Source organism: Ipomoea nil, unplaced genomic scaffold, assembly GCF_001879475.1.
Source record: "Ipomoea nil cultivar Tokyo-kokei standard unplaced genomic scaffold, Asagao_1.1 scaffold2387, whole genome shotgun sequence".
In the NCBI taxonomy this organism is placed as follows: Eukaryota; Viridiplantae; Streptophyta; class Magnoliopsida; order Solanales; family Convolvulaceae; genus Ipomoea; species Ipomoea nil.
In genome coordinates, this window is record NW_017618815.1 from 1248838 (window position 1) to 1320926 (window position 72089).

The 72089-nt window shown below is 33.2% G+C and overlaps 3 protein-coding genes across 3 annotated transcripts; 1 reads left to right on the forward strand and 2 right to left on the reverse strand.

Annotated features, from left to right (window-relative positions):
* Positions 1-9751: 9751 nt before the first annotated feature.
* LOC109152146 (nuclear transcription factor Y subunit B-4-like) lies at positions 9752-10255 on the reverse strand. The gene has a single exon (XM_019299720.1). It carries the CDS (start codon positions 10253-10255, stop codon positions 9752-9754), a length of 504 nt encoding a protein of 167 aa, XP_019155265.1.
* A 4815-nt stretch (positions 10256-15070) lies between these two features.
* On the reverse strand, positions 15071-30438 carry LOC109152165 (RNA cytidine acetyltransferase 1-like). Its single transcript, XM_019299734.1, has 26 exons — positions 30227-30438; positions 29859-29990; positions 29688-29779; positions 27036-27207; positions 26788-26910; positions 25595-25768; positions 25292-25402; positions 25069-25202; positions 24866-24959; positions 23074-23172; positions 22074-22210; positions 21787-21884; positions 21430-21553; positions 21263-21350; positions 21031-21130; positions 20875-20927; positions 19905-20081; positions 19769-19806; positions 17852-17945; positions 17442-17621; positions 17199-17307; positions 17037-17106; positions 16821-16956; positions 16345-16473; positions 16011-16136; positions 15071-15732 (listed from the first exon to the last, which is right to left on the reverse strand). Exons 2-26 carry the CDS (start codon positions 29961-29963, stop codon positions 15427-15429), a joined length of 3069 nt encoding a protein of 1022 aa, XP_019155279.1. The 5' UTR covers positions 29964-29990; positions 30227-30438; the 3' UTR covers positions 15071-15426.
* Positions 30439-57136: 26698 nt separating this feature from the next.
* On the forward strand, positions 57137-58276 carry LOC109152147. The gene is made up of 5 exons (XM_019299721.1): positions 57137-57162; positions 57370-57526; positions 57640-57910; positions 58021-58117; positions 58201-58276. Exons 1-5 carry the CDS (start codon positions 57137-57139, stop codon positions 58274-58276), a joined length of 627 nt encoding a protein of 208 aa, XP_019155266.1.
* The last annotated feature ends 13813 nt before the right edge of the window (positions 58277-72089 follow it).

Below are 72089 nucleotides of genomic sequence, written 5' to 3' on the forward strand. Positions count from 1 at the left end.
TTCCCACGTAATCTTTACACAAAGAGATTGACGACCGAGGCTTACGACGGAATTTGCGACGAGACTTTTTTCCGTCGCGAAAGTATATAAATTTTGAAGTAAAGTTTATTTTTGCTACAAAATGGGACGACAGAATCAATTCCGTCGCCAATATGTTGACACATTGGTGACAGGAAATGCGACGCCCTATATGTTTGTCGCGCTATGACGATGGAATCGGCAACGAAAATTAATTCTGTTGCGATGTTTGGTGCAACGGTAGATTTGACATTTGAGGTTGGCGACGGAACATACGACGACCGTTCTTTCCGTCACTGAAATAATAAATTTTTTAAGTAAAGTTTATTTTTGCTACAAAGTGCGATGACAAAATCAATTCCGTCACCAATATGTTGACACATTGGCGACAGAAAATGCGACGCCCTATATGTCTGTCGCGCTATGGCGCTGGAATCATTAATGGCCGAATGATCGCACCCTCTTTTCTACAATGTCATTGTCCATAACGAAGACCAATATATTCCTAGTGATATTTTGAGATATTTTATAAGATAAATTAAAATTATTTTTAATTTTGTTGAAATAAATATTTCAATTGAAAGTTCTAGTTTTTTTAAAAAAGGAATTCGACCAAAATTTATGAAAATTTTGAAAGCATTGTATATAAGTGTAAAAATTTAAATTTAAAAAGAAATTTAAAATTATATTGCATCTTTAAATATAAAATTATTATTGGTAAATATGAAGTTAGTACAATTTTAAGTACCTAACGTTGGTATGGTACAACATTAATATAAAATGTGATATCATTGGTGCTCATGGGACATTTGTTTTATACCCTAATGATAGCAACCAGGGACGGAGCCAGAAATATTTTTTTTTAAAAACTGTTTGAAGCCAACTATAAAACTATGTTAATGCCAAGATTTGAACCCTATCCTTTATCATAATAACTTAACATGTGCTTAACCAACTCACCTAAATCAACCTTTGTTAACATTCAACAGTTTTATTTTACTAATACTAACACATGTACTATATATACATATATACATACAAAAATTATATATGGGGTGGGGGTGGGGGTGGGGTGAGGGGGGGGGGGGGAGGCAGCTGCCCCTCCTTTGGCTTCGTCCCTGATAGCAACATTAGAGTATTAAAATCATATGCGAAACTGAAGTCGGATTAACAAGAAATTACATTGAAATTCTCAAATTCGTAGTTAGCTTAACAATTAAAAATAAGTGTATCCTTACCCAAAAAAAAAATGTATATATATAATGAGACTTTGTTTCATGCTATCTTATTTTCGACATCGTGTAAATAATTGGTTTAGCCTCAAAAGATCATAGATATTTACATAGACATGTTTGGTTTGTACAAATTAAATGATGAATTGAAGTTCATGTTTAGTATCAAAGTTAGCTTATCAGTCAATTTTGATGTATTTAATCACTATTATAGTTGTTTGATTTGGTTAAACAATTAATATGAATAATTTAATAATCAATTTTTTAAAATACTCATTTTGATTATATCGAAAATAATTATTTTTATTTTATATTTAAAATTGTAACAAAACATTTACCTATTCTTATTATTTTTTATTTCATAGATTGGTCTTCATTGTAATTGAAAATAAAATTTTAGAAGAATTTACATCGAAATTTTGGTGAATAATTTTGTATTTAAATATTAACGAAAAATGAAACTTTTAAATTAACTTGTGAATTGCATTCTCTCTTTATTAAATTTTTATGTACTATATTTGGACAAAAAAATTTAATTACATTTTTATTTTTGTTATATAATACAATAACGTGGAGTCTAGATTAAACTATTAGACATGACCCCTATTTTTAATGGATCGACCCTGCACACACTAAAAATAACTACACAATTCAACAATATGTTAATTTAGTTAATTAAACTATCGATAGTTAAAATTTTAAAAAATCTTTATCCATTGACCGAACTGAAATATTTTACGTTAAAAACTTATTAATTGAATTTTTTATTTGATAATTTAACATATTTTCACCGAATTGTAGACACTCCTAAAGATACTAATTAACATTTACGTGAATATTTAAATATAAGAAGATTTTTTATCATACACAAATGTAAAAAATAATTAAATAAATCATTTTCTTAATTATTTTAGAAGTATATGTATTATATTCATTAATCAAAACTACATAATATATATGTATATATATATATATATATATATATATATATATATATATATATATATATATATATATATATATATTGAAAAGGCTAAATCCTATTTTAATTTACTACAACACTAAAATCCTAAAATACCTAAAATCCTAAAATAACTAAATTCCTAAAATCTCTAATCCTCATCGGCTTCAGACTCAGCCGCATCTCTAACCCTCCTCAGCTTCAGACTCTGCAACTTTGCGGCGACGTGCTACGACGAGGCGGTGACGTGCTACGGTGAGGCGGCGACGTGCTACGGCGAGGCAACAACAGGCTGCGGCAAGACGGTGACGGTTTGCGGCGAGACAACGACCGAGACCGAGGTTAGTTTCTTTCTGAAAGTCTTTTTTTTTGTATTATTATAAATTTATTATTTGTTGTGGGTATACAATGCGTATATATATATATATATATATATATATATATATATATATATATATATATATATATATATATATATATATATATATATATATATATATATATATATATATATATATATATATATATTGTTTTTAATGCTTTGTATATATATTTGTAGTTTTTACTGCTTTGTATATATATTTGTGGTGTTTACTGCTTTGTGTATATAAATGTGTGATATATATTTACTGCTTATGCTTTGTATATATATTTGTAGTTTTTACTGCTTTGTATATATATTTGTGGTGTTTACTGGTTTGTATATATATGTGTGATATATATTTAATTTACTGCTTTGTGTATATATATATATATATATATATATATATATATATATATATATATATATATATATATATATATATATGAGTAAACAGAAATGAATAATGTGAATCTTAATCATTAATTGCTCCACCTTTTACATCACTAAGTAAGCTAGTTAGTTGTTGATTCAGGCCTCCTTTGCTGAGCACTACATGTCTTGAACTCAGCTTTAGAAATAATAGAGTAAAGGAAAGAGACAAAATAAAATTTTCATGGGTCTTGTAGCATAATGCATGTTATAATTCAGAAAAAAGATGAACCAGTGTAATCTCTGGGACAAAATATTCATAAAATAGTATAATTTCTTAATAATAGACTTACCCTTGATCTGTAACATATAAGTGTTGATTGTTTTTAACTTTACGATTTACCAGTTTATTTTATCTTTATAGATGATGAAGTCAAATAAAAATAACACTATGAATAAGCAAGCCACAATCTTGGCACTTGAAATCAAATGATTAAAATCCAGCTTGATGAGTAACGAAGGACCAATTACTCCATACAGATTTGGTATTCCATATTAACTTAGAGCCTCTGTGTAGGATGATAAGCTAAGAAAGTATTGTAACATGCCTGCATATAGTGCTAAACCAGAGATTTTCTTCATGTGTATACTATGCACTATATTTTCATCTCTTTTGTTTTTCTGTGTTTTATTATTTCTCTATTCTTAGAGGGGCATTTGATTCAAATATTCGAATAGGAATGATAATAGTAATATTTTTTAAACTCTAATGATTGTTAAATATATGAATGTATATGTGTAGGTCTTTACATATAAGTATTATGGATAGAAGTTGGATGTATCAAAGGCGAACTCAGCGTGGTGATCTTAATCCAGATTTTATAAAAAATTTAGAAACATTTATTGAGTTTGCATGTAGTAAACCAAATTTCATGGATGGAAGTAAAATTTGATGTCCGTGTATAAAATGTCATCACATCTCATTTGAAGAAGCTGAGATTGTGAGATATCACTTGTGTAAATTTGGCTTTGTGCCAAATTACTTTGAATTATGCGTTATTGTGTTGGTAGAAACTTTTATTGAGATTATTACGATGAACTTCTTGTGATTTTATTTTATTGTACATATTGAGTTGATGTTTGAGATGTTTATATTATATATTAAGCAGAGAGATAGTTTTATTTATACGGGAAACTATGCTGATTTTTTTATCGGAATTTTGTTTGCTTTATATAATAATTATGTGCTATTGTGTTGGTAGAAATTTGTATTGACACTATTATGATAAAATCATTGTGATTTAATTTTATTGTCTCTATTGAGTTAATGTTTGTGTTCTATATTGGAGATAGTTCTATTTATAAAGGAAACTCTGTTGAATATTTTTACTAAATTTCGTTCTATTTTACTAATTCTATTTATATTCTGCTTATTGAGTTGATGTTTGAAATACTTTTAGTATATATTATAATCTTATTTGTTTTAATTTTTTTTTTATTTTGTTTCTATTTTAACTAATTTTTAGGAAAAGCAACTTGGTCGTCGTCCATCATATTTTGAATTATTCAAGCATACACATACCAAACAACATGATGGTCAAAAATTTATAGTTGAAAAAGACAAACAAATCCATGTAAGTTTAATCTTGATTTTCCTTGAATGTATATGAATTTTTATAAAAATTGTACTAATTCTTTAAATTTTTGCAGGATCAAATTGCATTGCAACGGGAGGTATTAACACAAAATGGAGAAGAAGTAGATGAGAGTGTACTATGATGCAGTTGGCGGACATGATAAAAAAAGAAGAGTTTATGGACTTGGCTCATATGGTACATTCATTCGTACTCCAATAAATGCTAACACATCGGACAATATAGAATCAACCTCGCAGCCATCAGAGAATGCTAATTCTGCTAAGGTCCTCGATGAGATTGAGAATTTGAAGGCTTCTATGGTTCTTATGCAGCAAAAATTAAATGCTCTTCAGAGTGAGAGAGCTGGTACTTCATCATCACCCTCATCACGACCGAATTCACCTTGATTTAATTTTTCTTTTATGAATTACTATATTGCTGTTTATACATTTATTTGGTATTTGGGTACAACATATTATATTGTATTTTTAGTTTGGACATTAACATTTTAAATACAAATATTAGAATTTTAACAAAATAATAATAATTACAAAATATTAAAATAATAATTTAGCAAAATTGCGATGAAATATAATTTTAGCGATGGAATATTTATTGTAATTATGGCGACGAAAAGATTTTTGTCATCCAAAACGCGACGAAATCACGACAGTGATTAGTTATGTTATTATTTTACGACGAAATTTTGTAACGGAAAATAAATTTTGCGACGGAAAATATAGCGATGGAATTGCTACAGAAATTTGTTCTGTCGTTTTCTTACGACGAATTTGTGCGACGGAAGACAAAATTTGCAACGGAAAAGTTTGCGACGGAATAGCGACGACAATTTGTTTCGTCATTTTTCTACGACGAAATTTTATGACGGAAAAAAAAAATTTTGCAACGGAAATGTTAGCGACGGATTCGCGACAATAATTATTTCCGTCGTTATCTTTCACAACAAAAATATGCAACAGAATATGAGTTTTGCGACGGATTATTTTATCACGCAATGGCGACAGAAAGAAACATTTCCGTTGCCAAAATCGCGACGGACTAGCGACGAAATGACTTACGTCGCCTACTTCACGACGAACAATTCCGTCACTATTTTCCGTCGCCATCGTTCGCGACGGATTATTTCCATCACGAATTGAAATACGACAAGCCTTGAGACTACGGAATGGATTCCGTCGCAAAAATGACAAATTCTGTCGCAAAACGTGATTTGCGACGGAATTTCACGTTTTCGCGACGGATTTTTTCCGTCGCGAATCGTGATTTTTCTTGTAGTGACAAGGTAACCGCTCCGATACCACTTGTTGGTCCCGGTAGGGTCGAAAGAGAGTCTAGAGGGCCGGGGGGTGAATAGACTCTAATCAATTTTTCAAAGTTACTCCTTTCGAAGTGATGCATAGCGGAAAAAGGTTTCGTCTTTTAGTTTTACTTTGCACACTTTCGTTAGAAGCTATTACTGTTTAGTCGAAATGACATGCAATGCACGAAAGATAAAGTGCAGTATTTAAAGAGATATGGAGAGAGAAAGATTTTTATAGTGGTTCGGCTATTAACTAAGCCAACTCCACTCTTCTTTCACAACTCGTGAAAGGGTTTGCACTATCACTCCTAGTACAAACTACTTCAAGCTGGCTTCCTTGATCACTAAGCTGGACAGCCACTTGATAGGTTTTTCAACTCCTCGAGTTTACTCCGCCTCTATCAACTTCTTCCTAAGAGTTGAGATGTTGGAAAGATAATGTTGTGTTTCTCCAACAGGTTGAAGCCTTGTCTTGATATATGGATGAATCTTCACTTGAAAATATGCAAGACTTCTTCAAATTGTGAAGTACGGAAGATGAATGAGCCTTTTTAAAACTTCACAAAAACACTGGTTATGAAAAGCTTTAAGAGATGCAACTGTTTGGAGAGCTTTTCTTTGGATAGCAAGAGTTGAATAACCAGCACCTTCTTCAATGGTGAAGACATGTATTTATAGGAAGGAAAAATTCATCTGTTGGAGGGATATGAAGATTTCAAACCTAATAACCAGTGTGTAAAGACTAGTGGGCACTGAGCATTTAATGCACATGTACTGTGTAACCGTTGGAGCCAAAAGCATCATGAATTTTGTCTTTGATCTCTGACAAGATGGTACAAGTCTTTTAATGCTCCTTGTCTTTTGTGAAAATCATTCCTAGGACACCTTTTGTTCCGAATGATTGCCCATCTTTGAGGCATAGACAACATTCTCATTGCTTCACTTAATGAAGGTTGTCTGACTTGACCTGTTTCCTCAGAGAGGTTCTTCGAAAGATTGACCTTATCTTTCGACCTCTCTCTTAGACGAAGGCTTCACTTAGTCAAAGGATTGTTCATCCGAAAGATGTTCTTACATCTTTCGTCTTCAGCGTTCTTTCGTCCGTCTTCCTATCTTCATGTCTTCAGGTAGACCAATTTTGCTAACCTCAACAAGATTCATTCGTTGAGTTACAACAACTTTCGATTGTAACAGAAATCCTATCAACGAAAGGAAAAATATGGATCTACAATCTTAGTGAGTTTGGTATCATCAAAATCTAATTACACTTGCTCCTAACAGTATTCAAAAAAAAGTATTTGTTCTTGAACAACCTAAAGTTAAGGGTGTCGTTCATCATTATTACTTTTAATACCAATAACTGTGATGCGGTTGTATATATATACACACACTAGTTAATATATAGTAAGCAAATTGAGACAATCTCATATGAAGTGAAAATTAAATTTAATGCATTTACTCTATTGACTAAAATTTTAAATTTCATCCAAACTAAATTGGTCGGTTTGAATATAGTAAAAATATGATTACTTATTGCATGTATAAATAAATGACCAATCATAGTGTGCCATGAATTATCATCTTAGTGTCTCGTGACATGTAGCATGCAATTATAAATTTAAAATCTAAAGTTGACTTGACCATTAATAACATTAAAAAAAAAAAATTTAAAATCGAGGGATAAATGTGCAAATCACCCAAACAAAAAAGAGAATAATTAGGAAACTTTTATATGGTAATATAAATGTGCAAAGCTAACATGAAACTAACAACTAAAATGCCAAATTGCCAACTAAGAGTGAGAAACTTTTAAGTCTTGGAGATTACGTAGACGTTATGTCGTCCTCGTTTGAAGAAACTAACAAGCATGAGAAATCATGATCTTCTTCCCCTTTAACCCTTAAATTCTACTCTACCTTTTTATAATACGGAGTATATTCTTTTATTTAGTTTTCGTAAGATTCTTTTATTTCGTTTTGGTTTTTAATCTTCGGCAAGACACAAGGAAAAAAGAAAGATCAAAGTCCCTTTTTCTTCATTTCATCTCTAGGGGTACTATTTGCACTTCGGACCGATACATACGTGATGATGAATTATACGAATTAATATTCAATTTAGTTTTTAGTGATTTTTCTCGATTTAATCTTAATTAATCTTTTGGCACCGCTTCTTTAAGTAAAGATACAGTAGCCGTTAAATGTTAACAAATCCAATATTTTTGTGTTTTCAGAACTAAATGAAACTGAATAAGTTGTCTCATATATTGTATTTATATTATCAAATGAAACTGTAATTGAATTGAAATGATAATTTAGTTGTGTTGAAATGAAATTGCAGTATGTATAAAATGAAACTGAATAACATGTCTCACATATTGAGTGTATATTGTCAAATGAAACTGTAATATATTTGTGTGTATATTGAATAAATTTAATTGTGTGGACCATGGTCCATAGTAAAATTTGCCGTAACTATAATTTAGTAGAATTGTGACGAAATATAATTTTAGCGATGGAATATTCATTGTCATTATGGCGACGAAATTGGTGGCGAAAAGATTTTTGTAGCCCGAAACGCGACAAAATCACGACAGTAGGTAGTTCCGTTATCTTTTTACGATGAAATTTTGTGACGGAAAACAAACTTTGCAATGGAATGTCTTGCGATGGAATCACTACGGAAATTTGTTCCGTCGTTTTATTACGACAAAATTTTGCGACGGAAGAGAAAATTTGCAACGAAAAAGTTAGCGACAAAATTGTGATGACAATTTGTTTCGTTGTTATTTTACGACGGAATTTTATGACGGAATACAAAATTTGCAACGGAAAGGTTAGCGACAGAATCACGACAATAATTATTTCCGTCGTTATATTTCACGACTGAAATATGCAACGGAATATGAGTTTTGCGACAGAATATTTTTCCTTGCGATGGCGACTGAAAGAAGCATTTCCGTTGCCAAAACCGCGTCGGACTCGCGACGGAATGATTTCCGTCACCTACTTTGCGACGGAAAATTCCGTCACCATTTTCCGTCGCCATCGTTCGCGACAGATTATTTCCATCATGAAATGAAATACGACAAGCCTTGAGACTACGGAATGGATTCCGTCGCGAAAATGAAAAATTTTGTCGCAAATTGCAATTTGTGACGGAATTTTGCGTTTTCGCGACGGAATTTTTCCGTCACAAATCGTGATTTTTCTTGTAGTGTGTAATATATTTGTGTGTATATTGAATAAATTTAATTGTGTAGACCATGGGCCATAGTAAAATTTGCCGTAACTATAACCTTAGTTACCTTATATAACTTAAACCAAACACCTTTTAGTGGCGTTTGATTCACGAAATGTTATATTACATTAGGAAATGTTGATTACTTCAGTATTCTGCAATCGAAATATATACAATTATAAAAATAAAAAATAAAAAATTAGGTCTTTAATTTGCTACTAATTATAATTATTGTCAAATTATAGGGATATGATAATAAATGCTTGACCAAATTAAAAATGTTTTATAAGCAACAACCGTACCATTCCATATATAGATCAGAGATCTAAGCATTATTTGATTGGGAGAATGGAAGAAGATCCAAACATTGGATTGGAAATGATTGGACATTGATATTAACGAAATGTTTTTATTTAATTAAATAAAAACAAAAACACAAATCAAAACATTACTAACAAACAACCAATTCAAATACAACAACAAATTATTGAAGTTTCATAGGATTGGGAAATCATCATATGACATAGGAAAACAAGCACACACAATATATACTAGTATATATATTCTTCATCATCATCACCATGCAATGCATGCATGGATAGAAATGGTAGCTTAACCGTTGAAGTTGGGGGGATATGAGGGATCAATAATATAGTCACCGCGGTAGGGAAAAGAAGAGGAAGCGGATCCACCAGCGTCGTTCATTGGACCGGGAGAAAACTCCGGCACCGCGTAGCTCGGTACATGGTGGGTGGCCGCGCGGCCGTACTCCTGCTGCTCACGGTAGCCGATTATGAAGTCAGTGAGCACCTCGGCGTAGTTTCCCAGGCCGAGGGCACGCATCGCCCAGAGGAGATCGTCGGCGGTGACCGTCTTGCGCTTCTCCAGCCGGGAACGCTCGTTGGCCTTGGCGGTGACGTAGTGGATGAACTCCGTCACGCATTTCTGGACCGTCTCCTTGGCATCGTCGGCGATCCGCATGTTTCCATGGATAGCCCTGCGCATGATTTTGAGGATGCTCGACAAAGGGATGTCATTTTGCGGCGCACGCCTCCGTTGCTGAGTGGCCGCCGCCGTGTTGTCATTCATGTTGGCGTTGGTTCCACCTGCCGGCATTATATTCAATAACGTCGGTTAAATTTAACAAAAACAAAATTATAAACTATATATGTTGAATAATTATATTGCATGACGACTGGAGTTGCTCATTCTAGCTTGTGAAGTATACATGTATGCTAATTAGTAAGGAATTGAAACTAGTGGCATACATATATATATACATAGGGAGGAGGATCACGCAGCTTGCACGGATTTAATTCAATGATTCAATAAGCCGTGTTTAGGAGAAGAAGGGAGGAAGATCACATTTTCCTTTATGCTCAATCACATGGAAATAGTTTGCTTACACATGGGTTCGTTATGTATATACTATATACTTAGCATAATATCATTCAGATTCAAGGAGTTGAAAAATAAATATGTGATGATAAAAAGGGTATTAATAACAAGATAAATCCTTTATTTTTGTGAAAAATTGGATAAAGAAAAACAAAGAATATGTATTTACTTGTACAATGTCATATGAGATGCTCTGAGTATACTGATTTTCCAAAAAAAAAAAAAAAAAAAAAAAAAAAAAAAAAAAAAAAAAAAAACTGTAACAAAGGTGTTTATACATAATTTATTGACACTAAAGTAAGACTGACATCACTTGACCACAATATATGGCAAAAAACATCAATGGGATCCAAAAAATACACAAAATATTGCTAGCAAAAGTGTTTAAAAAAAAAAAAAAAAAAAAAAAAAAACAAACAAAGATAGTAAGAAAGGTGTTCATGCATAGTTAATTAGCACCAACCAACATCATTCAAGTATTTGTTCTTCTACAACGTAAAGTTAAGGATGTCATTCATCATTGTTAATATTAATACAATCTTGGATCGTATGCACACTAGTTAATATAGTAAGCAAATTGAGACAATCTTATATGAAGTGAAAATAAAATTTAATGCATATACTCTATTGACTTAAATTTCAAATTCCATCCAAACTATACTGGTGTGTTTGAATATAGTAAAAAATATGATTAATTATTGCATGTATAAATAAATGACCAATCATAGTGTGCCATGAATTATCATCTTAGTGTCTCGAGACATGTATCATGTGATTATAATTAAGAAATTTTTATATGGTAAAACTAAAAAAGTAAAATTAATGGCAACTGAAAAGCTGACATGAACTCATGCTATGTGGAGCTGAAATGCCAAATTTCCAACTAAGAGTGAGACACTTTTTGGTGTTAGAGGTTACGAAGAAGCAGTGTTATCCTCGTTTGAATGAAACTAACAAGCATGAGAAATCATGGCCTTCTTCCGTTTTAGCCCTTAAATTATGCCCTACCTTTTCATTATACCGAGTATTCCTTTATTTAGTTTTCGTAAGATTATATTCTACGCATTTGTATGCCGTTTTGGTTGTTAATCTTCGGCAAGACACAAGGGTAAAAGAAAGATCAAAGTCCATTTTTCTTCATTTCATCTCTAGGGTACATACACTACTATTTGCACTACTTCGGACGGATATATATCAATGTTTAAGGGTTTTTTTCCCTAATTTATTTTTAATAATGATTATGATTATTACTATAAGTGATGATGAGTTATACGAATTAATATTCAATTTAGTCTTTGATTGTAGTGTTTTTCTCGATTTAGTCTTAAACGTTCTTTTGTGCTTAATTAGGCCATGGACTCATGGGATTTGATAGTTTTACCTAATTGAGTCCTCGACTGTTAGAATCAATAACTAAATTGAGTAAAACCACTATAGTAATAGATCTCTAAATTAGGTAAAAATCAATATAATCGATGATTGAATTAGGTAAAATCACTATAGCCGATGACTAAATTGGATAAAACACTATAGTCAATGAGTAAATTTGGTATCAATAGAGGAGAAATTACCAAATTAAACTATCTTAATAGAGAATTCAATTAAGCAAAATCATCAAAATTCATAATCCAATTAAACACGAAATGATGTTTATGACTAAATCGAAAAACACAACAATAATCAATGGCTAAATTGGATATTAACTGAGTTATACATACTTTGTTGATCAGGAAACATGTGCCATTAAGTTAATTAGGTAGGCATAGATTATTGAGGTAGAATGTCCCGTATGATAGAGAAGAAGAGTGTGCATATCTAAATGAATAATTAATTATTTATTTTTTTTCAAAAAAAAAATTAATTAATTATTTATTTAATTTCTTTTTTTAGAGAAATAAATAATAAAAGAAAATGAATATAGATATTGTGTTTACTTGTACATTAAAAGTAAATACAATCAATAATTGATCAAAAGTCTCATGTGAAATGGTCAGGAATCTTGAAAACTTTAAGTTAACAACTACATACTGATATCAGGGATAACTGTAGTTTGTCGGATAATTCTGTCCAAGCTGCTTCCATGACACACTTGTAAAGAAGCGTCAACACTACTTCAACATCTCGAATTCTAAGGGAGATAATCGACTTTCAAATAACATTCTTTCTTGTTGGAGATATTATAACGACTTTCTAAATGAACTAGTATGCATCATTGAAAATTAACAGGATGAGGTGGGTACAAGTGGGACTGGGTGCAAGCCTTGGCGTTTGATTCACATAATGTTAGATTACCTTAGAGAATATTATATTATTGTGAATGTTAGATTACGTGTTAGATTTTTGTTTTGGTTAAAATTGATATATGAAATATAAACGTATTTTGGTTGAAGAGTTGTGTTTTATGTTATAATTGCTATTTTTACTTTAATACTCTTAACACATTTTTATGTATTTCAATAAATTTCATAAATAAAATAAATAAACAAATAAACAATACAATGATAAAATATAAAACTAAATGAATTAAAAATAATTAATTAAGAGGTTGTACTTGAGAAATGGCAAAATTAGTAAAAAGACGAGGAATTGTGAGAATACTTAAGGATATGGAGTATATCTCATATTCTCTTCAAATAGCTAAAATTTTATGTAAAGGTTAAATTGCATTCCCTTGAAAAATTAAATAATATGAACCAAAAATGAGAATCTTCTATTGCCTAGTAAATATACAATCGGTATACGGTGGACCATGGTTCGAAAACTGCATCGTTTCTTTAAATAAAAAAAAAACGGCACCCGTTAAATTTTAATTAACAAATCTCGTATTTTTTGTGTGTTTAAAACAAAATGAAATTGAATAATTTGTCTCACATATTGTGTTTATATTATCAAAATGAAACTGTAATTGAATTGAAATGATACTTTAGTTGTGTTGAAATGAAATTACAGTATATATAAAATGAAGAAATTGAATAACATGTCTCACATACTTAGTGTATATTGTCAAATGAAACTATTGTATATTTGAGTGTATATTATTCAATGAAGCCATAGTTTACTTATAACTATAATTTATTAGTATTGTAATAAGACTACAGTGTGTATAAATGAAATTCAATAACAGCTCTCACTGTAATAAGATCATTGTATGTATAGTGTCAAATGAAACTATAGTTGAAACAAACTAAAACTTTAATTGTGCTGAAATTAAACTACAATGTATATAAAATGATATTGAATATGTTATACAAACAAAACTAATTATAATGTCGTTCTTTTTTGGACCATGGTCCACACAGCTGTGTGGACTATTGTCCACAGTAAAAAATTTCGTAAATATAACCTTAATTACCTTATATAACTTGGTTCACAGAGAATGTTATATTACTTAAAAAATGTTAGATTCCTATATGTGGTTTAAAATTGAGATATGTATTATACATTTGTTTGGTTGAATTTTAAAATAAATAAATAAAGTAATAGTAAAATATAGAAGTAAATGATTTAAAATTAATTAACTAAGAGCTTGAATAATAATTAACAAAGGCAAATGGATTAAAATTACAAAATTAGTAATAAGACAATAGAATGTAAAAATACTTTAAAAAGAGAGGATATCTTACATTCTTTTGCAATAGTCAAAAATCATAAGTGGAGATTATGTTACTCCGAGAAAATTACAAACTTGAATCAAACATAAGAACCTTATATTCCTCAAATATAATATTGATTATCTTATACAACTTGAACCAAGCACAAAATAATTAATAGTTTGAAAGTTAGGGATCCAAACACACACATTTGATTGGGCACTCATGTTATGACTTATGACCTCATTCGGGCAATCTGGTCAAGTATAAATGTTTTTATATATATATAAAATAAAATAAAAATAAAAACTTAAACATTTAATATATTGTTGATAATAATATTTAAAAGTTGATAATTTAATACTAAATATCTATATCTTATAACAATTGTATCTAAAATTTAGAAATTTAAAATTTCTTACTCCATAATATTTTACAATCGCTCAATTAGATTATATCAATCAATCAAATTTTCAACTCTATTTTTTAATGTAAAATTCTTAACAGTAATGTATTAAAATATCTATTTCATTTTCATACAGCTAAACATTCTAAATTAAACTCTCAAACAAATTAAAAATTTTAATATTTTGAACGTTATATGTTGCTATTATGACAAAATTTTCAACTCTCCAGAGTAGATCATGGTTTAACACAAACCAATATTGCTCCAAAAGTTCATAAACAAAATATAGGCTTTTTATGTTACCAACCAATGAACAAACGAGCTAATTGAACCTTGTGAAACAAGTGGTGCCAATGGTAACAAACCTTCAAATCATTAGAAATAAAGTGAGCCAGGAACAGCATGTCTTTAAATGCGAAGAGCTCGCTCGCTATTTCGAATATATTGAGTTTAACATAGAAAACAGATTCACACTATGATCTCACAATTCAATCATAAGAAGGAAAGCAAACTTGCAATGATTCGAAAACAATGTCCGAACCAAACTCAACGTTTCTAATAAAGATTATCCACGAGAAGTAAACATCAGAAGGAGAAAGCATCTAACATTTTAACCTTACAAGTTACAACATGATAATCATTATGTAAAACCTTGTCCTAATCTAAACCCTAATGGGAATAATCTACTAAGGGCACAAGGTTTATGCTTCAAAATGCTTTGTCACAATACTCAAAATTGATTACCCAACTCATGATAAGGTTGGTTGGGTTGTTGTCACATTTCCATCAAATATATATATTGAAATTGTTCAACTAGCTGACCGCTCACAATCAAGAGAACAAAAGCTCGATCTATACATTAGAAAATATGACAAGGCCGTACCTTCAACAGGTCAAGACTTCCTTTTCTTGCTTGATTTGGATAGGTAATTCTTGCTTCTCTTCTTCTCACCCTTCTGGCCTTTATCAACCTTGATTCTGTTGTTGGATTTCACGCTGATTACTCCACCGGGAAGTACCTTTCCTCCTCCATTTTGCAGGGCATTCTCAAAATCAGCTTCTCTATCCACGATGGCATATCCTTGAAGTAGATCTGGGTCTAATAGACCATCCATTTTGGCATTCATCTCCTCCTGGACTTGTTTTGCCGCATTGTTAAGATCATCGTCCAATGATATAGCAAGAGGCTCCATCTTTATCTGTAAAGAATGCCACAATTGATTCCAAGTTGAATAACAAATGATAGAAGATAACGAAAAAAGAAGATATTTTGCTAAAATAAGATGCAGGCAGACAATTGCTTTTGCAACTTTTACATTATATAGGGTATCTACACATTGCTTGCACATTTAACAGCTTAAATTAACTAACAAATAGTGAATTCAATCTGAAATGGTTTCATGGAACAAAACCAGTAGTAACTGGCAGGACTCAATGAAAAGAACGCCACAGACATGTGTCTTGTTTGTCCACTTACTTCTTCTAGTCGAGATACAATTGAATCAATCTCTTTGGAGGCAAGGCCATACAAGTACTTGTAGAACTTCTTCATTGTCTTTATAAATAAAGACAAAATCTGCTGTCTTTCCAGACGCGTTTCTCCCTGAAAAGTAGTGAAAGGGAAATATTACCAAGAATGAGTAAAATGTGATTGATCTATCTCCATAAAAAATGAAGACTTTTACATATTTGACAAACATGAACATTTCACTATACAATACTAGAAAACTGACATTGAGGATGCCAAATAAAATCCATTAAACTAGCAGAAAAATAAATGAGAGAATATTGGAGATTACGTAAGAGCAAACCTCAATCTGAGAAATATCTTTATCCTGCAAACCAATGCAAAGCAGAACAGAAGCCTGAGTATATGAAAGTGAAACTGGGAGCTTCTCTGAGAAATACAAGTGTGCAAGTATTGAGACACAATCCATAATCTGCAGAATGAATGACATTAGCGTATTTAATTTTTTGTTATAAAAGAAAACAAACCTGAAATGCTTGAATACATAAGTAAAAATATTTACACTGAACAAGTAAAAGTGTGAGGACCCATCAATTGGGAGAAAAAAAAAATCAAATCATTCCATGTTCTAGAACTTTAAAGTCATTCACTTATGACTTACAACTGCCCCTCCCCATCTGTCTTTTTTTAATACTGACAACTAACCTATGCTCCAAGTTCTTCACCCTCAGCAACTTCATGTATTCAAAAGCATTCCTATATTCCTTTTTAGTACATTAAATGTAAAGAGATGGTTTAAAAACCAGTAAGATATCATACCGACTGAAAATCCACAAGATTGTTTGTGTAGGCTTCAAGCCTCTTCATATCATGTGGAGAAAATATTCCATCAATGGATTCCAAAAATCCATCCGATGAGTCAACCTCTGCGAAATCGATCTTCGGATCCAATACACTGCAAGAGAAGGGGCAACCATAAGCATATACTTAAAGCAATGTCTACAAACTGTAAAGGCAAAAAATACATTTACAGACCTCATAGCAAGCTTGTACTCCATAGAACGGAAGCTTTTATCCAGTAGCCTTGCAAATCTCTTCCGAAAATCTGACAATGTTACCGAAAAATCTCTTGGCATCAAAGAAAATAAAACTCAATCAAAATATAAAGTTTAGAAGCAAAATTTAACATTCGACCACCTTGGTAAAAAGGACCAAAAAACCCCCACTCATTGGATCCATTAACTTCAATATCATCACTGTTCAAGGGCTTCAAGACCATGCATGTGTGCTCCCCAGTCACACTATTCTGATTCATGAATCATGATATAGTGTGTTAAACAGCTATCCTAGCAGTAGATTTTAAAATGGCAACTAGATAGAAATATAGAACATAAAATAAAATCTCAGAATCTAACATAAATCAGTAGTAAAAATCCTAACTGGGCTATGGCCAATGAAGAATGGGCCAAATTTATGTTTACTCCAGAAGCGGAAGAGGTCCAAGGTAAGTCCAAAGGAGACTCCAACGTAGTGGAGCTTCTCAGGCTTCCGTTCACGAAGTGGTACAAGTAAAGGTGGAAGGTCTGTCCTTGGTTTTATGTTTTCCTCCAGTAAAGAGACCTGTAATGGTGGCATCTTTTAGTTAATCAATAGCAAACAAACTAGAGTGAAAAAATTATTTAGACTGCACTGAAACAACATATTTCTAAAGTGCTTGTTTGGTCCAGCTGATTGCATCTTCAAAAAGCCTTTTTAATATTTTGAAACATTTCGCCCAGCTTCAATAAACTGCAAAATAAGCTGGGCCAAACAATATAGATAATTAGCACAGTGCAATATTGAAACCAAACCTTCTCTGCAGCCTCAGTTACTTTCACTGGTTGATCCTGCAATTCATCTTGAACATCTAGTTCAGACATCTGAGTCAATTGGCCCTCATAGTATCTGCAAGTAGTAGATTGTAAACACTAAACATTGAGAACCCATATATAGCCTACTATATAGCATCTACGTGTCACAAGATAATGCTCATGGAAATTTTCCACACACCAACCAACCACATTCATACACTGGAACCATTTACGCTTGAAATGGTACCAAGGAGGCAATGTAATGAAAATGTAATTGATTCAGATCTCTAGCATGCTGGGGAATTATAGCATGCTTGAACTTTCAATTCCAAAATTTTATTCCATTGTTGATGTTTGGTAAAATGTTAAGTAGGTGACGTGGTTTGGGAAAGCAATGTCAAGTGTTTAAAAGAGAGACCAAACATTGTTTTTGAGACTACATCTGAAGATCGCAGAGCGTGAGGGGAGAGGGGAATTGGAGGTGCTAGAGCTTAAAAGGAAGATGGTGGTATTTAAAGATAAGAATAATACTATTTGCACGCTTATACACAAAACTTATATAAGGGAATGTATAACGACAAATCAATTTTGTGTATGTAGAAATTGAAGTGTACAAATAGCAAATGTAATCCACTGTTGAGAAGATAGGGAGGGGGGGATCAAATAATGAAATGTGGGAAAGAAAATAGAGAGATAGTAGAGTATGATGGCAGGATGTTGAGGATGAAGGAGAGGGAAGGCCATAAGTGGAGTGACCATAGACCTAAATGGAGAGGAGGTTGTTTGATCGACAGCGGATGGCAAAAGTTTCTTCTTCTTTTTTTTCTTTTTTTTGAGGGAGGGGAGGAGGGGGGAGTTAAGGGTTGCTTTGTGGCTTTTGTTGAGGTCATTTTCACTTTATCATATTTAAATGGTGACTAATTTTTAGACTTTAAAGTTGGGTAGTTGGGCTTTGTTACACATCATTCTCCAAATATCATATAGGGGACAATTGGTATGAAGAATGAAGAGTAACTACCCAACTGTAAAGCCTAAAAATAAGGCTCATTGAATTGCAAGAGAGATCTACCTTATGTCCTTATAGAACCATGCTGGGAATATATATATATATATATATATATATATATATATATATATATATATATATATATATATATAGAATAAATTGCACTTTTGGTCCTGTGACTATTAGGGTACTGATAATTTGAGTACGTGACTTTCAAAACTCTCAATTTAGACCTTTAACTATGCAATTATTAACAGATTTAGTCCTGACGGTCAAATTGACGACCAATTTTGGCCGGAAAAACATGTTATGGTTCGAATTTATTTTCGATGAGGGCAAAAGCGTCATTGCAAGTGAAAATAAATTCGACCGGGGTGGGTTGAAATGAGAACAACTCCCTCCATATAAAAAGGGAGGACTAATCACAACCGCCCATCAGGGTTCATCAATGGTAAAGAGTTCTGGTCAAAAAAAACACAGGATCAATTTTACAATTATTGTAAACTCTCAACTCTAAAGTTCGCAAAATTTATAAAACTAACCCCACCCTTTTTACCCTTATTTTTTAGCAACCCTAAATCGTTTATGTTTAGACTTTATACCTTGTACCTAGCTAAATGGATGAATCAGATCAAATCCTCATTTTTTCCGGGGAGTATGTTCCTACCTAAACCCTCCCCTATATATAAAAAAGATGCTAGCCCTACCAATTTGTGACAATAGCTTCTGATGCTCTTTCATTGCATTGATTCTAGAGAAAAAAAACTAACAGGAAAACAATAGACAAACTATGCAAAAGAAACACAACAGCCATTTTCAAAAACAGCTACAAAATATGGCACTTTCAAGAAATTGGAAGGAAAACAGAAGTAAAAGAAGTCAGCAAACCATCAAGTAATAATATGAATTACCTAGTTAAAAGTTCAACAGCTGCAGAACCATATCCAAGCTGCACAAGACCATATAAGACATGAAAGTCAAACAAGAGAAAACAGTATTTCAAAAAAAAAAAAGTAACATTGATTAAAAATATAGCCCAACAGTTACCCTCATTGCAGTTGGATGCGTGGCAATGCGGACAATGCGGGCACCTGAAAGACTTGGGAAAACAGAATCATTAAACTGCTGACAAAATTTCCATGGTATCTGATCCCCAAATGGTTGGCGTCCAGCGCTTAAACTTTTCATAGCAGATTCATGTGAAATCTGACCCTCAAGGGAAACCTAGAGATCAAGGAATATGCTATATTTCAGACCACTAGTTTTAAAACAGATTAACAGTAGAATGTACTTTCAACAGTTCAGACTCTAAAAGAACAAAACTAAACTGAAACAGTTGATAATTTGATATGATGAAGAATTAACCATTACAGTGAGGCTATTACAAGCACAAAATAGAAAGTTGTAAAAGATTCAAAACATATCACCCTTTTGCATGATAAGTAAATATAAAGTTGTTTTATGGTCAGCAGGGTGATGCCACTGGTAATCTTTAAAGAACAAATCCTGGCCCACAAGATGATCTAAATATCACTCGCTGCCTTAAAAAAGATGCATTATCCATTCAATTACCCGTGCAACATCCACAGAGATGGAACAAATTGTCAAGTAGGTGTGACAAGATCCTAGACAAGATTTTGGTTTGGTCTTCCCCAGAGTGATGAAAACCATTGAACTCTTCGTGCCTCATTTTTTTAGATGGATGTAGCATATAGGGAAATATTCTTATGTAATCTATCTATCATTTTAAACAGACATTTGTATTTGAAATCATCTCAAATTTTAACTCAATAGGATTTAGCCTACTCTGAATTAATTCAGCAGATATTAGTCAGAGAGCTTCAATGTTGATTCTGTTAAGGAACACAAACACTGGATGAATTAGAGCAAATGAATGACTAATAGGATTTCTAAAATTATGAAAGCAAAGGTAATATCACCCATTGAGAACTATAGTAAATTTCTTTAGACATAAGAGTAGCTTTGGAGTTATTTGATCACACAACAAAGAACAAACCTGGATGACACACAGAATATCAGGGAGATGGTTTTTTGATTCATCGACAGGTCCTGTAAAAATTTTGATTTAGTTTCAGAACTAGCAGAATGTGATCAACAACTACAACTGTATACAAACAAAACTTAATAACATATCAAGGGTCTTCAGATAAACCTAGTAGCACAAACAAGTGGTGGGCCGGAGCATCAGCCATCAATTGCAAATCATTGGGAGAATTTTTGTAGTGAGAAGCAACGTAGAGAGCCATCATTCGCTGCACAAAGATTCATAAAGTACCAGTACACATTAACCAAAGCCATGTTTGATTGTTGGAGAATTTGATTTAAAAAGATACAATTAAGCTGAGAAGAATCCCATTTCCATTTGAGATGATGCATATGATTACCTGCAAAAATAACTCACTCTCCTTATGATAGGAGAAGAGTGTATCCCGATTTACATAGTACAAATCACATTCACCAGGAGGTGGTAGCCTGATAAAATACAAGACAAAAGATGAAGTAGAGAATAATGTAATTCCCATAAAGTTTGTAGTAGTATAGAGTTAGTTACCTGCTAATACTTGGGGTGAAATTAGTGACATCCAGACACAGCAAAGAATTAAGCCAGGATTCAATGGGATCGCCAGGAGCATATCTGATGGATTCATTCAATTCTATCTTCTTGAAAAGCCTACCTATATTTGGAACATTGCACAAAATTGAACACATCTTTGAAATGACAGTACAGAGAAGCTTACACTATCCTTCAAAACCCAATTATTATTAGTATAGAGGCAAAAATGTACAAAATGAAGGAGAAAGCCAGAAATACAAAATATAAAATGTCTAATTCGCAAAAGAAGAAAGTGTTACGATACGATGACTCTACAGTTCATTAAGTTCTGAAAGAGAAGTGAAGTTGAAAGACCTGAAACAGAACTTTCTGCATTTTTTGACGGGATGTGATTTTGCTCCTCAAGTTGCTGCAGCAATTTCAGTGATAATGATCGTCCAGTTCCTTCATATCTTTTAGTAGAGGAGAAAATAGAAATAGAAGAAAAATGAGTAACCTTAGTGCACTAAAAACTATAATCCATGAGGCAATCAGAACACCATAAACAACAAATATGAGCAGAATAAACAGGACTCTTGGGAAAAAAGACAGCTTCTGGAAAACATGGAACAATTGAATATTAGCCAAACAACTTCTCTTACCCGTTGACAGTTGAGGAAAGGAAGACAAGATAAGGACCAAGCAAAGACTTCACAACTGGCAATGGAATTGCTGCTGCTTCATCAACTACCAGCAATTCAACTTGTGAGAGTTTGGCATGTTCATGTGGCTGTATATACTGCAATTCCAAACAATGGTGAGGTAAATGAGTAAATGACCTGAGAAATGTACACATTGAATCTTGAATATTGGAAGGCAACTGGCGACTAAACTGAATTGTAAAACAGGTGAAACAATAAATGTGAAGAGAGACCCATATAGGAATGCAGAACAATAAGGGGTCCACACTGCCACCTGAAATATGTGGGCTTCTCAGGCCAGCCATTCACAAGTTGCAGGGTAATATGAGGTACCAAATTAGAAAATCAAATTAAAATATTAAAAATGATGACATTTTTTTCAAAATTTTGAATCATCATTAAACCTATGCTTGGTTTTTGTTTAACGGATTATTTTAGTTCAGATGATGAACATAATGAGCATGAATCCTGCAGTACTCTTCAAATATCAAGTGAAGCACAATGCCACAGCATGCATGACTTTAGAGCTATCACTACATCTCTACCAATCCCTGCCTCCAACAGAAGAAGTATCACAAGTTGCCATATTTCTATCACGTTAGGCCACCAGCTGCCAGCATTAGATCCCATACATAACCTCTAAATTCAACTTATGGAGAACAAATAATCCTAACTATCAATCTCAATGTGCAACAAGTAGCAGCAGCAATGGCAGTAGCAATAGTAGTACTGTAGTAGTAGTAGTAATAAATAAAGCCACTCAAAAATCTATGAGAGATGTGAAGGTCATGGTTGTAACCAAATCTTTAACTTAACCTCAGAAGGGGATGATAGAAAATGGGAGTACAAGAGTACAAGTTCAAGAAAGAAAATGAAATGCCGAATTAATAGAGTTAGATAGGGCAGGAGGAGCAATTGCAGATCTACACAAGTCCTTGTAAAGCATAGCCATTTTGCTTACCTGAATCGTTTGTCTGTGGTGTTTGTAGATATTGATCCGTACAGTTGCTTTTTTGAATTCTGGATTTGTGCTTTTCACAACATCATAATCCAAGTGCTCCTGCAACGAAATTTGCAGTGACATATCCACTATTTTTTTTCTATTAAAAGTAACAGACCCACAACATCATATCTGTTCAGTGATGTTGTGCACATCACACTTTTACAGCTCGTTTGGTTCGCTGGAAAATATTTGAAAGGAAATGGAATTGAAATTCCATGGAAAATAAATTCCAAGAAAACAGATTCCATTGTTTGGTTGGTGGAAAAGAAATTATTGGGAATATGAATTCCATTGTTTGGTTGAGTTTGGAATGGTAAGGAATAATGAGTATAATGACAAATATAACCTACACAACAATAATAATATAATAATAATAAGAGTAATTAATAAAGAATGGTGAGGGTAAAATTGCCATATTAGTTTTCCATGGAAAAGGTTTTTCATGGAAAACAAAATACCTAGCATAAGCTAGGAATTTTTTTTCCTTGTTCTTAGGGGGTGTTTGGTTGGATGGAAAATGTTTTCCATCCAACCAAACACCTTAAGGAATTTAACATGAGCCCAGCCTGGTGCGGTGGAGGCAAGTCAGGCAACAATTTTACAACTCACACAAAGTCTTAATACAATAATACTTCTAGCCAAAATCTCTTGGTTAAATCCACATTGGCCTCTACTTTTTTGTTGCCTTCAAATCTTTTTAACAGCAGTTACATACTTACAGCAGCTAGTTTAAGTATTCATATTTCCCAAAACCCCATCGATTTCCTAGGTTGATTACTGATTAAATTAGATGATGAGAAAGTATAATAGAAGTCAGAATGTCAGAAAAGAATAGTGAAAGAAAGGGCAAGAGTAGAACATAGAAGCCAAAAAGGCATTCTTGCTAATTACTTTTAATTTAAAAGTTTAAATGATAATTATAATATTCATATGGGCAATACACAAACACATTAATAGACACACACATTTCATTTCTTTGCTTTTTTTTCCCTTGACTTGTTAAAAGGCAATTACAAAGTTTGGTCTCTTTCAATTCTGTAATACTTTATTTAGATGGGTAAAAAAAATTAGTAAAAATGTGGTACAGATTCTCTTTTTTTTTTAATGTGATTTTTATTGATATGAAGAAAAGGGACAAGGGCATAAAAATCTACTTTTGGAATGTTATCAGCTTTTCTACTACTTTCCCTTGTGATTGCATTGTCATCAACTTCTCTCTTTTTTCATCTTGTAATTGACAGTGTTCATGGCTTTCCTCTTGATCTTAGTTGTGTGTAGCAGGCCATATACATTCAACATCATTACAATCCCAACATAGTGTAAAATCCCCTTGATCTTTCTGTTAAGACTTCATACTACTAATATGCACCATAACGTCACAAATTCATAATTATGTGTTAAGCTTTTCTTTTCTTAATGGTTCAATCTACTTTAGTTTTGTCCCAATTATGCTTTAAGTTGTTGAGCACTTGAGCCTCAATTCTACGATGCCTCCAACTACAGTACTACACTCCATGTAATTAAGTGAATAAAAGATTTGCCAAAAAGTAAAGCACTCAATGAAAACTAAAGGATTTTTTCTTAGAAAACTCCAGCAAGATTTCTGACTATTCAAATGCATAAAGTCACAGTTGAAATACACATGAAACAATCACAAACATCATAGTAAGAGACTAAGAGGCATCTACTACATGAATCTCTGTAAATTCACAAGTGCATTACATTCACCAAAAGTATAAAGTATTCATACCTTGTATTCAAGCATGTCAAATCCCTTGCAAATAAACTCAAATAGAGTTTTCAAATTCTCCGGGCTTGGTGCAGTTACAAAAATATTAGAATACCTGAAAAATAATGTCCTTCATAAGGTCAAATGAGGATACATAAAGTGAAGAGAGGAACAGGACAATTTGTGAGAAGACATGAAATCATATTTAATTAAAATTAACTTACCCAGCAGCAATAGCTCCTGCAACTGCCAATCCAAGTGCAGCTGACTTACCACGGCCACGAGCAGCAAGCAATGCAACTGTACTACGGAGTGTCTTATCCAAAATAGAATCGAGAAAATTTATGACAGCTTTTCCCTATTAGATTCTCAAAAGATAATGCCTTTTATCAGATATTTGTTAACTACAAGATGAACAAGGTTAAACTCATAGAGCAAAAATATGACCTGGTCCAAAGTAACACACTTGCGGATCAGAGGACCAGCAGGGAAGTCATCATTCAATTGTTCTTTCAAATTTTTCAAATCACGCTCTGCTTCTGAAAGGCCCTCAGAGTCCTTTCATAACACAAAGGAAAGAATTTAATATGGAAACATCTAATTATGCAGTATACCTGTATACTGATCTACAAAGTTTTCTTTATTTACTCAAATGATGCCAATCATAGTTCCAAATGGTGGAAACACACATTAGAACAAATTTACTTGTACTATTTCAAGATTAGTAATAGTTCATGGGAAGAAGCTTACCTCTTGAACTGGGACTGGTTTAATTGACTTCATATGTGATGAGATTGGTAGAATGTTTAATTCATCATCCATGACGATACATGCTTTACACGATGCAAGTGAAAGTAAGAAGCGTTCATTGAAGCGCCCAGAAGGTTGAGAATGAGATTCTGTTCGAAATCTTTCATGAACATCCTACAAATCAACATCCATGAATTCCAAGAGCAAGCACTTAAATATTGAAAGCAGCATGCACATAAATCCAGCCACCAGAATGTCAGTGGTACTTTGATTAAACTTAGCAATGAAGCCTCAAGTAACTCCCTAAACTTTGGCTACCACATAAAGTTGCATCAAAACTTTTCTTTACTTTGCTCTTTTTGATCATAAGGGAATGTTCTCTCTAACAGCTTTCTCACTATTTTTTATAAGACTGATGAAGATATTACTACAGATGCAATAGTTATGTTAATCATGTACAAACAGGCTTAAAACTTTCCTACTTGAAGTTCTGGTGGGAGAAACTACCAATGTTGCAAAAATCGCCCAAGGCACCCCTAGGCCGAGGGGGTTTCGGACAAGTGGCAGTGTATGTGGAGATAAGAGATTGAATTAAAATTATTAAATCAATTAATTATGATTTAATGGTTTATGAATTATTGAAGAATAATGCATTTGACCACTACTTTCACTGTTTTTATTTTAATTCCTAGGTGGCACCTAGTGCCTTCTACAACATTGGAAACCACAAGGGAATATGTTCTAATCTGGAAGAGCCAGTCATTCTAAGATAGACACATTAACAAAATATGTGCTAGGATAAAGGAAAGTTTTAAAATGAAGTCATTCATAAAGATGGCAAGATAGAGCATATTATTGAAATTATGCTTCAGATTGTTAAGGGAATACAAAGTCACAACAAATCCAATTAGATAGTATACAATTGTAGAGGTATATAAGAAGCGCATAGTGGTCGTATAAGAGGTAAAAGAAGATATGATATAAAAGAAATTTAAAGATTTGATAATAGCCACTTGCCACCTATTAAAGGACATGTCAAAATGGAGGGCATTCAACATAAAAATTTAATTGGGTTGAAAAGCCAAAGAAAATAAACCAAGCTATCAAGATTCAACATAAGAAAACCATCAAGGAAAAAACATACGCCACATCCACTAAAGTAAATAAACTTGCAATTGATGGCCAATGCATACCATAACCATGGTGTACAGACTTGTCAATGAGGACAAGGATCGGAGCAGTAAAACAATCAAACCACCACCTTCAACTGTTTCTATAGTTCTTGCCAAAAGATTGGGTGTCAAAGCCTCAAAATCCTAGAGTAAGCCAACATGAAAGGTGAATATAGCAAAGGGGTTAAAACACATGATATTTCAAAATTTACAAAAGATGGAAAGATGTTTTGCATCACACAAATTTATGTAGCGGGCACAGAAAACACCTGTAATATGCACATGCCAAAAGTGTTTCCAAGAACTCTTTCTGAATCCTTATACAGGCAATAAGAGACACCACCAGTTTCAACAAATAGTTCAAAAGGATCTGCTCTCTCAGGATCAAGCAGCCCTCTCTGCATTAATTTTTTTAGTTGCTTCTTCCTTTTCTTCTTATGGCTGCACAGAAAACAATTAGTACCAATAGTCATTAAATAGAAATGTTAAATCTAACTCACATAGTGTTATGTGCTCCCGTTATGGGCAAGAAAACATAGGGAAAAAGGAAGAAAGAATAATAGTTGGAAAAGGAAAAGAAGAGAAAAAGACACTGGGTTTGCTTGAGACCCAAAACTCCCTTAGACCCTTTTTGGGATTAAATTTCTGCTTTTTATTATTCTGAATAATACTCCCTTTTTATAGGGTAAAATACAACTCATAGAATGACTAAATAAGCTAAGTAATCTGTTGAAATCTTCTAAATAATTAAACTACCTAAATTAATTCGAAGACTAAGAATAATAAGGTAAATAACTATGTAGTAATTTCTAAATAACTATTCATTAGTTTCTAAATAACTATTTAGTAATTTATTAATATCTCAAATAAGACTTCCTCAAAGCATGTATCATTACACCCCTCCTGGACATCAAGCTTGCCCTCAAGCTTGATAACTTTGTGCATCACGTAGCCAACACTTCCCACGATCAAATGGCCTCACCAAAAGAAGTGCAAATGGAAAAGCCTTTAGTGGCATTCTACTGATCAATGGAGGAGCGAACAGTGGTGATGAAGAACCCAAACTTGGACATCCTTTGAAGGAGTTATTGGAACAACAACATGGGATGATGAGGGAGACACCAAAGATGAAGACTGACCAATATCATAGGACACAACCCTTAAATGAGATGGGGTTGGAGAGAGGTGAAATAACCCTCCCACGCATAGGACAGTTTTTGGAAAGGGTACAATCTCAATTTCAGCAGCCTTTTGTGTTGAAACCACATGAGGCTGATCGGCTGAAACAGTGGCTTGCATTGGCGCTATCTCCACATGTGGGTGATCAACAATGATTGTGAATGATGAATCATCCACGTTGAGTGATGTAACATCGCCATCTGTTTGCTGACTTCTTAAGGAAGTTGGCGTATTGATTTTTGGTGTTTGGTCATTGAGGAATTTGTAATACATTGCTTCAGGTCATTGGGATATTCACCCAATTCCCCAAGGCGATGTCTGCATAGCTCTTTTACTAAGAGTTTCAACTCATTCACTGATTCTTTGAGAGCTTCAAACTCAGACCGAGTGATGCCCCCGATGCCGGCAACGGAACCAATGTTATGTGCTCCCGTCATGGGCAAGAAAACATAGGGAAAAAGGAAGAAAGAATAATAGTTGGAAAAGGAAAAGAAGAGAAAAAGACACTGGGTTTGCTTGAGACCCAAAACTCCCTTAGACCCTTTTTGGGATTAAATTTCTGCTTTTTATTATTCTGAATAATACTCCCTTTTTATAGGGTAAAATACAACTCATAGAATGACTAAATAAGCTAAGTAATCTGTTGAAATCTTCTAAATAATTAAACTACCTAAATTAATTTGAAGACTAAGAATAATAAGGTAAATAACTATGTAGTAATTTTTAAATAACTATTTATTAGTTTCTAAATAACTATTTAGTAATTTATTAATATCTCAAATAAGACTTCCTCAAAGCATGTATCACATAGATAATTTAGTTATTAGTTATATAGAAAAGAGAGAAAATATGAGACATGAATTTTTCAAAGGCAAAATCACCATATTGACCTTCAAGTAGGAAAATTGTGATTCCCCCTCCCGAAAACCATTTAATCTCATTGTTCTTTTTTGAAAAGTGAATATTTTATTTTAAAAAAGGCAAAATACTACAGTAGCACCTAGAAATGATGCTATGACAGAACACCAAAAAGAAATCACAAAAGATACCGCAGAAACAAGTGCCTATACCCCTTTACACAATAGTAAACCCCTAAAGTTCAGCAATACACGTCCCATCTAACACTCAACACCATTCTGCCAATGTTAGTACTGGCTTATATTGTTGTAACAAAAATATCCAGTTTATGTTCAGCGGCAAACTGGTGAAGAAACTGAAACTTAAATCAGTAAAGGAAGTTGTACCTCTGACTGGTTATTTGCACATAACTTAAATAATATCCGAGGTTTTAGTTAATTGATCTTGGGACAAGACTATTCTTAATTATGTGTTGAGGTGATCTAATTAATAGTGAGCTATGTTAATAAAAGAAATGGAAACACAAGATACTAGGGAGATTTTAGGGTGCGTAAAGTGGCAGTTAGACTTCACATATAAAAATATTAACCCTTCTATAAAATAGTGGTAATGATAATTTCAATCTTAGTTCCAGGCTTTACATGGATTAGTGGATAATATAACATGTGTTCCACAATTTGAAACTAATTCTGATTCGGGGAAGGGAAAAAAAAACACCAGATTTTATGCAATCAAATTAAGGATTTAATTCTGCTAAATTACATTTATGAAAAAAAAAATTAATGCAGTTTAGGTCGAATTCAAGTTTATCCTTCCCTTCACAAAGTGGTAAATTTTAGAAGAAAAAAGTCAAGCAATTTCCGAAGTTGAGTTGAGTAAAGAACCTGCTAAGTTCAAGCTTGTCCTTGTAGCACCAAAGGACAGTGGGGCGCGACTTCACTACAGCTTTGCTTACCATGTAGTGCAGGTTCACAATCTGGTTTAAGAAAAAGAAATTATTATTTGAAAACTTTGTATTTGCATAAAGAATATAAGTGAAAGGAGAATGGGAGTGCCTGATCGCGAGACTTGTCACCGATGATGACGAACATGGATCGATGACGGTTTTTGACGCCATTCTCGATGAGGGTTCTGATGCGCTCGTCCACCTTCTTCCTCATTGTCTCAGGGTTTTGCTTGTCTGGGGACTGGGATATATTAAGTGGTGATCAAACAGTAAACCGAAAAACCTATTAACATTTTTTACCGTCATAACTCATAACTGACAGAAGCATATGCTATAACCGACTTATATCCAAAAATTTACATAAAATATTTCAAACGCAATGTACAAAAATTTATCTTGCAAGAAGTAAAGCAAGCTCTACAAGTGTTTACAAGTTATAAGTGCAGTTTTAGCAATTTAAAGCCCTGAACAACAAACCTGTCGTGGGAAGAGAGACAGGAGACGAGGGAGAAGTGTCGAGTGAGCGTGAGGCGGTGACCGGAGAACCGTCGTGCGTTACTGCGCCGTCTGTGGGTTGTGGCTGTGGAATGTTCGAATGCAGAAGCCGAGGGAAATTTCACCCTAGAGGGAGAGCTAATGGAGTTTTGTTGCTGTATTGGGCTAACTTCCTATATTTTGGGTTATTGAGAGAATGGGCAGAATTGCATATTGGGCTAGCTATTGGCGATTTGGTTTGTTAGGGGCAAATTATGCTTTGGAACGGGCAATTTATATCCTACACCACGGCGCGCGTTGCACTATGCGCCCAGATGCAAAACGACATCGTTTTAATTATTATTTTTTTGAAATTTTCCGCCCCAGTGAATGGCAGTAGTATTTTCTTTAAAAAAAACCCGCTGTTCAAGAATTTACATAATGTTATACTAGAATACACATAATGTTATACATGAATGTACATAATTATATAACAAAATATACATACTTTTTTAAAAAGATAATACACATAATCTAACATAATACATAATAAACATAAAATTTTAACATAATACACATCAACTCTTAACATAATACACACAAATTTTCTGATTCGGATGTACATAATTGTATAAAAAGAATGTACATAATTATATAAAAAATACACATAACTGTATGAACCAATACACATAACGTTGTGAACAAATACACATAATCTCAGCAACTTCCTACCGCGCCTCCCAACACTACCCCAAAACGACGTCGTTTTGGGAGGCGCGCGGCGCACAGTGCTATGTGCGCCGTGGTGTAGGATATAACGATTGTTTGGAACCGTGTCCATCTAGCATGATGGATAGGGTTCTAAAATTATTCATAATTATGAATATATATAGATGTGAACGTAATTATGAATATATAGTTCTGTAATTATGAACATAAAGATAAGGATTCAATAATTGTGAATATGAAGTTTAAATATTATGAATATATAACTTTATAATTATGAACATATAGTTTAGTAATTATGAACACAGAGTTCTGTAATTGTGAATATAGAGTTCAATAATTATGAATATGAAGTTCAAAAATTATGAATATAGAACCGTGTCCACCTTGCAAGGTGGACACGATTCCACAGCATAACGATTGTTTATTATGCATTCTGCGCCCAAAACGTGTCCGCACAAGGAACCTATTTAATTTGGGCATAATCTCTATACTACCTCAGTTGAGATTCGAACATTGGTCTATTTTCCTAAATATTATCTGAACTATTGAACTAAACTCGTGTGGTTTATTAAGCATTCTTATATCTTTTATATATACTAGTCGCGGGCACGCACTTTGCGCGAAACGTCATGCCCAACAATCAATTAGTATGTTCTAATTTTTTATTTTTATTTTTAAGACGAGTATGTCCTAATTTTTAAATAATAATATATATAATTTTTAATAATTGTTATATGACAAAATAAATAAGAATACATAAATAAGTTATTTAGATACCAACATGATATACAAGAATTGAATTAGGAACATGCGGGAGGACATTAGATTTGGTTATGAGGAAGAGAATGAAGATGTTAGTTAGAATAATGTAGTGGTTTTCTAAAAACAAATGTTAAAAAAAATGGAGTGTTGGAATGATGGAGAAAAAAGAAGACAAAGATCACATCAAGGCAAAGAGGAAGAAGACAAAAAAGTAATGGTAAAGTTGTTATTTCTATAAAAATTGAGGGCAATTAAAATAAAAAAATAAATCAAAAATTAGATAAAAAATTTCATCCATTAGATTTGAAATCAATGATAAGCAAGGGTGTCATTTTTGAGGGGCAAATGGCAACTCCCAAATATAAGTGTGTGTGTGCGTGTGTGTGTGTATATATATATATATATATATATATATATATATATATATATACACACACACACGCACACACACACTAGCATTTTGTACGCGCGATGCGCGAAAATTCATGCACAATATTAAAATATTAATAAATATAGATACTTAAAAATTATAATTTAAATTATATATACACAAATAATATATGTATTTTGTACACACATATATAATTTATCATTCATAGAAATTTAATTAAAATATAATTAAGGATTAAATTAATATATAATGATTTTAATAAAATGATAGTTAAAAAAATAGGAAAATATATGATAGATATAGGTGTATGGTAATAATGATGTGTTATCAATACTAGTATTTGCACCCATGTGATGCACGTAATAGATCTGTTGTAATATATTAAAAATATATGAATCGATATATAATTATTTAAATTAGAACATCAAATATTATATAGTATAATTAAAGATATGGTTTGGATCGTTTATATATTTTGATGTTATCATTGCTTGAATTTGTGCAAATAATTGCTCAAATTAATAGCTAATGTCTAGATGTACGCATGCGGTGCTATAACTTTGAAAAATTTATTTATCATTGTTTAGTATATTTTCATAAATTAGGCAAATGTGCTCGTTCTATAACAACTTAGTTATAGAAATGAATTGCTATCCTTATTCATTTGTATGGAAGATATTTTTTTTTTTGTCTATATATATATAGCAATTTTTTCATTTAAATTTTTTTTTTTAATATCACCGATTATATTTACACATTATTGAAACCTCTTTGTAGACGACATTGGTAGTGACAACACAATCTTGTTCATCTTCGTCTAGAGCTAACACTTTCAATCCATGGTTACTTGAGTGAAAATATGTAATGGTAGAATATCCCTCAATTAGTTATCTTTTTATATTTTCATTCAATTAGTAGTATCAGATTCATTTTCATCCAATTAATTCTTTTTTTTTTTTTAATTTTCAATCAATAGTAAATTAGAATATCAAATGCAGTGATGATATTTTTACCTAATTTTCGCTCCATTTTTAATTGATGATGTAGATATTATTATTGAAGTATTTCCGTTCCATTTTTAATTTACCTTTACTATTGTTTAAAATATGCATTTGTTATTGATAATGTAGAATATTATTATTGAATATTTTCGTCTAATTTTTAATTTTCATTCCATTTTTAATTAAAATGCAATGATCTGACAATGTCTTTTTTTATTTTAGTCAATTATGGATCATTTTTTATTTGCAGTCAATTATTAATATTCATTCCTTTTATATATTTCAGTCAATTAGTAATATTAGATTCATTTTCAGTCAATTTTTTTTTTAAAAAAAATTTCAATCAATTAGTCAATTAGAATATAGATGCAATGATATTTTTACCTAATTTTCGTTCCATTTTAATTTGATGATGTAGAATATTATTAATAAAATATTTTCGTTCCATTTTTAATTTACCTTTACTATTTTTTTAAAATATGCATTTACTATTTGATGACGTAAAATATTATTATTGAAATATTTCCTTTCCATTTTAATTTTCATTTACTTCTATAAAAAAATAAAAATAAAAATTGGACTTCTCAATACTTGCCACATTTATGGGCAAGCAATTATGTTTGTAAGAGGAGCAATGCTCCTCCTATATAGAGGATCTAAAGAGCTCCTCTTTCCAAACAATTTCAATGTGAGAAAAAATTGATCACACATCATTTACAAAGAGAGTCCGTGACTCCCTTTTGTGTTTTTTATTTTAATTTTAATTTTATTTTGTATATCGTTTTGTTTGGATTATTATTATTATTATTATTATTATTATTATTATTATTATTATTATTATTATTATTATTATTATTATTATTATTATTATTATTATTATTTGATTATTGACAAATTCGCCAAGATTTTAACAAATTTGTCATTTTAACAATTTATCTTTAATCGAAATACCAAAAATATTATTTAATAACTCAATAATTTTTTCCAAATTGCTAAAAACTAAAACAACACATACATTTTGAGTTAATCTTTCCCACCCCTATAATAATAAATAAATAAATAAATAACTAAAATAAGAACACAAAGTTAAGACTTCTTAAATAAAAACCTTTTCAAAAAAAAAAAAAAAACCTTTTGACTTTTCAATACTTGCCCACATTGATCGGCAAGCAATTATGTTTGTAAGAAGATCATTGCTTCTCTTATATAGATAAGCTCTCTCTTTTCAAACATTTTTAATGTGGGATCAAAATGATCCCAAATCATTTACAAAGGGAACCTGTGACTCCACTTTGTCTTTTTTTTTTTTTTTTTTAAAAAAATTGTAATTTTATTTTGTATATAGTTTTGTTTGTATTATTATTATTATTATTATTATTATTATTATTATTATTATTATTATTATGTTATTGTTGTTGTTGTTGTTGTTATTATTATTATTATTATTATTATTATTATTATTATTATTATTATTATTATTATTATTATTGTTATTGTTGTTGTTGTTGTTATTGTAATTTGATTATTTGGCAAATTCGTCAAAATTTTAAGAAATTCATATGTTTAACATTTTATATTTAATCAAAACACCAAAAATATTATTAATAACTTAGCAATTTGCTCCAAACTGCTAAAAACTAAAACAACTCATATACATTTTGGGTTAATCTTTCTCAAACCCCCTAATAAATTTAAAAATTAAAAAAAAAAAAACAAAAAACAAAAATAAGAAGGCCTTAAGATAAGGTTTCTTAAATAAGAGTATTTTGACACGTTGAGCTTCAATAGGTTGAAAAAGTTTACATATAACAGGGTCAATCGAATAGTTATGTTGTGAAACTATGTCCACCTTGCAAGGTGGGCACAGTTCTATATATGTTAATAATTATTGAACTATATGTTCATTATTATAAAGCTATATATTCATAATCTTTGAATTTCATATTCATAATTATTGAACTCTATATTCATAATTACAGAAGTCTATGTTCATAGTTACTGAACTATATGTTCATAATTATAAAGATATATATTCATAATTTTTGAACTTCATATTCACAATTATTGAATCTCTATATTCATAATTACATAACTATATGTTCATAATTATGTTTACAACACTATGTTCATAATTATATAACTATATGTTCATAATTTCTAAACTATATATTCATAATTATGAACAATTTTTGAACCGTGTCTACCTTGTAAGGTGGACACAATTTCACAGCATAATTTGTCAGGTCAATAGTACTAAAAAGAAAAAGGAAAAAAAAGCACTTTGGACTTCTCAATACTTTCCCACATTGATGTCAAGCAATTATATGTTTGTAAGAGGAATATAGAAACATTTTCAATGTGGGATCAAAATGATCCCACATCATTTACAAAGGGGAGCTCACCTTTGTCTTTTTTTTTTTTTTTTTAAATTAATTTTATTTTGTATATAGTTTTGTTTGGATTATTATTATTATTATTATTGTTGTTGTTGTTGTTGTTGTTGTTGTTATTATTATTGTTATGTTATTGTTATTATTTTAATTTTATTTTATTATTATTACATTATTACATAGGGTTTTTATTATACTTGAACAATAATATTGTCAATTATATTATAGAATATAATGCCATACATAATATTGCCAATTAATATATAGCATAAATTCCAAATTGTATAATAATATTCTTCTTACCCCCCCCCCCCCCACCCCCACACACACATATATATATGTGTGTGTGTGTGTGTGTGTGTAATGGATGATATTAACAGAAATGCCTCTAAGTTTTTTTTTTTTGGAGGGGGGGGGGGGGGGTGGGGGTGGGGGGGAGAAAAATTTTGCTATGAGGATTTTAATTTTAATTATATATAGATATATAGATATATATTAGAATTAAAAACTAACGGTGTTATAACGGTGTAAGGATAGTTTTGTCTAATAACATTGAAATGTACAACATTTTAAGTAAAATGTACACATTTATTTGCATACAAAAAGAGGGACATAAATCAAGGGTATAATCTTAATGGAGGCTTATTATATATACTAGTTTTTTACGCGCATTGCGCGATTGAGATAATACCCAATGTATTTTTTAAATAAGTACTTTAAAGTATATATATCAATGCAAGATTATATTGGAATTGTTTATGCATAGATAATTGAATGTTGAATTTGCGTATTTAAATAGGTAATTCTAAGTTTACAAATGCAAAATAATATAGTCAAGATTGATTATAATTTTCAATAAAATAATTGTATAGGTATGGTTGAAACCCGCCATAAGGGAGAGCAAATAAAAATTAGGGCATAAAATATTAAATATATACTAATATAGAAGAACTAATTAACTGTTGATTGCCAAACAATGACATTGCGAGATAGTTTCCCATCTCAATTTGTTGTCTGATTTTAATACACTTTTTATCAATAAATCCCCCAAGTAGTTAATATAATTAGTTTAATTATATTTTATATTTTTTTTATTTTTTAAAAACAATTATTATTATTATTATTATTATTATTATTATTATTATTATTATTATTATATCATTAGGTCATTTTACATGTTAATCTAAACATTTAATTTTTTCAAATATTTTTTTACCAACCGTTGATATAATTCACTGGTCAAATCCACTAATATAATCCGCTAACACTAACCGTTAACTGCTGGTTGTCAAACAAGGACATTGCGAGATAGTTCTCACTTCAATTTGTTGTGTGATTTGAATACCCTCTTTGTCAACAAATCCCACAAGTAGTTAATATGATTAGCTTTATTAATTATATTTTTTAAATTTTTTCATGATATTAATAAAATACTTGGTAAATAAATATATAGCATTATTTTGTATTATAAATTTGATATTTAATTAAAAAAATAGTGCACAAAAAAATAATAGATAATGTAGTGAATATATTCAATTGATGAATTTGAATGTAAAGAATTTTTTACATTGGGGAAAAATAAAGACAATATAACTAATGAAATTATTTCTCTTATTTAATTTATTGATAATGAATATTTTTTTTGAATAAAGACATTGTAGACACATAATTCTAAATTAAAGAAATGCATATGTATTATTTTTTGTTGTAGCTACTAAATTATTATTTAATTTAATAAGAATAAAATAGAGTACTAATTATGCCAATTTTGATTTGGATGAGGTTCGAACTTAAGACCTTTCTTATTGAAATCAATGAGTAAGTTAACGGTGAACTAACGAAAAAGATAATATTTAACGGAAATGTTAACGAATAATCATATTCATTAAGGATAAATTAGGAAATGTTAAGGAAAAATTAAAATCTGATCAATCTGAGTCATTCATTTGATTAAAATCTGTGACCGCCAATTTTTCTACCCATTTATATATTGAAGAAAAATAAAGACAATATAACTAATAAAATTATTTCTCTTATTTAATTTATTGATAATGAATAATTTTTTTTTTTTTGAATAATGGCATTATGGACACATAATTCTAAATTAAAGAAATGCATATATATTATTTTTTGTTGTAACTACTAAATTATTATTTATATAATTTAATAAGAGTAAAATAGAGTACTAATTATGACAACTTTGATTGGGATGAGGTTCGAACCTAAGACTTTTTTTTTTTTATTGAAATCAATGAGTAAGTTAACGGTGAACTAACGGCAATTCTTAAAATTTTAACGGAATTAATAACGGTGTGTGGGTATTTTAGGAAATTTTAGTGTAAAATTTAAATCTGATCAATCTTTTAATCAATCTGAGCCATTCATTTGATTAAAATCTGTGACCGCCATTTTTTCTACCCATTATAGGCCTAACTCTCTTGGGCTCTTATTAGTATAGTAGATATATATATATATATATATATATATATATATATATATATATATATATATATATATATATATATATATATATATTAGTTTTTTTACGCGCATTGCGCGATTGGGATAATGCCCAATGTCTTCTTTCTTTCTTTCTTTTTTTTTTTTTAAAAAAAATAAGTACTTTAAAGTATATCAATGCAAGATTATATTGAAATTGTTCATACATAGATAATTGAATGTTAAATTTACGTATTTAAATAGGTCATTCTAAGTTTACAAATGCAAGATAATATAGTCAAGATTGATTATAATTGTTAATAAAATAATTGTATAGGTATGGTTGAAACCAAATACGGGACATAAGGGAGAGCAAATAAAAATTAGGGCATAAAATATTAAATATATATATTAATATTGAAGAGCTAACTGCTGATTGCCAAACAAGGACATTGCGAGATAGTTTTCCACTTCAATTTGTTGTGTGATTTGAATACTCTTTTTGTCAATAAATCCCCCAAGTAGTTAATATTTTTTGAATGATTTAATTATATTTTTTTTATTTTTTATTTTTTTAAAAAAATATTATTATTATTATTATTATTATTATTATTATTATTATTATTAAATATATGTATACCCTTAGGTCATTTTACATGTTAATCTAAACAGTTAATTTTTTCAAATATCTTTTTACCAACCGTTGATATAATTCGTTGGTCAAATTCGCTAATATACTCCGCTAACGCTAACCGATAACTGCTGATTGTCAAACAAGGACATTGCGAGGTAGTTCTCACTTCAATTTGTTGTGTGATTTGAATACTCTCTTTGCCAACAAATCCCTCAAGTAGTTAATATGATTGACTTTATTAATTATATATATTTTTTAATTTTTTCATGGTATTAATAAAATACTTGGTAAATAAATATATAGCATTATTTTGTATTATAACTTTGATATTTAATTAAAAAATAGTGCACAAAAAAGATAATAGACAATGTACTGAATATAATCAATTAATGAATTTGAATGTAAATAATTTTTACATTGAAGAACTATAAAGATAATATAACTAATAAAATTATTTCTCTTAATTAATTTATTGATAATGAATACTTTTTTTTTAATAAAGACATTGTAGGGGCAGTGTAGCGAATATAATCAATTGATGAATTTGAATGTAAAGAATTTTTATATTGGAGTAAAATAAATAAAATATAACTAATGAAATTATTTCACTTATTTAATTTATTGATAATGAGTAATTTTTATTATTATTTTGAATAAAGACATTGTAGACACGTAATTATAAATTAAAGAAATGCATGTGTATTATTTTTTTTGTTATAGCTACTAAAATATTATTTTTAATTTAATAAGAGTAAAATAGAGTACTAATTATGCCAACTTTGATTGGGATAAGATTCGAACCTAGGACCTTTCTTATTGAAATAAATGAGTAAATTAACGGTGAACTAACAGAAATTAATGGAAAAGATAACGGATAATCATATTCATTAAGGATAAATTAGGAAATCTTAAAGAAAAATTAAAATCTGATCAATCTGAGCCATTCATTTGATTAAATAATTTGACCGTCATTTTTTCTACCAATTATAGGCCTAACTCTCTTGGGCTCTTATTAGTATATATATATATATCAAATGAAATGAATGGCTCATATTGATCAGATTATAATTTTTTCTTAAAATTTCCTAATTTATCCATTAACTTACTCATTGATTTCAATAAAAAAGGTCTTAGGTTCGAACCTCATCCCAATTAAAGTTGGCATAATTAGTACTCTATTTTACTCTTATTAAATTATACTAGTTTTTTTACGCGTTTTGCGCGAATGGGATAATGCCCAGTGATTATTTTTAAATAAGTATTTCAAAGTATATCAATACAATATTATATAGGAGATGTTCATGCATAAGTAAATAAATATTTAATTTGTTTATTTAAATCGGTAATTTAAATTATATAAATGTAAGATAATATATGAGAGATTGATTATAATTGTCACTAAAATAAATGTTTGCAATTTTATAATAACGCTAGTCTAAATACTTAGTCTAAAAACGATAGTCTAAATAAATACTACTTTTTATTTAAATTTATCTAATTCTTCTTAATTCTCTTTTGGATAGCATTGTAATTGCCTTCATCTTCAGTATATGTCCTTTTTTTTTTTAATTGGTAGTGTGTCATGTGCAATTGGGTTACTGGTGGTAGCATAGAAGGATTCATCGTGCAATGAGATTATGATGTAGGAAGCTTTAGATTTGCCTTGTGTGTATGATGAGATCTTAGTTGTACTATGAACTCTTTATTTTACAAGCACTTATTGATACTTGGTAATGATAGTTTTTCCCCTACATGTTTCATGCATTGTGAGATATGTGTCGTAGGTTATCATGTGAAATTAAACAAAATATTAATATTTATTATATTTTTACAAAATACTTAATAAATAAATATATATAACATATTTTGTATTATAACTTTGATATTTAATTACAAGATAATGTTAAAAAAAGATAATGGACAATGTGATGAATATAATAAATTAATAAATTTGAAGGTATTGAATCTTTGAATTGTAAAAAATAAAGATAATAAAACTAATGAAATTATATCTCTTTTTAAATTTTTTTTATAATGAATAATTTTTTAAAAAAAGATATTATAGACATCTAATTCTAAATTAATTAAATATATATGTATTTTTGTTGTTGTAAATATTAATTTATTTAATTTAATAAGAGTAATAAAGTGGGATACATACTTTTCATCAACAATAATGAAATCATTGATTTTTTCTTTTAATTTCCATTCGTTGTTGAGATAAATTGTTTTGAGAGTTTGTCAATGACAATTGTTACAATTCTTGTCTAATTTAAAATATATAATTACAATAGATATTGTTATAATGATATAGTAAAATTAACTTACAAATTTCTTTAGAAGTTTTCATGCATTGGTAAAATGCTGATGTCAACATTGTCAATTCTTTGAAAATGGTCCTATCATTTTATAATCCAGGTGTAATTATATTTATGATCAACAACTGTGTAGTTAGGTTGTGCATGTCTGACAATGATGTAAAAACAATTTTGTTCGATAAAAAAAAGTATAATATTTATAAAGTAATGTAAAATTGTACCATTATAAAAAATACATATAAAAAATATTAATACCATAACGACCTAAATCATTCAAATAATGCAAAAGTATAATTGAAATATTGAATTTTGTTCTAAATGATCAAAATAAGATTAATTAAACAAAAAAAAAAACTTAACCTAATTTTTTTTTTAAATGCATATAAATCAAATCATTTTTAAAGTTCCTGATTTATAATCTTTAAATACTATGTATTTAGTCAGACTAATTATTTGACCAAAGTTTATGTTAAATTTTGTATTATATATATATATATATATATATATATATATATATATATATATATATATATATATATATATATATATATATATATATATATATATATATATATATATATATATATATATATATATATATATATACTAATAAGGGCCCAAGGGAGTTAGGCCTATAATGGGTAGAAAAAATGGCGGTCAAATTTTTTCATCAAATGAATGGCTCAGATTGATCAGATTTTAATTTTTCCTTAAGATTTCCTAATTTATCCTTAATGAATGTGATTTTCCGTTAACTTTTCCGTTAAATATTATCTTTTTCGTTAATTTCTGTTAGTTCACCGTTAACTTACTCATTGATTTTAATAAGAATTTAAAGGTCTTAGGTTCGAACCTCATCCCAATCAAAGTTGGCATAATTAGTATTCTATTTTACTCTTATTAAATTAATTAAAAATAATAATTTAGTAGCTACAACAAAAAATAATACATATCATTTTTTAATTTAGAATTATGTGTCTACAATGCCTTTATTCAAAAAAAAATTATTCATTATCAATAAATTAAATAAGAGAAATAATTTCATTAGTTATATTGTATTTATTTTTCTCCAATATAAAAATTCTTTATATTCAAACTCATCAATTGATTATATTTGCTACATTGTCCCTACAATGTCTTTATAAAAAAAAATAATTCATTATTAATAAATTAATTAAGAGAAATAATTTTATTAGTTATATTGTCTTTATATTTCTCCAATGTAAAATTCTTTACATTCAAATTCATCAATTGATTATATTCACACATTATCTATTACCTTTTTTTGTGCACTATTTTTTAAAATTAAATATCAAAGTTATAATACAAAATAATGCTATATATATTTATTTACCAAGTATTTTATTAATACCATGAAAAAATTAAAAAAATATAATTAATAAAGCTAATCATATTAATTACTTGAAGGATTTGTTGACAAAGACACTATTCAAATTACACAACAAATTGAAGTGAGAACAACTTCGCAATATCCTTGTTTGACAATCAGCAGTTAGCAGTTAGCGTTAGCGGATTATATTAGCGAATTTGACCAGCGAATTATATCAATGGTTGGTAAAAAGATATTTGAAAAAATTAGTTGTTTAGATTAACATGTAAAATGACCTAAGGGTATGATGATATAATAATAATAATAATAATAATAATAATAATAATAATAATAATAATAATAATAATAATAATAATAGTATTAATAATAATAATAATAATAATAATAATAATTGTTTTAAAAAAAATAAAAAAATAAAAAATATAATTAAGTCAATCATATTAACTACTTGGGAGATTTATTGACAAAAAAGAGTATTCAAATCACACAACAAATTAAAGTGATAACTACTTCGCAATGTCCTTGTTTGACAATTAGCAGTTAGCGGATTTGACCAGCAAATTATATCAACGGTTGGTAAAAAGATATTTAAAAAAATTAGCTGTTTAGATTAATATGTAAAATGACCTAAGGGTATACATATAATAATAATAATAATAATAATAATAATAATAATAATAATAATAATAATAATAATAATAATAATAATAATTGTTTAAAAAAAAATTAAGTCAATCATATTAACTAATTGGGAGATTTATTGACAAAAAAAGTATTCAAATCACACAACAAACTACCTCGCAATGTCATTGTTTGACAGTCCGCAGTTAGCTATTCAATATTAGTATATATTTAATATTTCATGCCCTAATTTTTATTTTCTCTTCTTTATGTCCCGTATTTAATTTCAACCATACCTATATAATTATTTTATTGACAATTATAATCAATATTGACTATATTATCTTGCATTTGTAAACTTAGAATTACCTATTTAAATATGCAAATTCAACATTCAATTATCTATGCATTTGCTCTCCCTTAGGGGAATTTTGCATATATTTTAAGAAAAAGTTGATGTGTTGGAGGAGAGAGGAGAGAGAGGGTTGAGGGGGTTTTGAGGGTTTTTTCAGTTTTTTATTTTGGAGATTTTAGGGGATTTTGAGGGTTTTTTTTAGTTTTTGATTTTGTTTTGTTTTGTTTTTTTTTTTTCCTTTCCACCCATTTCTCTTTCCTAATCACACCTGCAAAATCTTCTCAAAATCCTACCACTATTGAGGATGTCCTTATCAGTTATTGATATTTTGCTCGCCCCTAAGGATATTATTGTGGCTTTTGAGGTATTTTGTTCTGGTTAAAATTAGATTCGTACTTGCGCTTTATTTTCAATTCCGCCCAATTCTGGAACTTTATTAGGGCTTACTAGTATTTTCACTCGTGCGTTGCACGGATAAATTTGTTATAATATTTTAAGAATATTTGGATCGATATATAATTGTATAAATTATAATATCGAATATTATATAGTGCAATTAAAGAATTGAGTTGGATTGATTATGTTTTCTGATGTTATCATTGCTTGAATTCGAGCAAATAATTATTCAATTTATAGCTAACGTGTAGATATACGCTTCTGGTGCTAAACTTTAGGGAGTTTATATATCAGTGTTTAAGATTTGTATTAATTGAGCTAATTAGCTCGTTGTCTAGCAACTTAGTTGTAGAAATTATTTTGTACGGAAGATATATATTTTCTATGTAGATATATAGCAATTTTGTCATCTTTTTATTAAAAAAACATAATATCACTGGTTTGAATTACACATTATTAAAAATCTTCCTGTAGACGACATTGGTAGTAGTAACAGAATTTTGTCCATACTTGTCTAGAGCTAAAACCTTCAGGCCATCAAGATGGGTGACTCGGGAAAAAGCCACGTACACTTGAAGGGCAATCTCGTATCAGAAGGGGTGAGAGACATTCGGGGTATAAGAACTTTGGTTCTTTAATGTGTCTCATTAACTATTCTTGTTTTGACAATGTGATCTGTCAATCTTGTGATGATGAGGCGCGTACCGTTGCAAAGTTCAAAAGAGTGGTCTAGTTCCGCAATAACATAACAAGTGCACCAACCTTTAATGTCAATGAATGATTAGGAAGTCCCGGATAATCTCAAACTATTTAAAAATTCAGGACTGTGTACTTCAGATAGATTTTCACTGTCTTATTCTACCTTACATAGGGGTTGTAAACTTCAGTAACTTTTTGGTTAACCGACCGAACTGACAAAGTTAGGTTAACCGTTTTATAACTGAACTTTTTTCGGTTCGGTTATTGGTTAAAGATTTTTTAAAATTTCGGTTAACCAAATTAATCGGACGGTTAACCGAAATTTTAAATATATATAATTATATATATATAAATAAATAAATATATAATCTAATATGTAAAATCCCTATAAATTTGTATTGTTGTTATGATATTGTTTTTGTATATTTTCTTACTAATTTATTATTATTTTAATTATTTTAATTGGATTTATTATTATAGGTATTATTTTTAGGATTTAAAACTTTAGTTTTAAAAAGATCGGTTAATCGGTTAACCAACCGATTAACTGGAAAAAACTTCAGTTCGGTTAATTCGGCAATACAAAGTTTGGTTCGGTTAACGGTTAAAGTTTTTAAAATTTCAGCTAAAACGGTTCAGTTAAAATGGTTCGGTTAACCGATTGAACACCCCTAGCCTTACACAAAGAGTCGCAACTTAAATATGTTCGATCTTTTGCAGTGTTCATGTCGCACATGTAGTGATTAATTTGATAAACGACATCTAAAGTCGGTGAGAGAATTGCTCGGCCTTCTAGGTGCGACTCATCAAGCATGTCATATCTCGCGTTTGGAAAGATGTTTTCCACTATAGTTGCGATTTGATCGGGTCCACACTTCAACAGAAACCTGCCAGAATATCAATCTCAGACAAACCGTCGTTACAACCCCTGTAATCTCATCTCCAATGTCTACAATCCATTTTGAAAATCAATCAACCGTCTGTCTATTTTCTTCTGAAGCTAAGCTCTGTAGTCTCAAGTTATTTGTGAGCCTCAATACCTTGCAATTTGTCAGAGGTAAGAAGAATTAATAGTGGCTCCGACAACTATTGGTCTCGTTTCTTTCAGAATAACGGGAAGAATCCGTCTAAAATCGCTGCACAAAACTACTGTCTTTCCACCAAATATCTTTTCAGCACTACCCGGTATGGAGAACCTCGATAGATCCCTCATGGTTTTCGGTGCTTCGTCCCATATTATTAATTCGCTCCTTATTATAAGCTCAGCAAGGTCATTGCCTTGCGATGTATTGCACGTGGAATCTTCGTTCAAAGAGAGTGGTATAGCAAATCTGGAATGCGTCGTCTAGCCTCCCGGCAAGAGCAAAGAAGTTATTCCACTCAAAGCAACATTGAGAACAATTCAACGGACGTCTTGACGATAACATTCTCTACACGAACGTCTTGCCTATTCCGCTGTAACCATACACAAAAAACAATTCACATCCATTAGAATCAATATCATTCAATTGTGTTACTAACGTTTCATGCTCTGTCATCAACGATTCCTTGTCATACGCCAATTCTTCGGCTATTAGCATGTTTTCCATCAAAACCCATGCTGCTTTCGTCTGGAATTGACATTTCTGAAAAGCCCCTCATATTCTTCTCCCACAAAGATAGCAACTTCTTCAACTCCACCAGAGGCAACTGTTTCATATCCGAATCCGATAACACCAACTTTTATTAACAATATAGATTAATTAATATTCATATTAGGTATGGCGAGAAAGATGAATGGGATGATTTGACTTTTATTAATAGTATAGGTTGGTGTAAGATCCGAATTATTATTATTGGTGTAAATAATAATTAATAAATCATTAGTTCCTTATAAAATTACATAATAATTAATAAATCATTATTTCCTTATAAAATTACGTTATTACGTAGAATTTCTAACGAATATTATCAATTAATAGATATTCGTTAATTTTCATATAACATTTTGTTACTGATGGGTAATACGCATAGAAGACTAATCCGTATAGCCGGTCCGTCAAGAAGTCACCCAACCGGTTCGTTACGGTCATCAACCCGACGAGACTAAATCACTTGTGGTCGACCCTACCATTCGTACCGATAGACCTCGTGACAAAAGAAGATGTGCTCGGATCACCCTTGGAATCGCCCTGATGGAAAGGCACCCGATCAGTCTACCGTAGGTCGACCGACCGGTCTACCGTAAGCTGACCGGTCGGCATACAATGTGACGTAGCCTGCAGAGCCGAAAACGTAACTTACACGACAAGTTATATGGTCCAACTTGCACTTGCAGAACGACGGCTGACAGCTTGCAGGTAGGGCGGCTCTGTCACCTTGGTCAGTCAACCTACGAGTAGCTGCAGAGCGACCGCCTGACTGAGCCAACGAGAAGACGCCACGTCGATCCGCTTGCAGCAGGCGCATTAAATGCGTAGACCGACTTAGTTAAGTATAAATAGGAGGGTCTCACCCCTCACTTGGGGGGATCTTCATCTTCATCTCATCATAACAACTACTACTCACTACATTGTAACCTGCTTGTAATCACTTAAGAACTTGTAATAATACTTAGCCTCGGACTGCTCAGTCGTCGCCTGGTAGACCGACGAGCACTCTTTTTTACTCGTCCACAAACATACATATTCGTAGTGTAACCGTGACCCCCGGTTCAATTTACGCTATCATTGGCGCCGTCCGTGGGGACCTGATCGAGTCACTCTCTGTCCCGTTACTTTTCTTTTTTTCACAACGAAATCTGCCTTGCTTGATCGAGATGGAAAACATCAGGAGGAGTCGGAGCCAGAGCCACGTGCAGAGGGAAGGATCAACCCGCCAGGTTGGACATCACCTCGACAATACGACCGATACGCTCCCCGAAGATGATCTACGACGGCAGTTAGACCGATCAAGAGGCCTGATGAATGAGCTCAGATCCAACCATGGAGGACAGGATACACAACCTACCCATCCAGACGGACAGGATCCCGATCAATAGGCTGGACGCATGAACGTCCACCTTCATATGCCGATGACATACACCATATTATCCCCGACAAGCCAGATGTTTCCCACGACACCTGATACATTTGGAGGAAACCCCATGCAAGGAAAACCACCACAGGGATTTACTCAAATTTATCAACCGTGGTATGGAATTCTCGGGTACTACTTTGTAGCATCCACTCTTCAAATCTCAATTGCGGAGCAGCAGCAACTAACCACACAACATGTCCAACAATTGCCCCCACAACCCCAAAATCACATTCTGGAGGAAATAAAAGTGGTGGACAGATCTCGAAGGCACAATATTGAAGGATGTGGAGATCACCAACAACCTGACGTCACTCAACGAGAAAGTGTTTTTGACCGAATTCGAAAAAGTTTCAAGTCCCGGTTAGGACCCCAAGACAACCGAAACCACTCAAGGTCAAAGTCTCGAAGAAATACCGAGCGGAGGAAAATAACACCATAAGAGCAGTCGGTCGATTGATCAACTTACCGTCGGCTGGTCTACTACTTGAAAAAAACTTGTCCGACCGATAGCTTGATAAAGTTCGTCCATCGACATTAAAATCGATTTTAAACGAGTGACAACTCTCGACTCGTTTTGTAAAAACTTTGATTGGTTGAGCATTCCCGGTCCTAAATGTAATGATTTAGCCCAGTTGATGGCAAAACAAAAAAAAAAAAAAAAAAAAAAAAAAAAACTCCCGATCAGTCTGTTTGAGGTTTTGTCTGGTTGAGATATCCCGGCCCTACCTGCACGGTCTTGCCCGACCGTGTGTAACATCTATCCCGCTTCTCAGCGATGAGACCTCTTGTTGGTCGAAAAAAAAAACTCCTGATCGGTGCGTTTGAGGTTTTGTCCGGTTGAGAAATTCCGGCCCTACCTGCACGATCTTGCCCGATCGAGTGTAACATCTATCCCGCTTCTCAGCGATGAGACCTCTTGTTGGTCGTCCAAAAAAAAAAAAACACTCCCGATCGGTCTGTTTGAGGTTTCGTCCGGTTGAGAAATCCCAGCCCTACCTGCACGGTCTTGCCCGATCGAGTGTAACATCTATCCAGCTTCTCAGCGATGAGACCTCTTGTTGGTCGTAAAAAAAAAAAACACTCCCGATCGGTCCGTTTGAGGTTTTGTCCGGTTGAGAAATCCCGGCCCTACCTGCACGATCTTGCCCGATCGAGTGTAGCATCTATCCCGCTTCTCAGCGATGAGACCTCTTGTTGGTCATCCAAAAAAAAAAAAAAACACTTCCGATCGGTCGTTTGAGGTTTTGCCCGGTCGAGTTATCCCGGCCCTACCTGCACGATTTTGTCCGTTTGAGTTTGTGATTAAGTTCACATGTTTCCCGGCCCTGCCGTTTGAGGTTTTGCCCGGTCGAGTTATCCTGGCCCTACCTGCACGATTTTGTCCGATTGAGTTTGTGATTAAGTTCACTTGTTTCCCGACCCTGTCGTGTGAGGTTTTGCCCGGTTGAGTTATCCCGGCCCTACCTGCACGATTTTGTCTGGTTGAGTTTGTGATTAAGTTCACTTGTTTCCCGGCCTTGTCGTTTGAGGTTTTGCCCGGTCAAGTTATCCCGACCCGACCTGCACGATTTTATCCGGTTGAGTTTGTGATTAAGTTCACTTGTTTCCTGGCCCTGTTGTTTGAGGTTTTGCACAGTCGAGTTATCCCGGCTCTACCTGCACGATTTTGTCCGGTTGAGTTTGTGATTAAGTTCACCTGTTTCCCGGCCCTGTCGTTTGAGGTTTTGCCCGGTCGAGTTATCCCGGTCCTACCTACACGATTTTTTCCAGTCGAGTTAGTGATTAAGTTCACTTATTTTTCTGGCCAACCAGTATGGCACTACCCGACTGCTCGGTCTGTCATACCCATTAGGGTGAAAGGCAGCCAGTCGGTCGGATTAACGCATGCAGAACAAAAAATCACAAGTAGTCAGTACGGAGAAAAGAAAACGAAGAACACATAAATAAAATAGGCATGATCTGACCGACATAAGAACAGGGTCGGCCTCCCGAATACAAGAAGTCAAAAGTATATGAGAGATAAAGCCAACTACGAATAACATTGCATCACATCAGGAACCTTGATTCCAAAGCAGACGGTAGCAAGAGGGCGGTCGGTCGACCAAAAAATGAAGAGCAACAACGACGTGTGTCAGTCAGCCGAGTGGCGTGATCGGCCGGAGAAAAGATCACCAACAACAGCGAACAAGCAGACGGTAGCAAGAGGTCGGTCGGTCGACTAACAAAAAAAGAAGAACGAACGACAATGAAGAAGAAAGCACGAAGCATGCAACAATAACAATAACAAAACACATGTATATATATATATATATATATATATATATATATATATATATATATATATATATATATATATATATATATATATTGGTACAGGAAGCAGCGAAAGAAGCAAGAGATGGTGTCGGCAAAGTTGGCCATTGGGTCAGAAGGAAAATGACACAAACATCACTAACATAAAATTCAACACAAAGGTAAGTAAACGGAAGGAGCGATGTTGATGATTTGATGAGTTGATCAGTCGACTGGTTCATTACTTTGGCCGGTCGACCGGAAAATGACAAACAGCAAGTAGCAGAAAAACGACGGCTTGGTCGACCAAGAAGCAACATGTAACATGTAACAAAAAGGATGCCGATCGGTCTACGACGTACGTGGTGGTCAGCGGAGACTTCGTGAGTATCGAGCATGTGGCCTAGGCCGGTTGGCGGTTGACAATTGTGCAAGTGGTCGGTCGGGCGGACATAACATCATAGAAGAATGGTAGAACTGGAGCATAGTGGCGGTCGGTCGATGATGTGCATGATGGCGGTCGGTCGACGATGTGCATGATGGCGGTCGGTTGACGATGTACGTGGTGGTCAGCGGAGACTTCATGCATGGCGAGCAGGTGGCCTGGGTTGGTTGGCGATCGACGGTTGTGCAAGTGGTCGGTCGAGCGGAGCAAACGGACGGACAGGGCATCAAAGAAAAAAATTTATGTCCCGAGTGACTTGGAGTCTAGAGTTTCGGTCGGACAGGGAAAGAAATATAAAAAATTCAAAGCAAAGCAAAAGGAAAACGAAAGGAAGGCAAAAGAAGCAGAATTTTTACCTCGTAAAGTGGAGAGATTCCAAAGAATTCGGGTTGGTTAAGGAAAGGAGAAGTGTAAAACTGAGAATACACTAGTATAGGCCGTCCGATCAAAATTTTCAACAAGCAATTGGAATTTTGGAAATTACCAAAAAGCGTCCGGTAAACCAGGAGGAGTACGGTAGGTCGAGCGGAAGGTCTACAGTAGGCCGACCAGATGGCACTTTGTTCGTGACAAGCCGATCGGAAAAATTACAAAGAGGCTATTTTCACTTCTCGAACCCGACGATACTCGCAGATTCAAGAAGTGGGGGACTCGTGATGGGTAAATACGCATAGAAGACTAATCCGTATAGCCGGTCCGTCAAGAAGTCACCCAACCGGTTCGTTACGGTCATCAACCCGACGAGACTAAATCACTTGTGGTCGACCCTACCGTTCGTACCGATAGGCTTCGTGACAAAAGAAGATGCGCTCGGATCACCCTTGGAATCACCCTGATGGAAAGCCACCCGATCGTTCTACCGTAGGTCGATCGACCGATCTACCGTAAGCTGACCGGTCGGCATACAATATGACGTAGCCTGCAGAGCCGAAAACGTAACTTACACGACAAGTTATATGGTCCAACTTGCACTTGCAGAACGACGGCTGACAGCTTGCAGGTAGGGCGGCTCTGTCACCTCGGTCAGTCAACCTACGAGTAGCTGCAGAGCGACCGCCTGACTGAGCCAACGAGAAGACGCCACGTCGATCCGCTTGCAGCAGGCGCATTAAATGCGTAGACCGACTTAGTTAAGTATAAATAGGAGGGTCTCACCCCTCACTTGGGGGGATCTTCATCTTCATCTCATCGTAACAACTACTACTCACTACATTGTAACCCGCTTGTAATCACTTAAGCACTTGTAATAATACTTAGCCTCGGACTGCTCAGTCGTCGCCTGGTAGACCGACCGACTGACCGACGAGCGCTCTTTTTTACTCGTCCACAAACATACGTATTCGTAGTGTAACCGTGACCCCCGGTTCAATTTACGCTATCAGTTACCAATAAGGAGCCAGAGACGAAAACAGACTCCATTAGTCAATAATAAGGAGAAATAGCCGAAATACCAGAGAAGAACATAAAATAATTGATGAAAGAATTGTTCACGATTAAGAGAGTATTTATAGTGCAATTTCAAGATTATTATTTGTAGAAATAAGGATGCATGTTTCATGTACAATCGTATTAAGGTTAGGAAAGTATTTATTGTGTAATTTCAATCAATATTATTATTTGGAGATTCAGTAAAATAATAAGTAGTTAGAATTGTATTACGGATAAGAAAGTATTTATATTGTAATATAAATTATTGCAATTTTAATATTATTATTTGTAGAAATATTGGTGCATGTTTCATGTACAATTGTATTAAGGTTAGGAAAATAATTATAGTGTAATTTCAATCAATATTATTATTTGGAGAGTCTGTAAAATAATAAGTAAAATTGTATTACGGATAGGAAAGTGTATTTATGCTGTAATAACTTTTTTCTAAATTATTGCAATTTCTATATTATAATTTGAAGAAATAATGATGCATGTTTCATGTACAATTGTACTACAGTTAGAAAAGTATTTATAGTGTAATTTCAATCAATATTATTATTTAGACATTTTGTAAAATAATAAGTAGAATTGTAGTACGGGCAGGAGAGTAATTTTTTTTTTTTTTTTACCGATTCCTTTCCATTATTCCTTATTATTATTACTAGTATTTTTACCCGTGCGATGCACGGAATTGAATTGTTGTAATATATTAAGAATATTTAAATCGATATATAATTATTTAAGAGTTAATTTCACCAGAGGTTGTTTATCTTTTCTGACAATTCCAAATTTAATCCTACACTATAGTTATTAATTATTACAATTTATTCTATGTTATAACTCTTACGTTAATATTCTTACTATTATTATTAACACTTAATTACTTTTAGATATTATTATTACCACTTATATTATTATTATTATTATTATTATTATATTATTATTATTATTATTATTATTATTATTATTATTATTATTATTATTATTATTATTATTATTATTATTATTAGTTTCTTTTCAAGTACTGTTAGTATATAATGATCGTGAGGCACAATAATAATATAACCATAATTAAATATTCTTATATTGTATTCGGGAGTTAATGTCATTTTTGGTCCTAGACTTATTGAGGCATTGACACTTTTCATCCTCCATAATAAAAATTGCCACTTAGTAGACACTGTTATTGGTCGTTGGACAGTTTTGATCTTCCGTCAATGAAGCCGTTTGTTGACCGTGAATTAGAAGGGCTTTTCTGTCTTTTTATGTCTTATTCTTCTAATCTTGTTTAGACCAGCGCTGCTGTGACTCCTGTGAGGCGAGATGGCGAGACTTGGCGGCTAAGTAGTAACCGTCGGTAGTGAGTAGTAGCGAGGTTCTTCTCCGGCGAGTTGTGGGTACGGCGGCGAGCATACGAGGCAGTAACTCCTTCCAGCGACGGACCAGTAGAGCAGATCTGGCGGTGCAGCAACAGATCCGGCGAGGTTGGGGCCTTCACTGGTGGTTTTTGGTTCCGACGAAGCAGAGAGGGCAGCAGGTCGGCGAACCCTCCTATGGTAAATAGCAGTTGTAGTTGTAGATGACGTGATGTAGAATTTGCACCTGTAAGTCCTCCTTTCCATATTGACCACAAATATCCTTCCCATTTCTCTCTCTCTCTCTCTGACCACAACTACTTGGTGCACAACCTCAAAAACTCTGTTATTCTACCTGAAATTCATTGAAGTTTCAAGTTGAAAATGTGGAATCCGCCGCTCCCCAAAAATCGCATTGTCTGAGGTGTTGGAATGACCGGTGTTGACTTCCTGGCTGCTGTAGCTTCATTCCCCAACCCAGATGATAAAATTCGGAGCACCAGCTTTGAGGTTCAAGGAGGTGGTAACACTGGCAATGCTTTGATAAAACCCGGATGATAAAATTCGTCTTGGTCTTAATCCAAGGATCATATCTAAGGTTGCTGATGACTCGCATGGCGAAAGAATACTTGATGAGCTTGAAAGGGATGGTGTTGATACATCTTTTATGGTGGTGTCCAAAGGAGGAAACTCACCATTCACATATGTCATTGTTGACAACAAAAAAAAAAAAGGCAACTCGCACGTGCATTTTCACTCTAGGATATCCACCCATGATATCTGAGGGTCTACATACCCAAATCAAAATTGTCTTCAGCGCTTGGAGTAAATATTATCTACTTAGATGGAAGGCTGCATGAGACTGCTTTGATTGTAGTGCAGGAGGCAAAGAGTAGGGGCATATCTATTATAGTTGATGCAGAAAGGTTAAGGGAGGGGTTGGGTGATATTCCTGACTTTGCTAGTTATGTTGTATGCTCGACAAAATTTCCACAGGCATGGACTAACGCCCTTTCTATTCCAACTGCACTTGTTTCCATTATTTTGAGATTGATGTCAAATGTAAAATTTGTGATTGTTAGTTGGGTGAAGATGGTTTCTTAATGTTAGAAAGGACTGAAGCAGATAACCTCAGTTTGAAGAAATGGATGTAGCAGTGACCAATGGATGGAGAAATACAAGGATTAGAACATAAAAAGACAGAAAAACCCTTCTAATTCACGGTCAACAAACGGCGTCATTGACGGAGGATCAAAACTGTCCAACGATCAATAATAGTGGCTACTAAGTGGCAATTTTTATTATGGAGGATGAAAAGTGTGAATGCCCCAATAAGTCTAGGACCAAAAATGACATTAACTCTTGTATTCCATGAGTCACAATAATAATATAACAATAATTAAATATTGTTCAATTCTATATTCTTCTAAGATTTCTATTACCATCATTAATTATTCCCAAATTTACCATAATTAAATAATTTGACCAATTATAAAGAAAGATTATTAAATAATGCACGGGACAATTGTTTAATTAAAAATTTTAAAAATTCACTAATAAAACATAAGGTTCTCATACTTTTTTCTTAGAAACTCTTTAATAAAGTATTTTTTTTTTTAGAAATTGGTCGGCCAAACCGCCTACGGCAGTTTGCAGTGGATAGATCTCGAATAAATACGCGATTTCAAAAAAACATTTGTCCAAAACGGACAACGGAGTCAAAAGTTATGCCTTGCCGGACATTTGACACTTTACAACTTAAAAAAAATAAAAATTAAAGGCCGGTTCAGCCGGCGAGGCGGCTGCTGAGGAGGCTGATTCCGGCCTTCCTCGCCGCGGCCAGCGACACGATTTTTGCAACACTGATATATAAAATAGCTATAGATTAAAATATGAATAGTATTACACAATTTTACAATATTACAATTAAATTTTAATCCAGAATTATTGTGTAGAAATCAATATATTTTATTAGGAAGAGAGATTTTTTAGGAATTGCGCGGAAAGTTAAAATTTAAGGATTTTGTTTTTTTATATATAGTCTAGATTGAATTACACTATTTTATAATATTAGAATAGAATTTTAACGCAGAATTTTTGTACGAATGGGAAAATAGAAATCAATATATTTTATTAGGAAGATAGATTTTTTAAGAATTGCGCGGAAAGTTAAAATTTCAGGATTTTATTTTTTATATATAGTCTAGATTGAGTTACACTATTTTATAATATTAGAATAGAATTTTAACAATGAATTATTGTACGAATGGGAAAGTAGAAATCAATATATTTTATTAGGAAGAGAGATTTTTTAGGAATTGCGCGGATAGTTAAAATTTCAGGATTTTTTTTTTAATATATAGTATAGATTGTATTACACTATTTTATAATATTAGAATAAAATTTTAACGCAGAATTTTTGTACGAATGGGAAAGTAGAAATCAATATATTTTATTAGGAAGAGAGATTTTGTAGGAATAGGGCGGGAAGTTAAAATTTCAGGATTTTGTTTTTATATATAGTATAGATTAAGTGTTTAGACGGGGAGTTGTAAAAGTAGGATTTTTGTTTTTATTAGTAGTATAGATAGATTACGTTGCTGGGAAGTATATGTATTGCACAATTACAATTAGTAATATTAATCTAGAATTGTATTACGAATAGGAAAGTTGGAAAGAATATATTGTAATGGGAAAGTAGGAAAGAATATATTGTATTAGGAATTATATTACCATATTTTAATGTACAATTATAGTACGAACAGGAATTGTATTACCATATTTTACAATATTATATAAACCTTAATAGTATAAGACTGTTTTGGGCGAAAAAGTTGAAGTGGAGGATTTTACTTTTATTAATAGTATAGAAGTATAGATATATATCGGTGTAAAATCAGTATTCGAATTACTATTATTGGTGTAAATAAAAATTAATAAATCATTATTTCCTTATAAATTTACGTTATTACGCAGAATTTCCAAAGAATATTACTAATTAATAAATATTAGTTAATTTCCATATAATATTTTGTAATAACGTAACTTCATTAATTCTTTTACTAATAAATTAATTAATTGATATTAAGAAAAGTTTAAGTGGGAAAGTTGAAGAGGAAGATTTTATTTTTATTAATAGTATAGATTGATGTAAAATTATTATTCGAATTAGTATTATTGGTGTAAATAAAAAATTAATGAATCATTATTTTTTTTTTTATAAATTTACGTTATTGCGCAGAATTTCCAAAGAATATTACCAATTAATAGATATTAGTTAATTTTCATATAACATTTTGTTACCAATAAATTAATTAATTAATATTAAGAAAAGTTTGAGTGGAAAAGTTGAAGAGGAGGATTTTACTTTTATTAATAGTATTGATTGGTGTAAAATTAGTATTCAAATTATTATTATTGGTGTAAATAAAAATTAATAAATCATTATTTCCTTATAAACTTACGTTATTAGGCAGAATTTCTAAAAAATATTACCAATTAATAGATATTAGTTAATTTCTATGTAACATTTTGTTACCAATTAAACTTTATTAATTATTTTACGAATAAATTAATTAATTGTGTTTTGTTTTGCGTGCCAAAGTTGTCCACATAATTTGCACATAAGTAGTACTGCATAATTTGCATTGCATTCACATTAAATGTGGTCGGTCGTCCAGAACTGCATCCAAATCTCCATCTGTGATGACGTCGTGAGCGTAGAGATATTATGCTAATTCTTGCAATGTTACAGGATGGATCTAATTGGTAACAAAGGGAAGTTTAAACCCTAGCTAATTGATACCAGATGAAAACAGAATGAATGATATTGAGTAATATGATCACAAATTAAATGTGCAGATTACATGCATATATAAAGAGAGAGTCTCAGGAAGACCGAGATAGTGAATCATAATTCCTAATAATATATATATATATATATATATATATATATATATATATATATATATATATATATATATATATATATATATATATATATATATATATATATAAAGGAAGTCGGTTCTTATCAAAAATAAATATCAAAATCATTTTTCAGCCACAATATTCTACGATGTCGTTTTCCTTTAGCTTATAAAGTCTGATTTCAAAATTTTTATTTCTCTCGCCTATTTAGATTGTGATAAGATAGTTGTGATCTTACTCCTACAATTTAGGGTAGTGGGCTATTATCTACTCCATATTTAGTGTTGTAATCAGATTGGGTTGCGTGTAGAAGTAGTATGGATGGGTATGAGATTGCTTACAAGTACATGCACTCTATTATTATTTATACATTGCTCCCACTCACTTCTGCGGCTATAAATACATGCTTATTGTGAGTGTTGAGCTTCAATGCAAAAACAAAGCTAAGTGTGGTAAATTACAAGGTTGAGATTGCTGATCCCTTATGCAATTCAAATAGAAATCTAAGCTGTCAAAGATCCTGTTTAATGCTCTGTTTTCTGTCTTGCAGTGTCATCATGTCTGACCAGTTTATTATGGGGGGTCAGCTTCATCCTCAGCAAACTTCAAAGGCTATAAGGTTGTGTTGTGTGCGTTCTTACGTTGTTACTGAAAATAAAGGTAAAAAGTTAATAAGAAGTCAAGAATGTATATTTCATGATCAAGAGGTTTGTCAATTATATCTATATCTACCATTGTTTGAATTCTTATTCTTATGTTTGGCACCTCTTATATTTTTAATATCTAACTTTGTTGTTTACCACTTTTGTTCTAAATACAGGGTCTGTTCATCCACGTCCATATACCTAAGGATGTTGTGGCAAAATATAAGAACATATTCAAGGAGGGTAAAGTGTATGGCATTAGAAACTTCCTATGCATCACTAACTTCTTCAAGTATAAAACAAGCCCTCATCGTTACATGATGAAGTTCAAACATGATACACTTGTGAAGGAATATAAGCGTGTGAATTTCCCCAAAACAATGTTTTGCTTCAAGAGTTTTGAAGACATACTTTCAAAGCAGGGAATTGATGAGAAAGTCTTGATAGGTTATATTTAAAAAAAAAATTCTAAAGTCAAATATGATTTATTACCTCTATTGTGATGTTATGTTTTATTTAACTACTATGCTTTTTTTTTTTTTTTTTTCTAAATTCAGATGTCCTTGGTCGTATTGTGGAGATATATTCTCCATTGGAGAAGCTAATAGCAGGGAAGAAGGCTAGACTAATTGACTTTGTGCTTGAAGATTCTAGGTATGGATCCTAATTTGTCTCTCTAATTTTGATTTGAAACTTCTATCTTATGCTTTTTCTGCTGGTCTTAAAATGGTATGTAGTCAGAGGCAGATTAAGTGTACATTGTGGGATGAGCATGTGGATCAACTGATGAACAAGGAAACTGATAATCATTAGAATAACTGAATCAGATTACAATTAATACTCTCAGGAGAGAGAGAACTATCTAATAACCAATTGACTAGGACTAAACTAGAATACATTGACTAGTGACATTAATAATAATAATAATAATAAACTATAGTCTAACACTCCCCTGCAAGCTCAAGGAGGATGACTCACCACATTGAGCTTGGAACGAAGAATAGCAAACCGCGCCGAAGGAAGCAGCTTCGTAAAAATGTCAGCTAGCTGGTCTTTAGTGGAGACGAAGTGAACCCGGAACTCTCCAGACGAAACTTTATCTCGAACGAAGTGGTAGTCAACTTCAACATGCTTAGTACGCGCATGAAAAATTGGGTTGGCGCATAAGTATGTTACACCAAGGTTGTCACACCATAGAGTCGGAGGGGTAGCCGAGTCGAGACTTAACTCACGAAGTAAAGATTGAACCCACGTCACCTCTGCACAGACGTCTGCTAGACCTTTATACTCGGCCTCAGTGGATGAACGGGCTACTGTGCGCTGCTTCCTCGAGACCCACGAGATGAGGTTGGTACCGATGAAGACAACATAACCACTGGTGGACTTGCGATCTACTGGACACCCAGCCCAGTCAGAATCCGAGTAGGCATGAATTTCCGAGGTCCTGGATGGTGAGATGCGGAGCCCGTAGTCAAGAGTTCCTTTTATGTAGCGAAGAACTCGTTTAAGTAAACCCCAATGCTCCTGTGTGGGACTGTGCATGAACTGACACAGGCGATTGACCGAGTAGGATATATCTGGCCGAGTGATGGAAAGATACTGTAGTGCCCCTGCGAGCCTCCTGTACTGTGTGGGATTATCGAACGGCTCGGTGGACTGGCTAACTGACTGAGTGATGGATGCAGGTGTGGCTAATGGTTTGCAATCAGTCATACCAGCTCGTTGCAAAATGTCGCGTATGTACCGTCGCTGTGTGAGAAGCATACCATCTGGAACTGTGATGGTTTCTATACCGAGGAAGAACGTGGGTGGTCCAAGATCTCGGATTTTAAATGCTGTTGCCAACCGCTGTAAAAGAGACTCAACTAAGACAGCATCATTCCCAAGCATGATGATGTCGTCGACATACACAAGCAAAAAAACTCGGGAACCTGCAGCTGAATAATAAAACAGAGATACATCCGTTTTGGATGCAACAAACCCTGTTTCCAATAAGAAATCATGTAGACGATGGAACCAGGCCCGCGGGGCCTGCTTGAGCCCATATAAGGACCGCTGCAAGTGACAAACATGATCGGGATGATCAGGATCCTCATATCCTGGTGGTTGGCGCATGTAGACAGTCTCGGATAAGTGGCCATTCAAGAAAGCGTTGTGGACATCTAGCTGGCGTAGAGTCCACCCGCGTGATATGGCAAAAGATATTAATATCCGGACTGTGGTCGGTTTAACCACAGGGCTGAACGTCTCAAAAAAGTCTTCGCCTGCAACCTGGTTAAAACCCTTGGCTACCAGTCTCGCCTTGTAGCGCTCAACCGAACCATCGGCTTTGCGCTTGGTGCGAAACACCCATTTGCAACCTACAATGTTCATATTCGGTGTAGCAGGCACCAGCTGCCACGTGTTGTTATGTAGTAACGCGTTGAACTCTTGGTCCATAGCGTCCCGCCATTGTGGATGCCCAACTGCTTGGGAGTAGCAAGTGGGGTCCGTAGTCGAAGCTGTGAGAGCATGTAGTTGTTCTCCAGTCCCTTTTGTCATACGCCTCAACCGCATGACATGGGCCCTCTCCTGGGGCTTGGCTCGTATGGACCTTTTCCTCGGGGCACGAGTTGGTGCCCGGGGAACCAAAGTCGTCGGTGCACTCGGTGGTGGTAATGGTGGAATGTTAGTATTCCCACTTTGGAGGACGGGGCAGGAGCCCCATGGTGTACTTGAGATGTCCGTAGGCACCTCCTGAATTTTGTGTGTATTTCCTGCAAAAGGGAAAACGGTTTCGTCAAAGCGAACATGACGACAAGTATAGGTTTTCCCGGTGTTAAGATTCATGCAGCGGTAACCCCTAAAAGACGGAGGGTAACCTAAGAATACACAAGGACTTGACTTGTACTCGATTTTGTGACGATTATACGGGCGTAGATAGGGAAAACAAAGGCACCCAAACACACGTAGATATGTGTACGTGGGAGGGACTTTGTGCATGCGGTAATAGGGTGTATCAAACTGTAGTGAGGCAGACGGAAGGCGATTAATCAGGAAGGTGGCTGTTTCAAACGCATGATCCCAATAACATTGTGGGACCGAGGCTTGAGCCATTAACGCCAAGCCAGTTTCGACAATATGCCGATTCCGGCGTTCAACACGGCCATTTTGCTCGTGTGTATAGGCGCAGGATTGTTTGTGAACAATCCCTAATTTATCAAATAGCTTGTGTAATTTTTGGTATTCCCCCCCCCCCCCCCCCCCCCCCCCAAATCGGACTGAATGGACTTGATAGAACACGAAAAGGTGCGTTCTACCGTCGCCCGAAAAACATCGAAAATCTTATATATATATCGGTTTTAAGATGTAGAGGATAATACCAACAATAGCGGGTGTTATCATCTACGAATAATACAAAATAGCGGGAGCCATCCGCGGAAATAATTGGTGCGGGGCCCCATATATCTGTGAAAACTAAATCGAGTACATTATTACTAGACTTGTCTACCCTATCTAAAGGAAATCGGGCAGACTTGCCAAGTTGACACGGGGAACATAATTTGGGAACCGCAACATTATTTGACTCAACGGGACATTGTTGTAGAACACGCTGTAATGCTTGACTGTGTGGGTGACCGAGACGCTGGTGCCAAACCAGGGACGTGGCACGAGCCGACACGAACGCATAATGAGCACTGGGAATAGACAACGAATACAAGCCCCCCGAGCTTGGCCCTTTAATCAAAACCGCCTTAGTGATGCAGTCCTTCACAACAAAAAAATTGGGGTGAAACTCAAAAAAGCAGTTATTATCTTTAGTAAATTGATTAACAGATAATAACGACGCGGACAGTTCAGGGACATGCAAAATTTTAGATAATTGTAAGGATTTATTTAGAGACGGAATTGCTGCATGACCCACACGCGAGATGGCCAAACATCGTCACCATGGTACTCCTCGGACTGCGTGAGAACACTGGAGTTCGGCGTGGCATGCACTGATGCTCCTGTATCCGGCAGCCAGGTTGTCACCGCAGAAGGGGCTGCTGACATCGATCCGCCTCCTGCTACGGAGACGTGCGCCGTTGGTGGCGGTTCGGAGTATCTCCGGTAACAAAAAGCCGCGGAGTGCCCCTGCTTACTGCAGATTTGGCAGCGCACCCCGCCACCATTCCGGCCGCAACCGCCTCTGCCGCCGCGCTGGTTGCTGCGCCCACCGCCGCCACGCGACTGCCGGCCGCCATCTCCTTGCTAACGACGACCGCGTCCCGCGTACATTGCGGAGGGATTCCCGGCCGATGCTGCTGGGGAATGCGCCGGGAAGTCATCCTTGTGGATGAACTGTTGTGCTTGAAGATAGTCCGCCAGCTGTGGAATCGACACCGGCGTGCCATTGATCGCCAACGCGGAGGCCATAGCGCGGAACTCAGGCCGCAGTCCCCGAAATACATAAAGGTTCTGCTCCGATGGCGTGAGCGATCTCCCGGCCAGTGCAAGGTCCTGAACAAGGTGCTGCGCCCCTCCCTAAGTATTCGGAGGTGGAGCTATCGCCTTGACGGAGAGACTGAATCTGCCCGAGCAGATTCAGGCAGCGGACTTGCGTGGATGATCCTAATGCTGTCTCTGCGGCTGTCCAGACACCACGTGCGGTGGTTTGCCCGAGCGCGAGGTACATCACCTCCTCAGACAGGGAGGAGATCAGCAGGGAGAGGATGGACGCATCCTGTTGCACCCACATAGCGTAGGCCGGATTCTCCGTGGTTGAGGCACCACCACTTGATGTGTCGCCGGCAGGGAGCTCCAAAAACGGCGAAGGCTGTGACCGCGTGCCATCAATGAATCCCAATAATCCTTGACCCCGAAGGAACGGGATCACCTGCGTACGCCAATATAAGTAGTTCCTGTGGGTGAGTTTGAGCGAAACAAAATGGTGCGCGCTCGTTAGGGAGGTGGAATTGTGTGGGGAGGAGATGGTTGTAACAGTGCGTTCGGAACTACTAGACATGGTGGTCGACGGAAGGTGGGGAAAAATTAGAGAGAATTTTGCCCGGCAAACTGATACCAGATGAACAAGGAAACTGATAATCATTAGAATAACTGAATCAGATTACAATTAATACTCTCAGGAGAGAGAACTATCTAATAGCCAATTGACTAGGACTAAACTAGAATACATTGACTAGTGACATTAATAATAATAATAATAATAATAAACTATAGTCTAACACAACTAACTCCATACTTCAACTCAGTTTCTAAGGATCCAGTTATACTGTTGATTCAGCTCTGCAGAGCTAAATTCATCGACAGCGAGTTATATCTCTATTTACTTCTTCTATGTTTTTGATTTATCCATTTCCCTCTATTTTACATTATTAGTAATTACTAATGAGTAAACTAAATGAAAACTGGCTCCGAATATTAAAAAAAAAAAAAACAAAAAAACAAACAAACAAACAAACTAACACATGAGACTGTTGCAGTCATTAGTAAACAGCCATTAATAAATAGTGATACATAAGTAAACAGTCATTTATAATATGCCCAAAACAATCAGAAATAAATAGTTTAGAATAAATAGGCAAAACTAGTCATTTTGCAGTCAAAATTATGTCATATTCACTACTTTTATTGTTCAGATGGTGAAGTGCGCATTTGCAGTTCATTTGATGCTACTCAACTGTTTTTCACACACTCATGCAAAGAATTCCGTGAGTAAAGGAGCAGGTTAGTTTTTCTAATATATTTTTAGTGTTCTGCTTAATAACTCAATTGTGTGTTACTAATTTTTATTTACATGTTCTCTATTATTAGCTTTACCAGTAATCATACACCTTTACGGTGTATAGATTCTAAAACCAGATTGTCTGATGGTAGTTTTGGCATTGCTGTGCATCCTAAAAATGTGTTGGTCAGTTCTATTCAAGATATATACTCCAAAAAACAGGTAATCTCTTCTCCTTTTTTTTTTTTTTTTTTTTTTTTTGTATTCTCTACTGGCTTTTTTTCCTACTTTATTTATTTAACTCAATCTTACTTGCAGCTAGGGGAGTATTGGGTGGCAGGTATAATTGTTGATGTAGAGAGTTTAAGTGATTGGTATTACATTTCTTGCAAGAGTAATTCTTGCAAGAAAAAGCTTGCTTCTGATGGTGGTATGATGTATTGTGCTGGGTGTAAGAGTTCTTGGCATGAGGGAGTTGTGAGGTATAGGCTTATTGTCCGTGTTGCTACCAATTCAACTAGCATGCAATATATAAGACTCATACAACCTACGAACGGTACCCGAAATATCAAACTAGACATAGGCACGATAGACGGAGTCCGTTGGGACACCACAGGGGTCGGGGGAACATCAAACGGGGAAGCCAAAATCCCCAATTGGGGTGTAAACCAGCGGGTAGCCGGTGGGTGAGGGTTCACCCGCCGGCGGCAGCCATTCCGGGCAGCGGGTGCCCGGCGGGCAGCTGCCCGCTGCCGGCGTTGCCCAAGAAGGCCGCGGGTAGGTGGCGGGTCCCCTACCCCCACCTACACCCCACTGACTCTTTTTCACCAAAAACGCCCCGGGAACCTTTGTGGAACCCGAAACCATGCTTAGACACTCTCAAACGCAATTGATAACACACGTAGACAATTAACGGATCAAAATCAAGAAACATATAGCACATAACCTATCATGCTTTTCTAAACATAATCAACACCCAATCATGCAAATTCCCACCCAATATACCAAGAATAATACCATACGAATTCCACGATATAACCTAGGGCTCTAATTATTTTTAAATCAACAAGAACATAATTCATCTTCCAGGATCAAGATTCGGTAGGAATATCATATAACTATCAAGAACCTCATATAATCATTACGAACATCAAGAACACCATAATTATCAAGAACCTCTCATCATCAAGATCACCCATGGAATCATCCCACCAATCATCAATAATAATATCACAAATCATCAATACACAATAATATGGGGAAATCCTAAGAGGGGAATCATAGCTATGAAAATAGGTTTTGTTGAGACATGGGTTACAGAGTTGGCATCATACTGGGGATGCTTCTAGCGCGCTCCAATGATCTACTTGTCTGTGCCTGAAAGCCAAATATATCTGTTCAGCGAGAGATGCTGGTAACCCACACCAACGCGTTGAAATACAATACATATAGATATATATATATATATATAGATATACGAAAACCATTTTGAACATGAAGATATATCCTACGAACTCTAGCTTTTAAAACAGGGATAGACTCAACAGATAGGGCTAAGCATAGACAGCAGTTATACCAAGCATATACAGTTTACAACAGGCAAGATAGATAAGATAAGCACAATTAATAATCATAACCCAACATATACGATTCCCAATATGGATCCCATAGTCACATCTCCAAGGCACTCATAACAACAACTCCTCCATATATCATCACATAGCACACTTTGTTGGCGCCACAGGACCAATCGCATGCCCATACATGAGGGTCAGCGCATATAGCTCTGACACGGCCCCGCAGCACCCTGCCTCGTATCGCAACACGGAGGGGTCGATCGCAACCGACCGATGAACCGCAGCTCATCATAGTGTTTGATCGCAACCAAACAGTGGACCGCAGCCCAAGAGTATGTCATCTGACCTCAGCCAGGAAATATGAACCGCAGCTCATGTAGAAACATTTGATCGCAACCAAACGGTGGACCGCAGCCCGAGAGTGTAAATCTGACCGCAGCCAGCTTCTGAACCGCAGCTCAGGAATAACCAATTCCTAACCGGGAGGCCAAGATGCGGGATGCCTAGGGGTGAAAGAATGGATTAACACACCGGGCTTCGAGGACGAAGCCCCTCGTAAGGGGGGGGAAAGTGTAACACCCCGTGTTACGATCCCTAAAACCAATTAATCATTTAAAAAATTACACCAAAAGAAAGAATTAAATCACAATAATTAATTAGGAAAGGCCCACCATAGTCCACGGGCCCTTATCCCTAAACTCAATCCTTAGTTCCAAAAGAAATAGAATTAGCAAGCCTATAATATTAGTTCCTAACCAGGACTCCTAAATATATAAATAGGGGATATAAGAGGCACCTAGAACCCCCCACCACAATAAACGACTCACCACCCCAAAGAGCTCCAAGAATTCCCTTAGAAGAAATCAAGAAAGCAAGAAAGCTTAAAGAAAGACCCTTCATAGCCAAGGAATTAATTAAGGCTATGAACGGTACCCGAAATATCATAGCTATCATACTGGGGATGCTCCTATGCTGATGTGGGATCGTGAATGTGCGGAATTGGTTGGTTTGTCAGCTGGTGAATTAAAGGCTAAGTATGCAGTGGTAGGTATTTCTATGTCACATACCTATGTTCTTAAATGGTGAATTCACTAAATAGGCTGTGCATGTGTTTTTTGTTTTTAAAAATTTGTAGGGGAATGTCTGTATTCCATCTGAGTTAGGGTGTTTGCGTGGCATGTCAATGCTGTTTCGAATTTCTATGTAGAAAGAGCAGGTTGAGAGTTACTATTTCGCCATTCACAGTACTTAGGATTTGCAAGGATGAAGCATCTCTTACATAGTACTGCTCGAGTCTATTAGCTGGAATTTTACAACCAACCATTGGTCCAGGTGATGTAGGTGGTTTTCTGGATGAGGATGAGGATGGTGATGTCGGTTCTGAGGTATATTCTTCTATCATTGTTTGGTTAACTTTGCCACTATGGTCTTATTCATTGGCCTTAATGTTATTTCCTACAGGAATGCTTTGGTACTGGTAATGAAGAATGTGTTGAGGTGGATGGTGGTTCTCAAGGTGTCAAGGTGGACAAGTTTCAAGGCTTAGATGACATTGAACCTGGTGTAGGTGTTAGTGGTGCTGTTTTGCCTCTTAAGAGGTCTCTATTTAAAGACTTTGTGGATGTTGGGACTTCAAAGAAGGCTAAGGAAGTGGTGGTTAAGGAAGAAAAGTAATAGGTTATTCTATCTTTTTAAATGTAATGTAGAAGTACTAAGTGTTGACTGGCTGCTGTTTTTTGCTATTCCTTTTTGGTGTGGCTAGAAAATTGCTTAAGCTACAATGTACTCTTAGAAAATAGATATAGTCTATTTTCCTATTTTGTGATTGCTCTTTTGGAAGCTGTATTAGGAGTACCTAATGTACTTATCCTTAGTAGCAGCCAGTAAGGTCTTTGTAATCTACTTAGTTTTCTAATGTGAAATTACCTACTTATGATTAGAAGCTAATCATTGCAGTTAACCTATACAGTGAAAAGTATTCAAATAAATAATCCAAACACATAATGTAGCTTTGCATCAAAGTATACAAGTAATCGAATCTGGAAAGGGAAAAAGAATTGTAATGTTTTTAAAAAAGAGCTCTATAAAGAAAAAAAAATATTGGAATATATACATACAGTTGTTCACAAGTAATTGGGAAAAAAGTATCAAATACTTTTTTTTTTTTTTTTGTATAAAATTTAATGTTTAATTTCAAATTGTTAGTAGGAGTAGATTGTAAAAAAAAAAAAAAAAACTTTTAAAATTTGTCTAGCAATAATTTCATTTGTCTAGAATTCAGAAATTTATAATTCCATTTTTCTTGGAATGCTTCAAATAAATGCTTCAAATTATTTAGAACACATTTACAAAATACTAATGTCCTTCCAAAGTAAATTTCTGGAAATATATTTATAATCATATATATATATATATATATATATATATATATATATATATATATATATATATATATATATATATATATATATATTTAATAAATGAACTTTTGAATACTTTTTGCTGCAAAGTCCTAATAAAATTGCTTAAATATATCAAGTAGTAGTATAAAAGAATTTGATTGTTGTCAATATAAAACAATGGCATCAGATTCCTTTTTTCATCATTTGCCTCTATTTTAAAAGCATTAGTAATTAGTATTGGGTAAAATAAATGAGAATTGTCTCAAAAAAAAAAACACATATAAATTTTCTAGTCAAATTCAAGGTGCACAATACTCAATACATACAGGTACAAATTGTTTTTAAATACACCTATAGCTTCTATCAATGGAAGCATTAATTGTTGATTGTAAGGTTTGACTAATGTAACTATTTGTTGATAGTGACTTCTTTTCATCTCTATTCAATTTCCTAACTGCCTCTTAAGAGGTCTCTATTTAAAGACTTTTTGGATGTTGGGACTTCAAAGAAGGCTAAGGAAGTGGTGGTTAAGGAAGAAAAGTAATAGGTTATTCTATTTTTTTAAATGTAATGTAGAAGTATTAAGTGTTGACTGGCTATTGTTTTTTGCTATTCCTTTTTGGTGTTTAAGGCTAGAAAATTGCTTAAGCTACAATGTACTCTTAGAAAATAGATATAGTCTATTTTCCTATTTTGTGATTGCTCTTTTGGAAGCTGTATTAGCAAGAGTACCTAATGTACTTATCCTTAGTAGCAGCCAGTAAGGTCATTGTAATCTACTTAGTTTTCTAATGTAAAATTACCTACTTATGATTAGAAGCTAATCATTGTAGTTAACCTATACAGTGAAAAGTATTCAAATAAATAATCCAAACACATAATGGAGCTTTGCATCAAAGTATACAAGTAATCGAATATGGAAAGGGAAAAAGAATTGTAATGTTTCTAAAAAAGAGCTCTATAAAGAAAAAATATATATTGGAAAATTATATATACATACAGTTGTTCACAAGAAATTGGAAAAAAAAAGTATCAAACACCTTTTTTCGTATAAAGTTTAATGTTTAATTTCAAATTGTTAGTAGAAGTAGATTGTAAAAAAAAAAAAAAAAAAAAAAAAAAAAAACTTTTAAAATTTGTCTAGCAATAATTCCATTTGTATAGAATCCAGAAATTTATAATTCCATTTTTCTTGCAATGCTTCAAATAATTTAGAACACATTTACAAAATACCATGTCCTTCCAAAAAAAAAAAACACATATAAATTTTCCACTCAAATTGAAGGTGCACAATACTCAATACATACAGGTACAAATTGTTTTTAAGTACACCTATAGCTTCTATCAAGCATTAAATGTTGATGGTAAGGTTTGACTAATGTAACTATTTGTTGATAATGACTTCTTTTCATCTCTATTCAATTTCCTAACTATATATGCATAGCATCTAAACAGAGCATCTACATGCATTCAATTCATTCCCTACCCAAATTTTGCAGGTCTCCAACAAACTATTGCAACAATAATGAAAAAATTGAAAGGCTCAACTACCATATGTGGAAAAAAGAAATTACAGGAAGAAAGTAAAGGTATTATTTTAACATACCTGTTTTCCTTCTTTGTAATTTTAGCAAATAAATACTTACTTAAGACCTACAAAACTTTGCCTCAACTTTTCTGCTTTTATGTTTCTATCTGCAATATAAATTGCAGTTCTTTATATGTATATGCTGAAACATACTCAGTTTCTATATATATATATATATATATATATATATATATATATATATATCTGTGTGTGTGTGTGTGTGTGTGTAAAGCAATTAAGGTAAATTTTACCATTTCAGGAGATTGTTGCATGTGTGTGTTTGAATGTTCTATGAGTCTCCGCAATTTGGAATTCCTCTGCTATGGGTTATTGACCAAATGGCTACACCAGTATAAACAAATAATACAAAGCTCATATTAGTACCAAACAATGAAACTTAACTTAAGTAACTAAACACACCAGTTGCCAGTATACTGACTGTCTCAAATTTGAAGCTGGGTTTTCGCAGTTCTTAAATAAAGTCTGAAAAAATGGAAGTTATTAAAATTGTGTTTTACCTTACTGATACTGACGATTTATGTTAGATCGTAGATGATTCTTGCTCTCTGTGGTATGAATTTCGCCTTTGGTGTTCGGTGTAGTAGAAGTCGACGATTTGTAGGCTAGGGTTTTTGGTTTTGGTAATTCCGGTATGCATTTTGAACTGAGTAGTATAAATGATTGATTTTTGTGTTTATGGAGGGTAGTATTGGAGAAGATGAGAGTCGGAGAAGACAGATCGCGAAGCTTTCTATCTGTTATAAACCATAACTTTACATGTGAAACTAGAGTTTTCGATGTTCAATGTTTGGGCCCTTTAGTCGGTGGGTTCTGGCCGACGGTAAGGACTCAATGGGGGAAGACGGAAAGCTTGGTTGATAATGGTGATGGGGTGTTAGGTCTGAACTGGAGTTTTTAGAATGAGAAGTGCGATAGAGAGAAAGGGAAGACGAAGGTGAATGCGTGATTGCTTACCATCTACTTTCCATTTTAATTTTTTTATTTAAAATTATTTATTAATGACATTGTTATAATTGTTGGACTTTATAATAAATAAATACAATAATACCAATGGAAAAGCTTATTTAAATTCATTTAGCCATGACCTTTTCTTGGTGTATTTAAATGGTGTTATTGTGCAATTAAATTTAGATTTATTTGTAATGTGTTGATGTCAACATTATGTTTAATGTTGTTGTAAATTGAATATATTTATTTCTGCGTGTTCTTGTTATTGAATATATATATATATATATATATATATATATATATATATATATATATATATATATATATATATATATATATATATATATATATGATTTTGTGTATTTTATTGAATTTTAAAATCAAAATTTTTTAAAGCTTTCCGTATAAATTTTTTATATTATTGTAATCATATGTATCTGTAATAAATAGTAAAAAATTAAGTATTAGATTGATAATTAAACGAATTTAATTTAACACTTAGTTTATTATATCCATAAATGTTATGATTAGAATATTGTGACCATATATGTTAATATCTACTAATTTTGTGAAATTTATATTCAGGAAGTCTGATGTCAAAATTTTAAAGATTAAATTGAAATTATATACAAGATATATCATATATAATTTTAACATTTATGGATCATAAATTTAATAGAGTCAAATTTAAATTAACAATTATGCAAAGTAATTTATTGTTTAAATTTGTTTCTATTGAGCTTTAAGTTTGTCAATATATATTGTTCATTTATAATATATATATATATATATATATATTTGTATGTGTGTGTGAGTGTGTGTCTGTGTGTGAGAGAGAGAGATTCTAAAATAAATGAATTTAATAATTTAACTAAATTAGTATAAAATATTTATTCCTTTATTGGGTCTAATCAATATTATATTATTAGGTGCTTATTTGATTTTTTTGTTGTTGTTCATTATTGCGTTGATTTGTATATCTTAATTATTTATTAATTGATTTATTCTATTATAGAGTCGTATATTGACCTTGGAGATCCGGTTTTTAAGTGTACTCATTGTAGTGCATTTTTTTTTTTGTCGGAAGAGAGATTGAAGAAGGTAAAAGTGAATGGTGGCCCGAGATATTCAGTTTGTTGCTCTAATGGAAAAATTAAGTTGCCAATGTTGAATGTTCCACCAAAAACAATTCTTGACTTATTTTTCAAACCGTGTGCACGAAGTAAGCATTTTTTGCAGCATATAAGATCGTATAATCACATGTTTAGCTTCACATCTATGGGAGGTCGTATTGACAAAGAAGTGTACAGGGAGGGCGCCTCCAATTTTTAGGTTGAATGGACAAAATTTTCATTTATTGGGTAGTTTGTTACCTATTGAAGGAAATCGACCTAAATTTGCATAATTATACATTCATGACCCTGAAAATGAGACGTGTAATCGATTGAACTCTGTCAGGTATATTATGTCTTATTAATGAATATTATTTCTTTTAATTATACATACATAATTATCAAGTGATATCAATATCTTTTGAATTTTAGGGGTAATAATGATCTCAACAAACTAGATGAAGATATTGTTTCTGACCTTCAATTAACATTGGATGAAAATAATGTTCTGGTAAAATCATTTCGGATGGCTCGCGATGCAATAGTTACCAATCCGACTGTGGAAGTTAGGATGAAATTGATAGGGAAGCGTAGCCAAGATGCCAAAACATATAATTTGCCAACAGTGTCTAAGGTTGCAGCTATAATTGTTGGTGATCTGGATCCCACGTTGGGTCAGCGAGATATATTGATAGAAACAAGATCGGGTGTGCTAAAAAGAATTAGTGAGCTTAATCCAGCATATCTCCATCTTCAGTATCCAATTCTGTTTCCATATGGTGAAGATGGTTATAGAGAAGATATTCCTTTTAATGTTGAACAAAATATTCATACAGGAAGAAGGCATAGTATTTCTCTTCGTGAATACCTATCATTTCGCATTCATGAACGATGTAGTGAGATTTCAACATTTCTGTTTGCGAAAAGATTGTTCCGATAATTTTTAGTCGATGGGTATACGATGGTGGAATCTGGGAGATTGTTGTATGTCCGTACGCATCAACAGAGTCTGCGTTGTGGATCTTATAGAGGTTTGTTTGACGCATTGACTCGTGGGGAAATTGAACCTGGAACTCAAGGTCGACGAATTGTTTTACCTTCTAGCTTTACTGGTGGTGCACGGTATATGGTTGAAAATTATCAAGATGCAATGGCAATTTGTGCTTGGATTGGTTATCCAAATTTATTTATTACATTTACATGTAATCCAAAATGTCCAGAAATACAACGCTTTTTAGAGCAAACGCTATTAAAACCAGAAGACCGGCCTG

Excerpts from the sequence above, each read along its gene's own strand:
- LOC109152146 (XM_019299720.1), bottom strand. The coding sequence starts at position 10,255 with ATGCCGGCAGGTGGAACCAACGCCAACATGAATGACAACACGGCGGCG.
- LOC109152165 (XM_019299734.1), bottom strand. The coding sequence starts at position 29,963 with ATGAGGAAGAAGGTGGACGAGCGCATCAGAACCCTCATCGAGAATGGC. Across the intron at positions 23,173-24,865 it reads TTGACATGCTTGAATACAAG|GAGCACTTGGATTATGATGT; the intron begins GTATGAATACTT and ends ATTTCGTTGCAG. Across the intron at positions 17,107-17,198 it reads TTTTGGTCCTTTTTACCAAG|ATTTTCGGAAGAGATTTGCA; the intron begins GTGGTCGAATGT and ends TAACATTGTCAG.
- LOC109152147 (XM_019299721.1), top strand. The coding sequence starts at position 57,137 with ATGGATGGGTATGAGATTGCTTACAA. Across the intron at positions 57,911-58,020 it reads TGATGAGAAAGTCTTGATAG|ATGTCCTTGGTCGTATTGTG; the intron begins GTTATATTTAAA and ends TTCTAAATTCAG. Across the intron at positions 58,118-58,200 it reads TTTGTGCTTGAAGATTCTAG|TCAGAGGCAGATTAAGTGTA; the intron begins GTATGGATCCTA and ends AATGGTATGTAG.